Here is a 71,893-nt window from a genome sequence, read left to right on the forward strand (position 1 = left end):
TTTAATGGCCCACAGCAGATTTTGGAGTGATGACCCCAAATTACATATTTTTCTCTACTTACTCTTCGTTATTTTAGTTCTGCATAGATACCCTTATGAGTATCCTGCACCAAGCAGAAACTATGGGCCATAGTACTGACATCTTGTAGCGGACACCCTCCCGCTTCCTGGGATGATTTGTTCTGGCCCAGTGCAGATTCTGGAGTGGGCATCCTCAGTTACTTTTGTTTCTGCGTGTTTTTGTCTAATTTGGTTGTGCACAGATGCCCTCATCTGTGTCCTGCGCCCAGCAGAAGCTCTGGGCCAGGTGGGAAGCACTGGCATCTCATAGAGGACACCCTCCCTTTTCCTGGGGTATATGATTTGTCCTGGCCCAGAGCAGACTGTGGGGTGGGCACCCCCAGTTACTTATTTTTTTCTGCCTTTTTGTCCATTTTGGTGGTGCATAGATGCCCTTATCCGAGCACTGCACCAAGCAGAAGCTTTGGGCCAGGTTCACTGGCATCTCATAGAAGAACCCTCCTCTTTCCTAGGGTGTATGATTTGTCCTGGCCCAGAGCAGATTGTGGGGTGGGCACCCCCAGTTACAAGCACATAAGGAACTGGTAACTAGGAACCAACTTCAGCAACACCTTTCTGACCCTCTTACTACTCCCAGAGCGACCTCACTTCCTGTTCACTCTTCTGGCTTGATGCGCTTTCAAACTAGAACTCAGAATGTCTTGGTCATATTTCCATAATACCCCACTTTGTAAATGGTTTGGCTATATTAACAGAATGAACTAACTCTCTAGACAGCAGTCCCAATGAAGCAGTACTTTCTAGTTCCCTTCGCCATGTTTCCAAAATACTCTGTTTTGCTAACCTTGACCATAGCCCTGCTATGTAATCTTGAGTACAAATCAGGCCTAGCCCAACACATTTTGGTGCGGATGGAACAAGAAAAGGCACCCACACCCAAGAGAAGGTGCACAGTACCCAAGGCTTGGCCAAATTACTCCTGAGGCAGAAAATCTCACAAGCACGCTCCCTGACAGCAACAATACTCCAGTCAGACTGTCTCCTCTCCTCCCCCCCCCATATCATTTGTTATCTCAAAACTGTAAACCGCCTGAGCAGAAAGGCAGCATTTAAACGTAATAACTAAATAACTTAACAATTTGCTGTCCTTTCATGATACCCAAAATCAGGTACCTCACTCTGCCTAATATAGTAGAACTGGCCCAGGTACAAATGAAACCCAGGCTGCTTTGTTTTGCCTAGCTCCTTCAGTCTGAGCTAAGACGGGGTCTGTTTCCTTCCCAATTCCTAACCTCGCCCTTATTTTACAGACAACAGCACCACGGCGATGAGGCCTTCCAGAAGCGTCGTACACCGGGGCGGGGCTAGGCACGCGTCACAAAGAAAGACAATGGGCAGGGGAGTGACCCGCCCCACCTGCGGTAGCCTTGATTTTGGTGCAGCTGCTTAACGAAGCGGCTGGGCGTAGAGAAATGCCTTCGCGCTCGAGGAGGGAAGTGCGTGTTCCGTAGGTTTGGCGAAGAGGGAAGTTTGCACGCGGTCCCTAGTAGTCAGGGTGGTGTTCTTTAGGTAACCGGCGTTCTTCGAGGCCTGCGATTTGGGATTTTTTTTTCTCACCGAGTTCTTCTTTCTCCGCTCTACCCCACCCCGTTTTCTATTTTAGGACGGCATTTCTCATTGTATAAAAAAAACCCCTTTATTCATACATTGTCTTCTACTTTCTGAGATAGATATATAGATATATATAGATAGATATAGATAGATAGATATATCTATATCTAGATAGATAGATAGATAGATATAGTGTTGCCTCCCCTTCCACCCTCAACCCAACAGCGCATTTCAGCGGTGAGTCTGCAAGATCTGAGCAGATAGCGTACTGCCGCCTTCAAGATCTGTGAGTAGTAATAACCCCAGGGCTGGTGTTAGGAAAACAGAGCAGGCCCCGCTTCTCTTCTCTGGCTCACCCCCGCCAACGCTACACAATCATTAAGACAAAGCCATAGCTTTTACTGAGAGTCCTCCTTCCCGAATCTTTTTGGGGAGATAGAATCTCATTAGGGATGCAGTCAGATCCAGAAATCCGATGTGTTACAGTGAGGCTCTTCTGCCCTAGGATGAGTTCAACCCACCCAGTTCTCCGCTGATTGTGGTGGTGGTGAGAAGAATTTCTCAGGATCCTAGCCCTTCTTGAAACTCCCCCCTTTTAATCTTTATTTTGTTTTCTGCCACTCCCACCTTTCTGCTTTAGGTAAATGGTGCGTGTTTTTTCTCTCCTCTCACATGCCCTGTTTGAGTCTTAATTCTTTATTTCCCATTTTTAAAAAATCTCACTTGCATTCTCCTTCTCCTCTGCCCCCCCCCCGTCACCACTGCTTTTAAGCTATGTGAAAACTGAATTGATTACTCTGCCAAGATTGCTGCCCCACTAGTAATTTTTCTCTTCCCTGTTTGAACTTCGGCACTTGTGTAATCACAGCAAAGTTGTGGGATTTATTTTCTAGCTTTTTATTCTGGTGGTGGTGGAGGGGGGAGACCCAAATTTGGAACTCCCCCCTGGGCTCCTGCTGGGAGGAAGAGTGGGATATAAATCAAATAATAAATCAATAAACTCTGCCTCCCAGCAAGTTAGTCTGTATAGCTACAATTTTGTTCCTCACTTTTAGTAAGGAAATGTGTTTCAAATGTGTTTTGTCTGGTTTATGATAGTCACTTGGGGAGGAGGTTATTGCTTTCCAACACATTCTGCTGAGGTGGAAGTTAGTGACTATCCCACAATTCCTTTACATGAACTCACTAACTGGTTTTGGGGCAAACGGCAGTCCTCCCAGCCTAAACCCTGCTCTGCAACACAAGGATCATTAGTACAAGGTTGTTAACAAGATTTACTGAGGTAATGTTTGGTATATGCTAAGTATTGTTAAATATTGAGGTAGTGAGCCAGGCTAAAGCTGTCTTTTCCTTTTTTAAAAAAAATCACCTACCGTTATTCATTGTTAGAGATTTACTTACAAAAATTAATCTTGCATCAGTCAAGATGGTCTACTGTTTTTAAAGAAGTTATTTTCTTACTGTGATTGTAATAACAGGGTTTTGGTATGTTTTTATATTGATTGTTTTGTAAATCACCTTGGGAGGAAGATACCCTAAAAGTAATACATTGACACTAAAAGGGCTGGATATAATTTTTTATATAGTGTCTTTTAAAAAGCCTTACCAAATTAAGGATTTGATATTTATTTTTATAGGACAGACCTATAATATTTTTAAAAGACCAGATGCAATTCATTATGCTCCATTTGCACTTATGTAAAAGTGAAAATGGATTTCCTGATTATTTTTTTCAACACAGGTGGATGGGATTCATGTATTAAATGCTGGACTCAGTTTTGAATTCTCTCATGTACCTGTTTGAGTTCCCTTGTGTAACCAGAAAGAGCAAAGTAGCTAGTGCCAGAACTGTCTGCTCTGATACTCTTAAACATTTCAAAAGAAATGGAAGTAACATACACTCGGGGGCAAGCTGTTTCCAGGTAGGTACCTTGCAGTAAGCTGCTATTACAAGTGTACCTGTGCCTTCTAGATCTCACAGGGTTGTTGTAAGGACAAAATAAAGTAAAAATATACTGTGATTGTCTTGAACAGAGAGAGAAATTCTCTGCCTCAAACTGGCCTCTCCCTCTGTTCATTGGCTCTGTTTTAAAACAGTCAATAGATGGACTTATATGTTTGCTTTTATCTTTCCCATTTTTCTTGCTGTTCCTGAATTGTGCTGGTTGTGCCAGAAACCAGGAGGATACTCTTAATTCAGACTGAACAGAAAACAGAGATCGACAATGAGTCACAAGGTATATTTTAAATAGTAGTTTAAGAGTATAGGTGATTATGCAGTCAGTACGAAGAGGATTATGGCAGCTTAGTTCCTCTTTGATACCATTTTCCAGCTTTCCATAAGGTGCATGTTGAGTTTACTTAAATAACGTGCTTAGCATCACATTTTTCAGCATCAGTAGTGGGCCCACCATGGTTCTAAAATGTGTACATGCCAGTGTTACATTTTTTAGATTTCCAGACTTCTACAGGGCTACTGGGCTTAAATGACTTTAGGAACTTGGGCACAATGTGTGAGAATCATTGCCCTTTTTCCCCATATCCAGCTAGGATGTTTACTCAAGCCTAAGATTGCTAGAAGGCCTGTATTTTACATAAGCACCCCATTAACACACACACACCCAAGAAAAATTGCAGGATGCAGATAATGTTGCCATTTCCTGTACTTTTTATTCATATTGCTTAATTGTTAAACCATCTAGATGGGAAGTGGCCCTCGATGAAACTGGTATTTTGGCAGGTAAAGTGAGATTTTGCATACTCTAAACTGAATTTGCAACTTGATAGTGGAAAGTGTGTTGGAGACATTGGCTATGCATCCAGTGCGTGCGCACACAGCCCCTTAGGACAGTCTTTCATAATAGCTATTCATCTTATTGCATATCAGGTAAGACTCCAGACTACCAGGCAGGGAAGCTTTACAAAAGTGGTGGTGTTTTTTTTTTAAATGTTTAGCCACAAATCAGTAACCAATATGTGTGAACAAGTGAGCTGCTAAACATTTTGTCTTTACTGTGCCCCTTTAAAATGTGCTCAATCTCCAATAAATGTTGTAGGTGCTTTATTTTAGATATCACAGATTTAAAACTGAGCTGGCATAGCAGAAAGTACTCCATCTTCTTCTGGCTTCTTTTGCGCTATGAGCTTTTGTAGGCAAGAACTGAGTTAAACTTAGTTTTGCCACAATTTCTTTTAAAGCAACACTAAAGAATTTTGATTTGGCCAGCCTACTTAGATGTGAGAGAGCTTTTTCTCATTGTCTTCAGTTTTCATGGAAATGCATATGGCAATCTGTGACAGTGCCACATTATTGAACAAGTATTGGAATTCACACATTAAAAACTTGTTTTTTCTATCCTCCACATCTCACTACCCTAGTAACATTTGTAAGTTGTGAGTGTAATAAACTAAGGTTGAACCCTAACAAGTACCCCATGGAAGGCTAGGACCACTGGAATACTTTTATTTCTGTGTTTTTTTGGAGGCAAAGGAATATTTTAAGATTTCTTTGTTTTAACAAGATTGAAGGATGCAAGCCTCTTCTTTGGGTATTGCGTGTGCTATATTTTATTGAGATTTGGAAAAATTAAATCAATATATATGTAAAGGTATATGGAGAAGGTAGTCGCTTATTAACGAGTTTACTATCCAAACCTTTTTAACAGATTGAAACCTAAACACACATCCATTTTGGCATCAATCCAAAGAAGTGTATTTGAAGGCTAGGATCAGCAACTGTAGGACCCTGGGACCAAATCCAATCATCTGAGAAGTACCAACTCAGAGGTGTATGAAAGGACAGTAGAACTTTATGGCGCTCCACCTGGCCCTCAGTCCTTGCTCCCCTCTTCAAAGTGGCCTTCCTGTGAAATTAATTATTGATCAGAGCCCTAGGCAGTGAGGTGTTTCTGTCTTCCATCCCTCCTGCCTTATTCCATCAGAGCCACATTGCAAGCCACTTTGAATGCATGGAGTTGAAAAACAGATAATGGTGCGATGAACAAGCCCTGTTATTCAGAGGAGCACAAGGCAAAATACCTGGTGTTTGTGTAAGCTCTCAGATGCACATGAAGAGTGGGCTGTGTGTCTGCCTTGCAGCCTTCCTTCCTCTCTGCCTGTATCCCAACTGGTATTCTTCTCTTAAACCATTGAGAACTTGAAGAAAAAACACCTTTGCCTATATTTGAGACTTATTAATAATGGGCAAAACACAACAAATAATTGCCTCAGAAAGCATTCCCTCCTGTTTTTATGCTATGTGATAAAAAAAGTGAACCCATCAGGGAGGATAATCTTAATTCTAATTATTGTTGTTATTTATAGGGAAGGAGTTCTGTTCGTTGTTTTTGATATTACTCATTATGAAAACTCAATAAAACAAGATGTGTATATTAAAAAACCCTGTTTCTGGCGAGAATGTGCTGTAAAAGCACATGTGTGCACATACGATATCTGTACATTTGGTTTTTTAAAGTTTGAGCTTTTAGAATCTTGAAAATTTAAAAACGATCAACTGCTTCTCAGTATGTATGCAGAGCAAACTAGGTACATCCAATATCTGTGTGACCTAATTTGCGTATTAACTAAAATAATACTTGTTTCATCATCTGGTTTCTGGTGTTTTAGGGCAGATATTATTTAGAAACATGTGAAACTCAGCATCAGGGTTACCATAGCTTTGAGCAAGATTCCATTCCTTTGCATAATCTGGAGATAGAAGACAACTATGGTAAGTATCAATTTTTTAAATTGTTTTTAACCTTGTAAAGCCTAAGAAATCTTAGGGGCATGCAGTTCCAGCCTTTAAAACAGAGATGAGCAACCTGAGGCCCAGGGGCCAAAAGCAGCCCTCCAAGCCTTTCTGTCTAAATAGGCAGACTTAAAGAAGAAGCTCTCACCAGAGATTTATCTCAGGACTAGGGATAAATCAGGGTAAAAATGGAATTCCACAGCAGAAGAAGGTTGAATGAATGAAACTTTATTTTTATCCCGCGCTTTTTCCAAACTGGAACTCAGGGCGGCTTACAAATAAAACTACATGTAGTTAAAAACATAGAAAAACATACAATTAAACAATGCACAACCTTAAAACCTTAAAAGGCACTTAAAAATGTAAAAACAATTTAAAATAATACAAATAATAATAAAAAACAATAAAACAAGCCTTGTAAAGCCCAATCCTAAACACCGTCTATCCCAAAAGCCTGTCGGAATAGAAAAGTCTTTACTTGCCGACGGAAGGATGGCAAGGAGGGGGCCATTTGTGCCTCCCTAGGAAGGGAGTTCCAGAACCTAGGAGCAGCCACCGAGAAGGCCCTATCTCGCGTCCCCACCAATCGCACTTGCGAGGGTGTTGGGACTGAGAGAAGGGCCTCTCCTGAAGATCTCAGGGCCCGGGCAGGCTCATACAGAGAGATACGGTCTGACAAATAGCCTGGACCTGGGCCGTATAGGGCTTTAAAGGTCAAAACCAGCACTTTGAATTGTGACCGGAAACAAACTGGCAGCCAGTGGAGCTGTTGTAACAAGGGAGCTGTATGGTCCCTGTAACCAGCCCCTGTTAACACTCTGGCTGCAGCTCTTTGTACCAGTTTAAGTTTCCGAACAGTTTTCAAAGGCAGCCCCACGTAGAGCACGTTACAGTAGTCTAAACGGGATGTAACTAAGGCATGCATCACCATAGTCAAATCAGGCATTTCCAGGAACGGGCGCAGCTGGCGCACCAGTCTTAAATGGGCAGAGGCATTCCTGGCCACAGCCGAGACCTGGGCCTCCAAGTTCAGAGCTGAGTCCAGGAGCACACCCAAACTGCGAACCTGTGCCTTCAGGGGGAGTGTAACCCCATTTGCCAGGAGCACCTCTGTCTTGTCTGGATTTAGTTTCAATTTGTTCGCCCTCATCCAGTCCATCACAGCTTCCTTGGCTTTAGGTGGAAAGGAGAAATAAGAGTTGAGTGTCATCCGCATACTGATGGCACCAAACCCCCGGACAACCTCTCCCAGCGGTTTCATATAGATGTTGAATAACATGGGGGACAAAACTGAACCCTGAGGGACCCCATAGGTCAACGGCCAAGGAGTCGAACAGGAGTCCCCCAGCACCACCTTCTGAGTTCGTCCCTCCAGAAAGGAATGGAGCCATCGTAACACGGTGCCCCCAAGTCCCATCCCAGCAAGGTGGTCCAGAAGGATACCATGGTCGATGGTATCGAAAGCTGCTGAGAGGTCCAGTAGAACTAACAGGGACACACTCCCCCTGTCCAGCTCTCTGCGAAGGTCATCCACCAAGGCGACCAAAGCTGTCTCTGTCCTGTAACCAGGCCTGAAACCAGACTGAAATGGATCCAGATAATCCGTTTCATCCAAGAATCTCTGGAGCTGGGCGGCCACCACACACGCTCTATTACCTTGCCCAGAAACGGAATGTTGGAGACTGGCCGATAATTTCCCATTATAGAGGGATCCAGGGAGGGCTTTTTCAACAAAGGTCATACAACTGCCTCTTTTAGGCGCGATTAGGTTATCCTTTTTATTGGCTACACGTTTCTATATGAGTATATATGAGCATATGCATACTCTGGCCAAAGCCAGTAAATGAATAAATCAGAATTAATAACACAAAACCAAAGGTTATTAAGTAATACAATATATTCATATGCAGTCTAGATATCTTGATGCATAGGTAGAAAAGAATGACAATGTAAATCTCACCCACAGGGGCTCAGATAAGACTCATAATAAGACTCAGTAATTAGGTAAACTGGCAACAACATATGACCAGTTTGTGAGGACTGATACAAAATTGTGTTTGTAATCTCTTATAGTCTCTCATCCAGATCATCCAATCTGGAATTGCATCACCTCTCTGTTCTCACAGTCCTTTTTCACAGACAGCCTTTCTCATATACGTTTTTCACAGACATCTCAGATTTCTATTTCAGATCTTACCTATGTTTACTACTGGACATCCAGAGAAAACTGTTTACTCATGATCAGACTTTTTGATTTAAGAGCTACAATCTGGCTGTACACCCAGACTTCCTGGAGGGGGAGTATGGGTACAGAACGTCTTTTCAAAGTACATTTTATTTCAATTCTGAAGGGGACAAAATACTCTTAACTATGTAGGTTTATAATAATACATACATTATTTAAGGTAGCTACTACAGGTCTCTTCCCAAACCACGCACCCTCCCCAGCCACATCTTTTGTCTCCTGGCCACACCCTTCACCAGCCTTATTTCACACCTTCCTTGAGTGTTTTTGCCAGGCTGGAATGTATTCTCCACCAAAACAAAACTCTTGACAGTGCCTATGGAGCATAGGGAGGGGTGTATGAGTGTGTGTAGAAACTAGTCTTACTGTACAAAGGTAAAAATTGAATTTTTGCCCCTGCCCACTGGCATGTAGTTTCTAGTTCTCCTAGAAAGAAAGATGTGCAACAAAATGTGCAGGTACGCTTTTAAACAGTTTCTGCAAAATGATGAGCCGGCCTGGCTGCTCCCACCTATTTTTTATCCAATGAGTGAAGTCAGAACTGTAATTGATAACTTGAGTTATTTGAAACACAGGCAGTAAGAATCCCTGGGGTCCCAAAGAGCTGCTGGTTTCCTCTCCCCTTTAGTGCACTTTTCCTGCTATCTCAGTTCTTAGTCCTTGGAATCCCTGTAATTGCCGTTCCTTTTCCCTAGCAACCAGGGCTCTTTTCTGTGGTGGGTTTGTCTGAGATCAAGTAATACCCAGAAGTTATTTTCTGCAAATACTACTATGCAATGTGTGTGGGTAGATTTTAGTCTTCCCCCCTGCCAGAGGCAAATATGATTGCTTTGCAAAGAGGTTTAGGCATGTTTCATGCTATGCATGAGCTGATATCCAGGCACTCATGAAAAAATCACTGTATAGTTAACTTACAATACAATGGTATACATGTCTACTCAGAAGTAAGTCTCTTTATGTTTAATGGGGCTTAATTCTCCAAGTGAGAGCCAGTGTGGTGTAGTGGTTGCAGGCTTTCCCAACCAGAGTGCCTCCAGATGCTGTTGCACCACAATTCCCATCTTTCCTGACCATTGGCAATGCTGGCTGAGGCTGATGGGAGTTGTGGTCCAACAACATTTGGAGGCACACTGGTTGGGAAAGGCTGGGTTAGAGTGTCGGACGACTACCTGGGAGACCAGGGTTCTAATCCCCACACAGCCATGAAGCTCACTGGGTGACCTTGGGCCAGTCAATGCCTCTCACCCTCAGAGGAAGGCAGTGGTAAAACCACCTCTGAATACTGCTTACCTTGAAAACCCTATTCATAGGGTCGCCATAAGTCATAATCGACTTGAGGGCAGTCCATTTTCAGTTTCCCCAGGTAAGTGAGGACAGGTTGGCAGCCTAGTCTTGGTTTAGATTTGGCATTGGGGGGAAATAGGATTCTTGTGTGGCAGGCAGAAATTTAACCGGGTAAGCCTTTTTTTAGCATGGAAGTACAATTATGGAAAGATGTGCAGAATCCACTTGTTTGTCGCTCTGTTTGTTTCACTTTGCTGCCTGCCTGCGGAGCGGTCAGCAGCTACTTGACAGGTGTTAAAACAGTGTGTGTTGGGGTAGGGGAAGAAACGTGGCAACTGCCTGTCACTTGTTGTGCTGCCTGCCAGCTATGTGGAACAGGCAGGAGGCTGATGCTTGAGGGACGTCTTGAATATTGTGGGGGAAGAAACTTGGGGAATCCTGTTGTTGCTCCTGCTTTTGTTTTGCTGCCTGCTGGCACATGGAATAAGCAGCTGCTTGAAAAGGGCCTTAGTGGAATGTGGGGAGAAGGATATGGCAACCATTTCTTGTTTGTGCTGCATGCCCAACAGCAGGTGCCAAGAATAGCTAAGTTTGGTCAAGCTAAAATGGTTCAGCCAAAGGGAATTCTGGGGGGACTTGTTGAAAGATCTCCGGGGTACTCTGTGCTGGGGAAACCCAAGTGTTTTAGTGTCAGACAGCTGCAAATTGCTAATGTCAAGAAGATGCAGCTGAGTCCTATCCGCTATCTCTTACCTGCTTCCTGAGATCAAAGTCAGAAGTTTGGGTATTGCTTGGTGTGAACTGTCTAGCCCTCCTTATCTTCAGAGGAGGTGATCACAGAAGGGGCGCCTAGGATGGCTAATTGGCCCCCTCCCTGTTGCCAGCTAAATCCCATAAAATGAAGGGTGATCCTTCAGTTGCTTGTTCCCCATTTCATCAATCTCGTTTCGTCTATGGATTTCAGTCAAAGCCTTCGGGAACCCGGCTATCAGACTACGAAGTGAGTATTAGCTAGGATAGGTGAGATTTCTTATTTTCTTTGTCTGTTTTGAATCTCTCAGTGTTATGTAAATTCTCTTACTCAGCCCTGTTGAGGGTAATTGGATTTAAAAGAAAGTAATGCTCTCTTTTTTTATATGTACCTTTCTTTTCTTTTAAATAAACTACCTTTTCTTAATGGTGTGTATTGCTTGGGGCTTTGGCTCCAAATCCTGTCCTTGACCACATGCTGCTGACTACTGTTGATTAATTTAGGTTAATGCTCCAGAGCAAGGAGTTTAACGATAGGCCTGCTCTAGGATTTAAGTTAACGCTCTGAGTTTCCCCTTACTCATAGTAGAAGCTAGTTAAAAGAGGTGGTGGCAGTCTACCTTCTAGGGCTGGCGTTAGGTATAAATTAACCCTGGGAAAGTTTTTGCCCGGGAAGGAGTGGCCCAGGGAATTGGGACTGTTTTCGGACGCAAAGACCCCCCTCTTGGGGTTGCTGAAGTCAAAGGACCCAAGGGGGCAATCTTTGACAGCAGGGATTGTTCCAAAGTAGCTTGAGGGGGGGAGCCCTGTCAAGAGACATCATCGTTGTTGTCACCATAATTACCACTTTTTTCCTGGTTGTTCACAAGTTGTTGATTTGTGGGGGGTCTCAGAGCAGAGTCATCATCATTATCACCTTTTTCCTGGTTATTCCAAGGTTGCTGGGGGAGGATGGGACCCCGTGCAGAGGCATTGTTATTATCAATATCATCACAACCTTTTTCCTGCTTGTTCCTAAGTGTTTGGGTGGAGGTTGGGAGTGCAGAGACATCATTTTTATTGTTTTCACTTTCTTTCTGATGGTTCCCAAGTTTTTGTTTGGGAAGAGAACCCCATTTCAGAGGCATCATTATCATCCTCTTTTCTTCCTGCCTGGCACACAGCAAGGATTGTTCCGAAATTGTTTGGGGAGGGGAGACTACAATGCAAAGGTGCTTTCAGTGGTTTCTTCTCAGACTGGGTGGAAGTAACGAGTGGGGTACCACAGGGCTCCGTCGTGGGCCCAGTGCTCTTCAACATTTTTAGTAATGACTTGGATGAGGAGGTATAGGGCATGCTCACCAAATTTGCAGATGATACAAAATTGGGTGGCATAGCTAAATACCGTGGAAGACACAAACAAAATTCAAAGAGACCTTGATAGGCTGGAGCATTGGGCTGAAAACAACAATAAAATTCAGCAGGGATAAATGCAAAGTTCTACACCTAGGAAAAGGAAACCAAATGCACAGTGATAAGATGGGGGATACTTGGCTCAGTGATAAGACACGTGAGAAGGATCTTGGAATTGTCATTGATCACAAGCTGAATATGATCCAACATTGTGATGTGGCTGCAAAAAAGGCAAATGCTATATTAGGTTGCATTAACAGAAGTATAGCTTCCAAATCGAGTGAAGTACTAGTTCCCCTCTATTCAGCACTGGTTAGGCCTCATCTTGAGTACTTCATCCAGTTCTGGTCTCCGCACTTCAAGAAGAATGCAGACAAACTGGAACAGGTTCAGAGGAGAGCAACAAGGATGATCAGGGGACTGGAAACAAAGCCTTACGAGGAGAGACTGAAAGAACTGGGCATGTTTAGCCTGGAGAAGAGAAGACTGAGGGGAGTTATCATAGCACTCTTCGAGTACATGAAAGGTTGTCACACAGAGGAGGGCCGGGATCTCTTCTCGATCGTCCCAGAATGCAGGACAAGGAATAATGGGCTGAAGTTGCAGGAAGCCAGATTTCGACTGGACATCAGGAAAAACTTCCTGTTAGAGTCATATGACAATGGAACCAATTACCTAGAGAGGTAGTGGGATCTCCAACACTGGAGGCATTCAAGAGGCAGCTGGACAGCCATCTGTTGGGAATGCTTTGATTTGGGTTCCTGCATTGAGAAGGGGGTTGGACTTGATAGCCTTGTAGGCCCCTTCCAACTCTGCTATTCTATGAAAATTATTCTTGGATTTAGTTATTGTTTATTTTGTAGCTCTAAACTACAGCAGCACACCAGCAATAGACAACAATCAAGACTTAAGTGTCTGGAAAAGAAGAAAGTTTTTCAAACACTTTTTGTTAACTAAATTGAACAGATTTTTCTACATTTAAATTATTTTATGTTCCTGCCTCTTTTACTGCTTTTTTGGAAGTGGCAGCCATTTTGTGTTAGGTCACACTCCTGGCAGCAGCTATTTTGCCACTGTCCATGGCACTTTCTCAAAATTTCAGATGTGCCCCATATCAAAAAAATGTTAGCAACTACTGGCCTATTTAGTGCCTGAATAAGGAATCCATCTGATAACTGATCCCCCTTAAAATGTATTTCAAGATGAATCACATCGCAGCAAGGACCATAGTTTGTTTAGGAATGGAGATATATACAAGCTAGGTGAGCAATATAAATGCATTCATCTGAGAACTTGGTTTGGGGACTTGATTATGTGCTGGTAACAGTTCAACAGAGTTTTGACTTTATATAGGAGACTTTCAAATATTGTTCAGCTGTGAAGCTCACTAGAGAACAAAATGAGGCAAGGAAACATTTTAATCCTCACAAAACTCTGCAGTTAAATAAATGGTTTATATTAAAGTGGAGCATAACTCGATAATATATTATACAACCTGAGAGCATTTTGTGTATGCTTTTCTCACCAAATGTGTAGTTATTTCTTAGTCCTGTAGAGAAGATTTAGTGCATACAGGATATTTGATGGTGATAATAATAGAGAAGAGAAGAAATGCAGTGGAGACCTGGTGTTGAGTAAAAGACTGACTCCAGACCTGCTAAGAAACCTTTCAGACCCCTTCTGGTTTTGACAAATGAAATACTATTACAACACTGCTCAGGGGTTCTTTCATAACCATAAAGACCATAAAAACAGTTCACGTTTTCAGAACTGAAAGCACAGAGGAATCTGCAAAACCTGTAGTATGGTGCTGTATAGCAGAGTCTTAACACAAAGGCATTCAAAACAAGGCCCCCACTTACGAGACCAGTGGGGACAATGTAGCCATACCTCTTCAGTTTCCTTGAATGAACTCTTTTAATTAGACTGCATAATTGGGCAGCATCAGGGATTCAGTTTTTCTGCAGCTTTCTGTTTATTTCATAAATGTGCTCATTAACATCTACAGCAGTCTTGCACTGCCGACTACATTTTTTTTGTTTAGTACCCTAATCTCCTAACTCTTGCAAGCGAATATAATTAGCCCCTAAACCTGGAGTAATTTTGTGTTTATGGAATACTGAGAACCAATTGCTTTTCTTAGTTATCCAATTAATTTCAATATGTTAGTGTGTTCCCACATGTTAATTGTGAACATAATACTTTTCAGACACCCATTAGACCTTTAAGCATGCCTTCATCTTTGTGCTTTTTTTTAGTTGATGCTTTGGATCCTGATAAACTAATGCAGTGTCCATACGACAAGAATCATAAAATCAGGGCATGTAGGTTCCCCTACCACCTTGTCAAGTGCCGTAAGGTATGAATCTGTTAAGTGTAAACATAGATGTTGAATGTGTTCTGCATGGATTTTGTGGCCTTAATGTTGACTTAGGATGTGTCATTGCTACTACTGTTTGCAGTTTGTGCAAGATAAGTTAGCAACTCAAGGTCCCTTTTTTAAAAAATGGCTTGCTCAGGAGATAGGCTGAAACTTTCCTCCACCTATATACACACCACAGAGTCAGTGTGGTGTAATGGTTAGGGTGTTGGACTATAACCTGGAAGGCCAGGGTCTGAATCCCCACTCAGACATGAAGCTGACTAGGTGACTTTAAGTTAGTCACAGTCTCTCAAGCTAACTTACCTTGCAGGGTTGTTGTGGGGACACAGCGTGGGGAGAGACCCATACACTCCACTGTGAGCTCCTAGGAGAAAAGGTTGGATTTAAATGTAAGATATAAATAAAATAAATCTGGCTCAATACTCATTTCTCTATATAGCACCACAAATGCAAAAAGGGTAGGAAATGTGGGGCCCACAATAGTTGGTACTAGGCTGTGCAAACCTTTGAATTGCAAAGACGTGTTGGTCAGGTACAGTGGAAAGATAGATATCTCTCAGCCATAATGGCCTGGTTTGCACAGAACACTAAACTGCAGTTCATTTGAATATCCAGGCCCAGCATTCTAATTGCGAGGCAAGACAGGCTACAAAATGAAACTGCTTTTATGGCAAAGCAGCCTTTTCTGAAGAAGCCCTTGTTCCTAACTCTGCTTGCAGTAGGCTCCTCCCTGACAAACTCCTCCAGGGTAAGCCCTCCTCGCAAGCCAGGCCACACCTGCTTTGAAAGAAGGGATCACTCTGTCTTAATTAAGTAACTTAACGAACAATGTATACAGGGCAGTTTCTTAAGGGATTGCTTCACTGATACTAGGATATTCTGATTGTTAAAATCTCTTTAATTAATTCTGCACAGGAACATTCAAATTCAGCTGCAAACAGCTGGTCACACATTTATTGACAGCTGCAAGGGCATTGATAGTGAAGCATTGGAAGGTTTTCAACCTGCGTTGTTTAGATTGCTAGTATGAGAAGGTCTGGCGAATAATCCTACTAGAGAAAATAACACAAGCTGAGGGCATCTAGGGGACAGACTACACAAGATCAGTTCTTAGCAGTACAGCAGGACTTTATTTCTTATGCAAAGGATGATACACACAGGTACCAAATACCCTTGGTCTATGTAGAAATCCTTGCCCAGATAGGGTTGTAATTGGGCCACCAGCCGAAGCTGACTCCTTGCTACCAAGGCCACTTGAGCCTCAAGCAATAGTAATGGATTCAGAAGCTCCCCCAAGCTACATACCTGCCCTTCAGAGGGAGTGTAACCCCATCAAGAGCAGGCCACATCCCCTCCATCTGGTCTATGGAACAACCCACTGCCTCAGTCTTGTCTGTATTGAGCTTTAGATGATTGGCTGCCATCCAGTCCATTACCGAGGCAAGACATCAGTCTAGCACATCCACTGTCACACCTGCAGAAGTAAAAAAAAGATAGTTGTCAGCATATTACTGACAAGATCCTCCAAATCTCCAGATGCTCCTGCTCAGTAGTTTCATGTAGATGTTGAAACAGCATGGGGAATAAAATCGAACCCTCCAGAACCCCACATTGAAGGCTCCATTGGGCCAAGCACGACTCTCTTGAGAGCGACCATCAAAGTGGGACCAGAACAGCTACAAAGTAATGCCATCCACCCCAATTCAGACAGCTTCTTCCCAGGGAGGCACACCTGGCACCATCATTATCTATTTTAGGTGCCGCACAAAAACATTTCTCCCAGGCATTTGGCACCTAATTTTAGAGGGCTTTTGGAGGACTCTTGATGCTGTAGACTCTTAGGGGGTGAGTTATTCCACCGTTTTGTTTGTGTTTTTAACTTTTTGTTTTAAGTTTTTATACTGGTTTTAACTTTATTGGACTTTTTTTCTGGACTTTTTTTTTCTTAATAATGTTCAGTTTGATTTTTGTGAATTGTATTGTTTTCATTGATGTATTTTTATACTTGTGTTTACTTTTCTTTGTAAGCTGCCTTGAGGGCCTTTGGCCAAAAGGCGGGGTATAAATAATAATTTTTTATAATAATAATAATATTGCCTGTAAGACACTTTGGGTTCACTCTTGTGAAGAAAAATGACTAACAAATAAATGTATCAATTCAGGAAAGGTCGCCCATCCAGGCATCGATCATGTCCATATCTGTTTAATTTCAGCTGTGTTATTAAAACATTTTTTACCGCTGTTCATCAAATTTGATTCCTGGACAGATTGAAACATATGCTTCCCACGTCAATTAAAGCTGCTACTAAGATTTGATCAAATCAGGATATTACCATTAAGCTGGGGGGAAAGGGTGTGGGTTCATTCCCAATCCTCCAAAGTAAGCCATGATTTGGAAGGATGGAAATGTTACCTCTAAATTTAGCCACTGCAGAGAATGCACTGCTGTAATGTATTAAGAACAATTTGTAGTGTTGTGCTGTTCACAGGCTGAAGAGTTCATTTCTGCTACTTCAAACCCAACCATATAATTTAGTAGAGAAAATACCGAAGTGCCTGCTTCTGGCATATAGCATAATGCATGAGCATCGTGGGGACATGTGCCATCTTTGGCAGAGTGCACAATAGACATGTCATCTGCTGCTCTCCCATGAAGCACCATAGCTGTTGCTGTACTTCCACCTTTACAAAATTCCCCTGTTATGTACAAGTGAAGATACTGTGCTGCTAGGGCAGAACTCTGGTTTCCTTTTTGGTGTGCTTATTCTCCAGCTAATAACTTTTGTCATGTGCATAATAAGGATTGCCAAAGAAAAGTGTATATAGTTAGATTTGTATTGCATAGTTTTAAAATATCAATACTTGTCTCTCTTTCTAGAACCATCCTGATATAGTGCAGCAGCTGGTCACATGCCCATTTAATGCCCGTCATCAAGTCCCCAGAGCAGAGATCAGCCAACATATATCAAGCTGTGATGATAAAAGATGTATCGAGCAAGACATTGGTAAGAAATTCATCTGTGTGAATTGATGGTTGGCAGCTGGCCTTTAGCTTTGCTGTTAACATTTCAAAACAGTTGTTCTTCTTAGTCTTCTGAAGTTCTTTCAGAATCTGTTACATGTGTTACAGACTCTGTGGTGTGGTCCCCCCCGCCCCCAAGATTTGAAGTAGGATAACTTCTTTTCTTACTGGTTTCATACATTATTGGCTTTTATTGTAAATTGACAGTATCATAAATTACTTGAATTAAGATGAAACCTACTTGGCATTTGAGTTACTACTATAAGAGAAGAGTCAGGGCAATAAAAATCTTGGGTCACTCACAACACCTGTGAGCTGTATATACCTGCCCTTTTGTTAAGTAAATGAACTACAGTCCGGTTTATATCTAAAGGGCATGTAAAGCACGTACTTCAACTGAAGGTTACCTTCATACCTACAGGTTGATTTTCTACTCCTGGGAGATGCTTCAGCTGAAGGGATACTGCAAGGAGAAAGATCTTTAATTTGCTTGATCTTTTTCCTTTGATTAAAAAAAAAAAGCAAAACCCACAGTGTACTACTCTTGTTACATTGGAATACTTGTGGCTATACACACACGAGGTGTTTGAGGTCTCTTCTCCAGCAGGTATTTGGCTGTGCCAAGATGGGCAAGATGTAAACGGAACCGATACAGCTTGGACAGCTTTGGACGTGAACCTGGGTTCAGATCCCTGATCTCATCCACAAAGAAAACTTAGCCTTACAGGGCCAGCATAGCCATAATACCATGAGTAACAAATTGGGAGACAGGCTTTTAACTTCCTCTCCCCACCCTCACTCCCTGCTTTAACTGGTCAGTTTTCAAAATTTGCCTATACATGGTCATTACAGAATTAGGCAACTTAAGACAGGGTGTCTGTTTGGGGATTAGCTCTATTTTTCTATCATGCCTATAAGAAAAGAAGGGCTGTGCAGTTCCAGAAAAGGCATGCTGGGTACCTAGTACAACTTACTAGGTGCTTCATAAAGGTGCTCTTTCTCATGAAGAACCTTCTTTGTTCTAGCAAGTCAGAGGGATAACCACGGAAGAGAGGTGAATGTGTTAAGCTCCTGGCAATCTCCTCCATGTGAAGAAGACTGGGACAGAGGTGAGACCGATGTGGTGGGTACTTTGATGGAATAATTGCAAGACCAGAGCTCCTCCCCTACTGAAATTAATAATCTAGTGTGAAGGTATACTTCTACCAAACATCTGTTCTTCCTCATCCATTTTCCATCAACTGCTGTAGGAAGAAAATCATATATGTATTTATAATTATATATATAAATTATCATATCCCTTAATTAAATGTCTGCATTTGCCCCATTTTTCAAGCAACACTGCATCAATTATATTCTCTTTAGTAAAGTGTGGAGTTAACTTTTCATTCCATGCTTCTCATTTGTGGCTTTGATGGTGCTTTCGTTTTCCTTGACAGATCTAACAGATCAATCGAACTCTATCTTCATTTGGGGCACAAGCCACTGTGGGGTAAACAGGTAAAGTTATGGTATCTGGGCACTGCCTAAGATGGTCAAATGTAATTTCCTCCCTTTTTCCTCCTACTCAGTGTTCCCCAACCTGGGGCTGATGGGAGTTATAATCCAAAACATCCAGGGGGCACCAGGCTGGGAAAGAATGGATTAGCTAGCTAGGCTAGTTTTGAAGCTTCTAGACATTGTGCTACTCACTAGCAGCACAACTATATTACAGGAATCAATCCCATCTAGAGCCTGCAGTGAGCTATGGTGGGTTCTAGACTCCCTAGCACAAGAGGAAATGCCACCCTCCATTCCAGCTCGAGCTGCAATGGCTGCTTCTGCCAACCACAGAGATGGCACTAGAAGGCATTGTAGTAATCCAGCCGGGAGGCCACAAGATCACGGACTACTGAGGTCATGCTATCCTGATCCAGGAGCAGCCATAGCTGGTGAACTAGCCTAAGCTGGGCATAAGGATTCCTAGCCACAGAGGTCAGTTAAGACAGATCAGAATCCAGGAGTACTCCCAGACTGACCCTGTTCTTCATGGGGGAGAGTGTAACCCCTCCCAGAGCAAGTCGTCCACTTAATTCCCAGGGACAAAAAACACCCACTCACAGCACCTCCATCTTACAAGGATTCAACTTTAGTTTATTAGCCTCCAGCTAGTCAGTCACTGCTTCCAGGCACCAGTCTAGCACCTTCACAGCCTCTCCTGATTTAGATCAAATTGAGAGATAGAGCTATATGTCATTGGCATAATGATGGTACAGTGCTCCAAATCCCTGGATAACTGTTTCCAGCAGTTTCATATATATATTGAATAGTATAGGAGGCAGAATAGACTCATGCAGGATCCCACAGCCAAAAACCATAGGATCGAATAACAGTTCCCTAGTGCTACTTTCTGGCAACAAACCTGCAGGTAAGAGTGGAAGCACTGGAATATAGTGCCTCCAACTCCCAACCCCTTGATTCATTCAAGAAGGATGTCATGGTTAATGATCTTGAAAGCTGCTGAGAGATCCAGGAGAACCAACAGGATTCCACTTCTCCATCTCTCTCATTAAAGATCATTGAACAGGGTGACCAAGGCTGTTTCAATGCTAAAACCAGGCCTGAAACAATATTGAAGTGGATCTAGGTAATCTGCTTCCTCCAGGCACACCTGTAGGTGGCTGGCCAGCCAGCCATCACCCTCTCGATCACTTACCCACGAAGGGAATATTAGGGACTTAGAAGTAGTTTCATAAAACCTGTGGGTTCATGGAGGCCTCTTCAGGAGATGCTGCACCACCACCTCTTTCAGGGCACTGATCATAATGCCCTGGGCCCATTCATTCAATCCCCTCCTAAATTTCTCCACTATGATGGGCAGGAATCAAGAGGGCATATAGTTGGCCTCACCACTGCAAGTGTCCTGTCACACTGCAACAACTGAAATTCATCCCACAGGCTGTAACTAGATGGTGCTCCAGGGACCTCCAGTGGACATGCGTTAACTTTGGCACCAGGTTCAGCATGACTCCTAGCTGTTTTGTCCTCCAAAGTGCTTTGCAAATCTCTCATAGTAAGCTATTGAGTGGGTTATTGCTAATGATAGCACACTGGTCCAAACCAGGCAATTTACCACTCTAAACAGCTCTTCTGCACGGTTCATGGAAGAGACAGTGGAGGCTGGGAAGTATGTTCTCTTTTCCGCTGCTGCTGCTGCATGGCATGTACAACTATATGCTTGTACCTGTGTTCGGTTAAATTCACATAGAGATTTTTTCTAGCCGGGGCCACCTTATTTCGTCCCCTCAAAAAACTAAGGAGCCTCCTGGGCTCTCTGGCCAGTGAAGGCACTTAGGAGCAGTGATGTTAATGGTTCTGTCCATCTCTCTGTCCATCCTCTGGGCCTCACTGGGAGCACCAGCTGTGTCACCTGGAGAACCCCACAGGACATCAGTCTGGGAGCAGGCCAACTTTAACAAATTTCCCACCTGTGCAGGGAGGTTGAGTCAAGGCCAGTCCAAACTTCACCAGGGATGATCTGCTGCCGTCTCCAGCTTTGAGAGGGGAGCTGGCCCGTGTATTTTGTGTTGTGCTCCAAGCACCTCAGGATCACAGCAGAACTGCAGAAACAGTCCCCTCAGCTCCAAGTTTGGAGCTGTGGGGTGTAGTCTCTGATCTGTTGGACAAGACCTCATCTCTTGTGAGGGAGCCATCCTGACAACAGCCACAAATTTTGTTTGGCATCCAAGCTCAGACAATCTGTAGATCTCTGGGAAGACCTGTACTGTTTCCTAGTAATGAGCCTTGGGGGATGCTCATCCTTGGCTTGAGAACTGCGTATATACTTGATCCAGTACCTAATAATGGCATTGCTTCCTATATTTTGGGTCTGACAGCCTCAAGTCTTGATTGTGGTAGGCAATTCTCTGCATATCTTCCTCCCTAGCATTGCTTCAGCTGGTCTGCTGTCAGGATGCTATTTTTTTTAAAAAAAAATCTGACAGTGGCTTTCATCTGTCATGTCCCATCACAAATAATTCTTAACAACTGGGAATTGTAGGCCATTAGTGCTCAGAGTTGAAAATAATCTTACGACCTACAAAATAGAACCACAATTTAAGGGTGGGAAATGAAGTGTAATGTCTGGTCGTTATCTCTGTCTCAGCCTTGTAAGTTGACAGCTTCCAATATATTAGCTGTGGGCCATCAGTAACTGCCTTTATCTGTGTCCCATTTAACACCAAAACAAAGTCCACTTGAACATGTCTCAAGACTAATTAACAAAATTTGCCTTTCAATATTTTGAACGTTAATATTAAGATGACTAGAGCTTTTACTTTGTTTATTAAAAACAGTTATAATCTGCCTTTCACCTGAAGGTCCCAAGGCACAAAAAAATTAAAAACCCAAATTAACAATATAAAACTAAAACAAAATACAGGAACAATAATATAATAATCCCCCCCGCCAAATCACAGAACCGTAAACTACAAAGCACTCTCAGTACCCAGTGTGCCTCACCCCTCTCCAAAAGCCTGGACAAAAAGGTGCATCTTCACCTGCCTGCAAAAAGTGTCGAGGTGAGATGCACCTCAGAAGTGAGGTTATTCTTAATGAACTCAGCAGGTGACCTTTAGTATGCCACTGTCTCTCAGCCTTAGTTCCCTAATATAGGTATAATACCGGCCAAATGATTAGTTAGTGTATGCTGCTGTGTGTAGAGCACTGTTGGAAATAGCACTATTTAAATGCAAAATAGTATTATAGTAGTAGATGGCATTAGCAAATCAGCTTTTTAAAATATATTCGTGTTTTAGAACAAGTCTTGCAGAAGTGTTCTGTCCGCTAGAATTTATAAAGGTGCCCATGATTTGGTTTTCTTCTTAATGAGTTATGTTTCTAAGCCTTTTTTCCCTGTAAAAAGTACATACATGAAATCAAAATGAGTACACATTAATTTTTCCTTCTTTCCACCTTCTCTCTTGCACCTCTGCCCTGGAAGTTCTGGATCAAACACAACTATGGGACATAAGAACCACTTAGCTTCAGGACTACGAGCTCCCAGGTCCTTCCCACATGTACTACCGTGGAAAAACTGTAAGTAACAGTGTTGTTCTCATAGTACACATTGGGCTGTGTACCATGAGGCCCCCTGGCACTTATAGTGTGACACGCTACCTCTTGTTAAGATCTCTCAAAATCTCAAACTTATTTTATTTTTTTTAAAAGAAGCCTCTATTTCCGTGGTTACAATAAGTGATGGCATCAGATGCCAAATGACTGATGAGGCCAGTAAAGAGCCTGGGAAGCCTTCTAATATGCATCTCTTTTGATATTATATAACTGATATTCATTAGAATTGGTAACTCCTGGTGGGAACATTTATATGATGCCATAATAGTCATTAGTGGTAGCTCATAATTGCTTTTGGACCTGTAAACATAACCCATACTATGGCTTAGTGTGAATAAGCAAACATGCAGGTTTGTGGATAGAAGACGATGCCCACTTTGCTCCACTTTCAGTCCTGCTGCCATAGCTGTGAGCTAAGCCATGGGGAACCTTTTTCAGCCCAAGGGCCACATTCCCTTCTGGGCAACCTTCCAAGGGACTGAGGTAAAAGTGGAGGTCATCCAACAAAGCTCTAAAAAAGAGGGGAGGGAGCCCCAGAATGACAAAAAAGGACGTGTGGAAATGTCAAAATGGTTTATTTGTACACATATATCTTAAAAAGTCTTTGTAAAAAGCCCGGCACGTTTCGGCTATCAGTGTTCAGCCTTCATCAGGGGTAATTACAGATTGTCTCGAAAAGATTCTTTTCAAAGTATTCTGGCAGGATTTGCCTAGAAAAATAGAATACTGACCACAACACTTTTCTGAGAATACTTTGAAAAGAATCTTTTCGAGACAATCTGTAATTGCCCCTGATGAAAGGCTACACACTGATAGCCAAAACGCGTTGGGCTTTTTACAAAGACTTTTTAAGATATATGTGTACAAATAAACCATTTTGACATTTCCACATGTCCTTTTTTGTCATTCTGGGGCTCCCTCCCCTCTTTTTTCAACCTTCCAAGGGCCACATGCCAGTGGTGAACCCAGCCAGAGGCAAAAGTGGATGGAGCAATTGGTGTAAATTTTACCCTTGTACAATGTGCTAGTTTCTACACACACTTGCACACCCCTCTCTATCCTCCATCCAGGCAAGCAAGTGGTATTATCAGAGTTCAAGGATGCATTCCAGCCAGGCCAAAACATTTGAGGTGCAAAGCAGCACCAGTGAGGGGTGTCACCTGGGGAGAGTTCCGAGGGCCAAATAGAGAGGTCTGGAACTATGGATTTGGCCCCCAGCCCTGAGGTTCTCCGCCCCTGGCTTAGTGTTATGGCTAGAACCAGGTTCATGGTTTTTCTCTCCCAAATCATAGAAAAACCAGAACCAGGTCTTGTGGTTTGTCTGGAGCAAGACAAACCATGAGCCCAGGTTTGCACATAACTAAAACGAGCCATGGCTTAGCCCCAGGTACCTGAGCAACAGCAGGACTAGGGGAGGAGTGCTGTGGCCAAAATCTTTGCTCTGGAAACTGCAAGCTTGTTCGCGCTAAGCCATAGTTTGGCTTAGTGTTGTTAGGTCTCTTGTTAGTACTCTGTAATGCACTGTGCCCATTGATCCTATATAAATGGTGATAGTGAAAGAAGAGTTTTCATTTTGCTCTACTCTTACTGGATAAGAGAGGGCACTGTTTGCCTCTGCCTCCGCACCATCAGCTGCCCTGAAATACAAGTTTAGGAGTGCTTTGGAAGAAGCCTGTCTGGGAGCATAAATAGTATCTGGCATTTAAGTGAGCCCAAGACACTTGTGGGAGGAGGGGGTTCAGTATTCACTCATGTTAAGTTCAGTGGAGCTTCATGGTGAACAGCTGCATTAGGCTTGGTTTCCAGAGCTGCCACCTCTTCAGATCTCGTGCAGTAACAATCAGGAATGTGTCTGGAATTATTATTGTCCCTTCTTGGGTGGAGCAAGAGGGAGATGACTGAGCTTGCCGTTCTTCTCCTCCCTTTGTTCCGTCTCTGAGGTGGCAAAATGTCCCCTCCGTCTCTTAGGGTTATGAATGGATAGGAGGAGGATGAAGGTCTTTGCATTCTTCTATTTCTGGGCTTTAGCTTCTCATCATGCCATGTGTGTGAATGTGCCCTTTTTAATGCAGTATGGAGACTGCTCCTGTACCAACAGCTGCAAATAACTGAATTGGTTTCAGTGTGCTATAGCTTCCTGCAGGGACTTGTGAGCTTTCCCCAGCCTGTGCCTCTCAGTGCTGAAAGTAGAGAAATGGAGAACTTTTGCCTCACCTGTGTGCCTGACCTCTGCTGTGTCTGAAAAAGTGCTCCCAGGGTCATTCATGGATTAGTTATCCTTCACATCCTTTAATTATCCTGTAATCCAGCCTTCCCCAATGTGCTTCCGTAGAAAGCTAAATTCTGAGCTCCTGCCCCCTTCCCCAGTCCCGTTCTGCCCAATGAAGATGGGCTTAAGCCAGGGATGAAGGATGTGGCACTCTAGATGTGTTGCTGGACTACAACTCCCATCATCCCTGGCCATTGGGGCTTATGGGAAATGGAGTCCAGCAACATCAGGAGGGTACCTGGTTGGGAAAGGCTGCAGTGCAATTGATTTAAAAGTGGCAGTTTCACTCATTTAATATGTGCTTAAGCTTGAAGGGGGCATTCTAGTCCATTTACAATTTGAGAATGGGAAACTAGGGTGTGGTGTGGCTCTTGGGTTGATTGCAGAGTTCAAGGTGAGCAATTTTGTTGGTGGTAGCAGCGATCCCTACCAAGGTAATTTGAAATGGTTTGGAGAAGTGAGTGAGTTTCACCTTGGAATGGGAAGCTCTGGTTCTAAAATCTTAAGCCAGGCTGCTGTGTAAATATCTTCTTAGGCCAAAGCTATCCCATCCCACAGTTTACTGTGCGTTTGCAGCTGTTGGCATTCCCATTTAATTTGCATAGTCCACAAGATGTTCCACTCAAACTTCCCAGTCTTGATGCTTTTACCCTCTAAATTTGGTGTTACCCGATACAAAGGTAATCTCAATAAATTGGGGGAAATTGGGCTCCACTCACTCAGGGTCACAGATGATTTGTTTCAGTGTTTTTGGGTGGTCAGATCAGTCATCGCTTTCTGCTGCTCTCTTAGTGCTTTCATTTCTTTTCCAGCAGTGCAAGGTAGAATATATATTCTTTTGATCGCTCAGATATGCACAAAATCAGAACTGCACAAGCGAAATCACATGAAAAATTTCCACACCAGATATTGGGCAGCGTTCTGAGAAGAGTTTGAGGGTTTACTTCATTTCTTACTCTGCTCATAACTATTTCCAGGGCGCTCCTAAACGGAGGAGTTTCTTTTGATCTGTCAGATTTCCACATAGTCAGAAAACTGCACAAGCAAATTTACAATTGCCTGACTGCTTTTGCACACTTCTTGGGCTGGGATTTTTTTTTAAAAAAAAGCATGTGTGCACAGCTATCGGTGCACATGCTCTGTTGGTACTTAATTGGCAGAATCTGCAAATTAGAAGGCAGGGACAAACTCAAAAGGGAATGTGTAAATGGGAAAGACTGAAGTTGCTCCTCATACAAATTTAAATACTTGTGGGTGTGGACTACTCTGGTTTAATTTGAATGGGGAAAACATGGATTAACAGCTAACTAATGCTCAAATGTAGACAACTCTGCAGTGAAAGGAGCTTAGAGTTGCCTGTTGTTGTTGTTGGAAATAGAAAATGAAGCTGTGATTTGAAGCAAATACCTGGCCGCAGGGCATGGGATATCTTACTGAAGATCAGCTTTTTACAAATACTGTAACAAAACATTGGTTTCTTTACCCTTCTCCAGGCATTCCCTCTGGTAGGCACTTAAATGGATAATGATTGTAGTAATGGACATCTATCAGTTCTTCTTGGCTATGTAGTTTTCATGGCTTTGCTAAATTAAATGTGAAATCATTTACTTGAATAACACCCTGGAGTAGGTTGGGGGAGCTAATGGATGCTTGTCTTAAATCTGTATTCTTGGAGGTGACCAGCTAATCAAGCAGCTGGCCGTTTTTGTTTCAATGTTTAGAATCCTGTTTATAATTAGGAATGCAGTGAGAGTTTTTAGCCTCTCTGTTTTTGAGAAAGTAGCTCTCGGGAGTTGCAGTTCTGGGAATGGAGCAAAATGAGCTCCTTCAGCACTGATTGTCATTAAGGTCCAAGAGAGTCCAACTATCAAGTGAATCTGCAGCAAGTTATATTGTGTTACGCTTGTGATGGTGAAACTCAGTCCTGTTAGTAAGTCCTCCAAAGTTACTAGCATGTAATAGTCTTATTTGCCTGCTTTTTACTCATAAGAGGGCCTGATAAAGGATGAACAAAATATTCCATCTATCCTTTGCCAACCCCTTACGAATCAAAACCAGACTGGTTACAAAGAAATACGCTGCAGGCTGGAAATACTGCAGGCTGCTGAAGGATGGCTTCCTCTTTTGCCAGCTGTCTGCATTTTTGATGTGTGATGGCTGCCTGGGCCAGCTCCAGGTTTGATAAGAGCCCTGAGCAAGGTGCCCTGGTGGAGTCCCAGCACCTCTCTGGTAATCCTCCCGCACCCCTTATTTGGGTGCAGCTAGGGGCCAGCAGCGGTGAGCAGGGAGCACACTCTGCTCCCAACTGCCCAGTACAGTCTCAGGAGCCCAGTGCTGGATATGAGGCAGCCACAGCTGCTGCTCACATCCTTATTTTCAGTGCCTCTAGGCCTCACTTTCAACCTTCATGTCATGAGCAAGGCCCGGAGACAATAAGGAAAAGGAAGTGAGCAATGACTTTGGCTGCATTGTGCCAAGTGCTTGTAAATGGAAGCTAGGCACAAGGCAACTGCTGCTGACTTCTTTCTTCTCAAATCCTCTGGGCCTTGTCCCAGACATACATGTTGGAGGCGATGCTCAGAGGCATTGAGAATAAGGTAGTAAGCAGCAGCTGCCTCATGCCCAGGCATCACTTCCTCTGTGGCCAGCAAGAAAGCAAACAAGCTGGCAAAGGAGGAGCAGAGTGATCTGTCCCTCCTTTGCCAGCCCACTCACTGACCTGGATGGAATTCCATAAGCTCACTTGCACAGGCAAGTAGTTGAGCTGGTGTGATGGCACAGAATGTTCATAAACATTCCTGTTGCTTGGGGGACACAGCTGAAACAATTTGACAATTTTCTTTTCTCTTAAAGATCTGGATTAAATGCAGCCAGACTGAGAATAAACAACCACAGGCGCTAGGGACAGGGAGAAGTCCTGATTATTAAAAAAAAAAAAAACGTGAAAGGCTTAGAGAATTCAGAGGCAAGGTAACTGAAAGAAAGAGCAGACTATGCAAGTGACTGAGAAACAGGAATCTGAGAAAATTTCATATTGATGGAGTAAGCTGCCAGTTGTTTGGCTGCGGGCTTCCAATTTAAAACATTACCTCTGTTTAGTTCTGCCATGGACAGCAGGCCAGCTGCGTACAGTAGGGCCCCACTCATATGGCAGGTTAGGTTCCAGACACCCGCCAAAAAACGGATCAGCTGTAGCGGCGGGGTCTGGAACCTAACCCGCTGATCGCACCAGAGGAGGAGAAGATCAGTGGTCAGCTCAAGTGTGAGATCACGCCAGAAGAGGAGGAGGAGATCAGCTGTAGCACTCTACAGCTTATGTTCTTCTCCTGCGGCGAGATCAGCTGGAGCGCGGGGAGCTCCAGCCCCCTTTCCAGCTGATCGCCCCGCTGGTGCCATGTTAGTGGGGCGCTGAGAAGCGGGGCCCTACTGTACACTGTTTTTGTACCATGAACACAGTACAGTCGCTGTTTAGTGTGCTTGACCTGTTGTTGGCCCTTATCTACAGGTTGCTGATGTTAATCTCAGCTATCAGCTAGAACTATAGGCCAGAGATAAGCTTCCAGCTGCCACTCTTTGGTCTGCCAACTCTTGTCTTCCTCCAGGAAGAGGCCTAATTATTTATTATTTTATTACTTAATTTGTATTCCGCTCTTCCTCCCAGCAGGAGCCCAGGGCGGCAAACAAAGTGCTAAAAACACTTTGAAACATCATAAAAACAGATTTTAAAATACATTAAAACAAAACAGCGTTAAAAACATTTTTTAAAAAAACTTTTAAAAAGGGTTAAAAACATTATTAAAAAAATTTATTAAACAATTTTAACACAGACACAGTGTGTTAGACCAGTGTGTTCCCTTCAGTTGCTGGAGTAAGTCTGGAGCAGAGTGTTTAACCCCACGTGGCTGTAGGAACGGTTCCTAGATCAATGACAGAACTTGTGCTTCTCACACAAACTCAGGGTCTGAAGGGCAGTCTCCAGAACCCCTGGTAGCAAAGCTGGTAAAGAACTCTTGCTGAGGCTCAGAATAAGAACTGGGCTAGGGAGCTCTTCAGGGGTCCTCAAATACTGCTTCTGCACATGGAGGCTTGACATAGAAAGGGGAGCTACATTTTAGCTAGAACCATTTTCATGTTTTCCTTCAAGTTTCTAATAACTTTGGTTTGATAAATAGTTACTAGAAATCATTTTTGTGTGCCTCAGGCCAGTGGCTTACCATGAACCCACTTCATGTCTAGGGATACATTCCCTGCTTTCTCCACTTGAAGGATCATGACAGTGAAGATGTGGGAGAATATCCTAGGGTTTTTCTCTGTTCTGCTTTCTAGAATGAAAGCGTCCCATCTCTGTGGGCAACAGCATTCTGGGAAGAACTGGCAAATGCTATGAGCAAACATTTGTAACCCCTCTCTTAAAGAAGTCCATCCTGCAGAGAGGAAGTACTAAGCCAAAATAGCTACTTGCGTGAGTTAAGACACACCATACAACTCGGTTTATAAAGCAATGTGCTATAGATTAGAGTTAGTGCTTTGGGCTTTTTGGCAAAATAAATAAATAAACCTTGTCTGTATGCACAAATGTTCAAGGAAATAAAATATTGGAGGAGGAGGAAAATTGAGCTTGGCATAAATAGCAAGTAGTTTTCCTTGGACCATCCCCCAAAGGTGAGAAGGGGCTCTTAAACCCTACCAAAAGACTTGAGGGAACGATGGCTGATCTGAAGCTGGGCAAATGTGTGAAATCAGAGTCACCCTGCCATTCTTGTTGATTTTCAACACCCCTCAAAACCTCTCCCTACATTTATCACCAGTTTTAAATTCTTCAAAATGCCCTTTAGCCAGTCTTCCTGATGTGTGTGGACATCAACTTCCCCTCTGGTTGTGTAGAGCCAAGTTTAGTAAATGGGAGTGAAAGGCATTAATGTTGTCTGTGTAAGGTAATCAAGGAGGAAACAACATCAGCTGGGTTGAGTCATAGTGCATTTGAAAGTAGCTCTCCACTTCAAAATGCCTCATTAAGCACAATGTTTTTAGAACAGCAATCCAAACATCTTTTCTCTTTTTTCATTAATTTCTCTAATTGAACCATCTAGAAAAGATTGCCTAGCAGGAGGCGTGTGTGTGAGGGAGAGAAATTTGGTTCACATTCTTCAAGAAAGTACAAGATATATTGGTGCTCCATGTCTAATTTCTCCTGATGTACAAGATGGAGGAAAACTGTACTGTAAAATATAGTATGTAAAACTTTAATCCCTTAAGCTAATGTCATCTTAGCATTAAGTGGCACTCTCTGGTGATTTTGCTTTTTCTTGGAAGAGTGGAAATGATAAAGCTTTCCAAATGCTCAAAAGATGGCAATTCTCGTCCCAAATTCAGAGACTGGGCCATGCAGTGTTCAGGAGAATTGCCTCTGCTCTGATAAATCCGCTTGGCCTGCTGAGAATCTTGGCTTTCTGTAGCTTGGTGAGTTTTTGGCAGAGTGAAATCTCTTGAAATTGAAGGCTTTGAAAGTAAGATACCTGAAACATAGTGGAGAATTCAGTAGTTCAATATCAAACTTTCAGAGTGCTAACTACTAAATCCCAGCTTTGTAAATATGCATATTTAGGTAGTCTGGACAGGGCTGGCCCCAGGCATGCCAGGGCCCTTGGGCACCAGCCTGCCCCGGGCACCAGCACCCCCCTTCTACGATTCGTGGCAGGATGAGTACCGCGGATCACAGGGCAGGAGCTCCCAACCCACCTGCTATTCCCCCGCTCTACTTACCTTTCTCTGTGCTGTTGTTTCGGCTGCGCACACTGGTTGGTTGATGGCAGCAGGGGCTTCAGCCCCTTAGGGAAACCTCGGCCACCATCTTGATTGATGGCAACCCTGCGCGCACAGTGCATGCAGCTGCAAAAAACAGCAGAGAGAAAGGTAGGTGAAGCGGGGGAATGGCAGGTGGCTCGGAAGCTCCTGTCCTGTGATCCGCGGCAGCAATCCTGCCACAGATTGTAGAAGGGAAGCACGGGGGCCCACAGGGGCCCTCAGCCAGGGCTCCACCTGGCCGCCCTTTAGAGCCGGCCCTGCATCTGGATACCTTGTTCAAGAATAAATCACCATTGGTGCTCAGATAAAGCAGTTAACTGTTCAGCTGTCAGCCTGTTTTTGAATCAACAAGATGGAACTGTCTGAAGGTTTCACTGCTTCACAGGAAGTGATAGTGCCTATCTCAGTGTGATAGTCATGCAAGGTTAGTAAGGCTTTCTCCAGAGTTTCTCCAGAACTGCAGCAACAAATTTAGTGTAGAGAGAACTCCTTGGAGAATGCATTCTCTGCCTGATGTTCAATCAAAGGATAGTTTGACAGAGCTCATTTTATTCAAGAGGACTGTAAAACCCTTCCCCAATTTCCCCACCTCATATGGCTAAAAGAAGTTCTATGCTGTGTTTGCCTGTGAAGCTTATCAACAAGTGTGGTACAAATTCTGAGTTCGCTCACAGCTTTCAGTCTTAACCTGTTGGAGTATTTTTGCCCTTGCATATATATATCTGTGAGCAAACAAACTGTGAGAAGGGATTGATGATGCTTTTCTTGAGATAATTAGTGGGATCACAAAACCATTTTGCCTGACACATTGTGTATGGATTATGATGGCTTCTATTTTAGGGTCTAAATTGCTTGCTTTTAATTTAATTGCAGATGCTGGAAATTGAAGACCATGGCAGAAACTGTCCATTCAAATGGCAATCAAGTGCTCATTATCTACTCTTAGAAAGATCAGTGTGCCAGTAAAGAGACTCAGACTGAACTGTGTTCCTGTTTGGTTTGGCTAAACTAAACAACCTCTGAAAATTAAAAGTCTTAATCCTAAATGTGGCAGTTAACAATATAGTTACCTATGCTGTGTTAGTTAATAGGCATTGTGCTCCAGGAACTCCTCTTTCAGAAGCCCAGTGAAGTAAATGGGCCATTTGCAAAAACAAATATGATGAGTGTTAGAAGTTCCCAGTCAATGGAAATGGTTGAAACGCCTTATATGAAGATTCAGGATGACTCCCCTCTAAAAGGGGGAACAATCAACTTGGCACACAATGAGATCCAGTTCTGTAGCTCTGAGTTGTGATACTCGGTGGTTACTACATTACGCCTATGGACTTTACTGTATTGAGTTTGCTTGTTTTACAAAGCAAGTCACAAGAGATCTCTTCATGCCCATGGGGATATTAATAATCAGGGCCGGCTCCAGGCATGCCTGGGCCCTCAGGCATCAGCTTGCCCTGTGTCCCTGCGTGCACGCCCCACACACACCCTTCCTGTCTGCTGTCTTTTACCATTGCCCTTAACGAAGATGGCGGCCACAGTTGCCCTAAGGGGATGGTGGCAGGGGCTTCAGTACCTTAGGGAAACTGTGGCCGCCATCTTTGAATGGTAAAAGACAGCAGACAGGTAGGTGGGGGGGCCATGGGGCGGCAGAGGGCCCCCTAGTAGCTCCAGGGGCCGTTGGGCCAGTGCCCCACCTGGCCACCCTTTAAAACTGGCCCTGTTAATAATCACCTGGGTCCATAGTTGTGTATTCCACCATCTTTCCTAGAAAATGATTGAAAAACATCTCCATACTAAAGTGCTTCATGACCATTGGAAATAGCACTGATTTGTAAAGCCCAGGTAGAAATAAAGGGAAAATAGTATGTGGCACAATCTATGACTGTGATGTTGCCACCCTTGCTGCAAGATCTGTTACTTTGCTCTCTTCTTTGCCATCCACCTAACCCTCCCTTTATGCGCTTGTGTGCCCTTTTGTGGAGTGAATAGAGGCATAAAAAGTTTCTACCCTGTGAAGCTTGGCTATTTAATACAGTGTCTTAATCAGAAAGCACAATGGATTTTGGAATATCCTCCAAGAAGTGAAAAAAGATGCTGGCATACACCCATGCCATTCAGACATGTACTCAAAGCCATGAGAGGCTTTTTAACAGGTCCTATGTAGCTGAGAGAACCACTAAATGAATACAAATGTATGGGTCTTTTCTATGGTATTGGTACTCTCTCTTTCTCCTGGAGCATGCCAGTTTCTTAGAAAGGACCCACACAATTGGTCCCCACCCATGTATTCAGGACATTTTTAATGTTCACCTAACTAGGTGGGAGCTGCTCACACAGCTAGGGGCATCTGGAAGAACCTAAGAGCAGGATGGAAAAACATAACATGTACAAGCCAACCAGTAGTATTGTGTCTGTGCTCTGTCGCTGTGTTAGGGCTGACACCTCTTTAACCTTTTTTGACATATCAAGGAATGAGCTGAAGTGGTCAGGACAGCATATTACATTACTGCTAGTGACATGATTATCTGGATGCTCCACAACAGACTTAGGAGTGAAGGGCATAGGTATTTCTCATCTGTTTCCATGATTCCTTGAGATTATTGCTTAATCTGAGTGACAAAGTAACCCATACTGTTTTAGTCCATCTCCTGGCATGCCTAAGGGTTAAGCTGTATCTGATCTATTGCAGCAGAAGTTACTTGCTTTCTTTCATTTCCCTTTTCATGTCAGTGGTGAAACCTAACGATGCATGATCATAAAGATAATGCCATTAAAAAGGCACTGGGTTTGGCCTTTATCTTTCCAATAATTCATTGAAAAATGCCCAACCTCAATTTTCTTTTTTGGTAAGCTTTTTGTAGACTATTTTTCCTGTTGGCATGATAATTCTAGTTACTAAAGAAACTGTTTCTTTGATTTCTGTTAAATGTTTAAATTTCCTTTTTTCTGACTGTTTCTTCAAATAGGAATAAACTGTAAAGAATTTAAAAGCAACATTTATTAAAAGAATTCTTAGTAATAATGAAGTGTTGCCTCATTGATCTCTAATTCAAGAAAGAGCACTTATAGTGAAAACCAAAAGGCACCCAATACAGGATACTGCAGATGTGGATATGGCACTTTTGTTTTCATACTTGCATGGTTTATCATTCAAGGACACACACGCACCCCAGGCGTGTCTTGAGGGCCTGTGGTGGTTTTTGTGCATGGTAAGAGAAATTGTGAGGGCAGGAGCATATTTAGGAGTGCCTCCAGACATGGACAATTTAGCAATACCCCATAGTTTTTCTTTAAGCTGGAAGCAGAATAGCAACTGCTCTCTCCCAGACCTTTTAACACTGTGTAGCTAAGTGGGCAGTCCCACTTTCCTCAGCCCCAAATGTTATGGGGGTGATTTCCTTTTGATTGGGTGGGCTGCAATTTAGAAAAGGGAAAGGAAACTGCTTTAAAGGTAAAGCTCATTGAGGATGGTTGAGATCCTCTGCACCGGGAAATTGCATTGGTATTTCACTGAGGTTTTTTTAACAGTCTGATTTTCTCAACTCTGAAAAAAACAAGTTGAACAGGGTAAAAATGAGAAGTGATACTTTCTTCATGATGTCATGTAGATGCCCCATAAAAAGCGAGTGAACCGTGTCTGGCTAGTCCATAGTAAATGCCCAGTGTGAAAGCCGAGGTCTGTAAAGTAGCATTCTAATGTATTTACTGCTGGTTATATAACTGAAAATGTTTTGTACGTAAAAGACTACTCATAGGCACTATCTTGGTCAGCTGTTCTGGAACTGAACTGTACTTCTTCCTCGGACCATTTCTGTTGGTGTGTTAAATACTTGAGAAGTTGTAGAGCTGCTTGCAAACACATTTTTTGAGCAACCGAAAAGATGACTGTACATGTGGACATTACCAAATGGTCAATATAAGAATCAAATTGATTATATAATTGATAGCAGAAGACAGAGAAGTTCCATACTTTCTGCGAAAACAAGACCAGGAGCAGACTGCGGTACAGATCATGAACTGGTCATATCGAAGATCAGAGTAAAGCTAAAGAAGAACAACAAAGCAATCATAATGCCAAAATACAATTTAAATAACATACAAGTAAAGTAATGCTCAAGATTCTACAACAAAGGCTCTTACCATATATGGTCCAAGTTGGATTTAGAAAGGGGAGAGGTACTAGAAATCATATCACAAATATGCGTTGAATAATGGAAAGGACCAAGGAATTTCAGAAGAAAATGACCCTGTGCATTATTTTACTTGCATGGGATATTAAGGCAATAGTTCAATAATGACTGCATTCCCTGGGATCCCCTTTCTTTGGAATTGGGATGTATATTGAATGCTTCCAGTCTGTGGGCCATTGTTTAGTTTTCCATATTTCTTGACAAATTTTTGTCAAAATTTGGACAGATTCAATCTCAGTCATTTGTAGCAACTCTGTTGGTATGCCGTCTATTCCTGGTGATTTGTTTCTTTCAGGCATTTTAAGAGCGGCTTCCACTGCTCTTAATTTCTGGTTCTTCATCATACAGTTCCTCCATTAATGAATCTGTCATCCTGACATCTCTTTTGTAGAGTTCTTCAGTGTATCCTTTTATTTCATCTCAGTCAGTCAGTGTGTTCCCCTGTTGATTTTTCAACATCCCTACCCTTGGTTTAAATTTTCTTTTACTTTCTCTAACCTTTTGGAATAGGGTTCTTGTTCTACCCCTTTTGTTGTCCTCTATTTCTATACAGTAACTTCTAATAGTTTTTTGTCCCTACATACTAGTCACTGTATTGATTCATTTAAGGTTTTAACCGTGTTTGTCTCCTTTTGCTTTTGTTTTATTTTAAGAGGTCAGTCATCCATTGAGGTCTTTCTCTTTTTAACTAGTGGCATTGTCTTTTTGCATTCTTCCCTGGTAATGTCTCTGACTTCAGTCCATAGTTCTTCTGGTTCTGTGTCATCTAAGTTTAAAGCCTCAAATCTGTTCCTTATTTCATCTTTATATTCTTCTGGGATGTTATTTAAATTGTGTTTTGGCATTAGGATTGCTTTGTTCTTGTTTAGCTTTACTCTGATATTCTATATGACCAGTTCATGATCTGTACTGCAGTCTGCTCCTGGTCTTGTTTTCGCAAAAAGTATGGAACTTCTCCATCTTCTGCTACCAATTATATAATCAATTTGATTCTTATATTGACTATTTGGTGATGTCGACATATACAGTCGTCTTTTCGGTTGCTCAACAAATGTGTTTGCGAGAAACAAATTATTGGCTTCACAGAATTCAATAAGTCTTCTGCTTCATTTCTGTCTCCTATGCCCCATTTCCCCACAATTTCTAGTTCTCTGTTTCCTACTTTTGCGTTCCAATCCCCCATGATTATCAGCACATCTTGTTTTGGTGTGTGATCAATTTATTCCTGTACCTCTGCGTAAAATTTCTCCAATTCCTCCTCTTCTGCATTTGCCGTTGGAGCATACACTGGGATGATGGTTACGTTAATAGGTTTCCCATATAATCTCATTGATATCACCTGTTCAGACCTTGCGTTATAGCTCTTGTTTTTGCTACATCACTTCTCACTATTAAAGCAACCCTGTTTCTTAATTTCTGGTTTCCTGCATAAAATATTTCATAGTTGCCTGATGGAAAATGTTTCATTCCTGTCCACTTTAATTCACTCACACCAAGTATTGTAATGTTGGTACGTTCCATTTCTTGCTTGACAATTTCTAACTTCCCTGGCCCATCCTTCTCACATTCCATGTTCCTATTGTGTGCATCGTACAACTCTGGACTCTCGCATCTGTGCGCATCAGCCGCTGGGCTTCCTTTCGGCTTTGTCCAAACTGCATTATTAGTCACAGTGCTACTCATACTTGTCCTTTGTTCTTCCCCAGTAGCTTGTTGAGAGCCTTCTGACCTGGGGGTCTCATCTTCCAGCACTATCTCATGTTGCATTTTGGATACTCTGCTCATAGGGTGTTCGTGGTTTATAGATTATATAGATTTTGTGGTTTATAGATTACAGCAAAGCCTTTGATATAGATCACGAAACACTATGGAATGCTTTAAAAGAAATGGTGCTACAGCATCTGATTGTCTGATGTGCAACCTATACTCTGGACAAGAGGCTACTGTAAGGACAGAATATGGAGAAACCAATTGGTTCCTCATCTTAAAGGGTATTTAATCGATATGCAGAACATAACATACAGAAAGTGGGATTGGATCAATATAAAGGTGTGAAAATAGGAAATATTTATAATTTTAAGATATGCAGACAATACCAAAACCAGTAACAATTTGAAACAAATGCTGATAAAAGTTAAACAGGAAAGCACAAAAGCAGGACTACAGCTGAACGTCAAAAAGACTAAAGTAATGACAACAGAAGATTTATGTAACTTTAAAGTTGACAATGAGGGCATTGAACTTGTCAAGGATTATCAATACCTTCACACAGTCATTAACCAAAATGGAGACAATAGTCAAGAAATCAGAAGAAGGCTGGGCCTGGAGAGGGCAGCTATGGGAGAACTAGAGAAGGTTCTCAAATGCAAAGATGTGTCACTGAACACCAAAGTCAGGTTCATTCAAACTATGGTATTCCCGATCTCTATGTATGGATGTGAAAGTTGAACAATGAAAAAAGTGGATAAGAGAAAAATCAAGTCATTTGAAATGTGGCTTTGGAGGAGAGCTTTGCACATACCATGGACCGCGAAAAAGACAATAATTGGGTGTTAGAACAAATTAAACCAGATCACCACAAGCTAAAATGATGAAACTGAGGTTATCATACTTTCTCTTGGTGATCACTCATGACCGAGTAAGATTGTTTTCCAAAATAAAGTCTTTAACAAAGGATCTGTCTGGATCTGTATCCACCGCTGATGTACCAGTTCATGATTAGGGGCTTCTGGATTTCACAATCCTGCCCCCATCATTCGCTGACCGCCATGGGACTTCTGTTATGGAAGACGCCTGTGAGTGAACTTATTTTATGTGGGGAGATCGGTGCACCACGATCAACACAATCTTGGCAGAAAAAGGCTTTGATCCGATGGCATGGGTACCACAACAATTGGAAGTCCTTTATCTGCTGCAGCCTTCATCTGCCTTCACAGCCGTTGTAACATTCACATTGTTATCTTCCGCCTGTTCTGCTGTTGAGGACATTCTTGGATCGTTCTTTGTCTGGTTCCTGTCCCTTGACCTTACCGCCATGGGTGATCCTGCTGGGAGTACCTGACTCCCAACGGCATCACTCACAGGGTTCACTGGAACACGCAAGCCCACTCACCACTACAAGGTGATGATCCAGCAAGGGGCATACTTTGGACACATCATGAGAAGACATGATTCACTAGAAAAGAGAATAATGCTGGGGGAAACAGAAGGGAATAGAAAAAGAAGGCCAAACAAGAGATGGATTGATTCCATAAAGGAAGCCATAGACCTGAACTGAATCTGGATTATAACAGATGCTATTGGAGGTTGCCGATTCATAGGGTTGCCATAAGTTGTAATTGACTTGAAAGCACATAACACACACCCCGAGCTGTTCATCAAGTTGATGCAGAGTTTAGTCTTTTCAAGTCAAATATTGTGTATTGTTATCAATAGAAGTTGACTTGATCAAAGAAGATTATCTTTTCTCTCGGGTCAGTATAACAGTAGCTGTCTGCTATGTACTTCGAATGGCTTTAGTGCTACCAGAGCAGCTATGTTTGAGATTGTGGTTCATTCAAGTAATTAAAATGCAGATGCATGAGCATGTCATGCAGGGAGGACCTTAAATGTCTAGAAAGACCACAATGAATTCCAGAGGCACTTCTGTGTTTTGTCGTTAAGACAGGGGTATGCTGTTAGCACATTTTTATACTCAATCAAATATTGTCAGCTATGCTCAGTGGCTGGAATGTCCCTGTCTCTGAAATCTTACCTGTAAAGCAGCCCTGATTTTCAGACAGCTTGGGACAGGCCACACCTTCTCTTGGTTAGCGCACACACTGATTATATTGCTGTTTGCCACAGTTTTGTAACTGCTAGCCAGAGTTTGGTTGTAATTTCTGAACCCAACAAGACAAATAGATTTGCAAAAGCATCCAGCCTCCTTTCAAAGCCTCTAAGAAACTCTTGGAATTGCTTGTTTTTGTAATTTGCCAGGCAACCGTCAAGAGGAATGTTGTCCCCCATGCTGTTCAACATCTATATGAAGCCCTTGGGAGCAGTCATCAGGAGATATGGGGTGAGGTGTCAGCAGTATGCTGACGATACCCAGCTCTATTTCTCCATAACATCTGAATCTGGAGAGGCCGTGGAAGCCCTGGACTCAGTGGTAGGCTGGATGATGGCCAATAAACTGAGTCTGAATCCTAGCAAGACGGAGGCACTGTGGGTTGGTGGTTCCCGAGTTTGGATAATTGATCAGTTGCCTGCTTTGGATGGGGTCGTACTCCCTCTGAAAGAGTAGGTCTGTAGTCTGGGGGTGTTCCTGGATCCGTCTTTGTCTCTAGAGGCCCAGGTGACCTCAGTGGCCAGGAGTGCCTTTTATCAGCTTCAGCTGATAAGACAGCTGTGGGCATTTCTGGGCCAGGATAGCCTGACCGCTGTTGTCCAGGCTGGATTACTGTAATGTGCTCTGTGTAGGGCTGCCCTTGAGGTTGGTCTGGAAGCTGCAGCTGATGCAAAATGCGGTGGTGAGACTGCTCACTGAGGCAGGGTATCTCCAACATGTCACCCTGCTGCTGAAAGAATTGCACTGGCTGCCCATTTGCTACTAGGCCAAGTTCAAGGTTCTATTTTTGGTTTACAAAGCCCTATACAACTCGGGACCAGAACACCGTAAAGACTGTCTTATCCCTTATATATACAATCGATCACTGTACTCTGCAGGTGAGGGCTGTCAAGAATAGTTAACTTTGGTCAAGCTGAAATGGGTCAACCAGAGATAATTCTGGGAGCCTGTGGTTCCCTAGGACTCCCTACTGGGGGAGATCCGAGGCTCAATGTCAGACAGACATTTTGCAACCTTGCAAGAGGATGGAACTGAACCTTAGCAGTTATCCCTTATCGGCTTCCTGAGATTAAAAGTCAGGAAGAGGGCGTGTTGTAGATCAGGACCCCTGGGTGATGCTGTCTAGCCCCCTTATCTTCAAAGGCTTCAAAGGAGTGGATCATGGCAGGGGCAGAATATGGTGTTTTGCCTCCCCCCCCCTCCATGTTGACCGATAAACTCCATAAAAATGAAGGATGCTCCTTCAGCCTTTGTTCCCTATTTCCATCTACTTCAACTCGCCTGAAGTTTGACAAAGAAAAGCCTTTTGGGAACCAGGCTATTCTGCTGGGAGAATAGGATCTATTCTACAGTGGGTATAAGATCTTAGCTTAGAAAGTTATTTGTTTTGCTTGCTCTGTATTGAACCTCCTACCTTTGTTATACCAATGTACCTCCTGTAACCCGTCCGAGGGTTTGTTTGCTCTCTCTTTTGTATATACCATTCTATTTACTTTTAAATAAACTATCCTTTTATAAATGGTGTGTATTGGTTTGGAACTAGCGATTCTAAATCTAGTCCTTGAGTGCTAAACGCTACTGATTACCATTGTTTAATGAGGGTTAATCCCTTTAGAGTCACATAGGTCTCTGAGATCCCTTCACTCAGAGAAAGGAACCAGGAAGAGGGGTGGTGGCAGTACTACGGTGAAATTACTCCTGCAGGAAGGAGGGTTGGGACTGGGAAGCAGAGACCCAAAGGAGTTGGGACTGTTCTCAGAAGCAAAGAACCCCCCTTGGAATGCTGAGGGCAAGGGACCCCAGGGGGACAATTCTTTGACAAGGGTCTCCTGCAGATACCATCTTATCAGGAGGTTCGTTCTGCTCAATATAGGAAACGGACCTTTAGTGTAGTGGCACCTACCCTGTGGAATTCCCTCCCTTTGAATATTAGGCAGGCGCCATCTCTGCTATCTTTTCGGCTCCTTTTGAAGACAATCCTTTTAAGTTGAGAGAATACTAAAGAGTTAAGCCCCAGCTGATAGCCATCAGCCTCAAGTAACACATCATTGGCTGGCAGCAGTAGCTGGGAGGAACCAGCCACACATATAAAGTCAGAGCACCCTAGCGAGGGAGCCTGCTCCGCAAGCTAGAGGGAGCCCCAGCTGACGAAGCGTCAAGGCCCCAGCTGACAAAGCGTCAAGGCGAGTTAAGCAGCAGAGCGAAAAGAGGGTAAGTAGCTCCCATTTAGTCCATTATTTGATTGAAGTAAAACAGCTCAGAGCAATAACTAATAAGGGCAGCCCAAGGTCACCCTGAGCTAGGAGCCAAATCCTGAAAGAACCTATATCTTAGGAGACAGATCCTAGGAGAAGGAGAAGGAAGCGTATAGAAAGCTAGTTTTCAACACCACCCTAGCAGGAAAGCTTCAGGGGACACTGTAAACAAGGCTAAATTCCAGTCGCAGAGAAGGGGGAAAAGGAAACTCCACCGATACATACAGGGAGAGAGTCAGCTCAGTCCTTGCTAAAAAGGGCAGCTTCAGCCTTCCTGAAACACAACCACAAGCTCTGTTTCCCTAGGTTAAAGAAAGGTCAGGCTGTTCTAGGTGGGAAAACAACAAACACAAAAGACTTGCCTGGAAGGCGCAGCCCCTTGCTGAGATTAAAAGCAGCCAAAAGCTTAAACAGCCCCGCCCCTCGCTCAGGAAGGAAGCCTGAGAGAATACTAAAGAGTTAAGCCCCAGCTGATAGCCATCAGCCTCAAGTAACACATCATTGGCTGGCAGCAGTAGCTGGGAGGAACCAGCCACACGTATAACGTCAGAGCACCCTAGCGAGGGAGCCTGCTCCACGAGCTAGAGGGAGCCCCAGCTGACAAAGCGTCAAGGCGAGTTAAGCAGCAGAGCGAGTTCGGCAGCAGGGTGAGGAGGCCAGGGCCCCCCACTCTGCCCGTCTGTTCCCTGACCTCAACTAAACCACAGTCTCCAACCCATTGACGTAATAAACCTTAAACAAAACTATGCAGGTAAGAAGCCAGCAGGGGTGTGGGGGCTTTCCAGTGTTTTGCACCGCCTGCAGCATGTACGACTATCTGCCTGTTGGACAGAAGTCGTGGGTATGCTCTTGGTGCAATGAGCTCCTGGCTCTCCGGGAACGACTTCATTTCCTTGAGGCCAAGGTGGCGGACCTGGAAAAGCTGAGAGAGGCAGAGAGGTGTGTGGAGGAGGCCTTCAGGGACGTTATAGCTGTGTCCCACTCCAACGATGATAGCTCTCCTGCTATCATGGAGAACGATGGTCTCGGGGAAGGAGAGCATCCAGCTGAGGAAGAGGGAAACGATCCCTTAGAAGGGACCCATTTCTTGGGGGATGAGCAGCTATCCTCTCGTGCCGAGGATATATCTCCAGGGGGTGGAGGGATCCTTGTAGTGGGTGATTCGATCATTAGGAACATAGACAGTGGGGTGTGTGATGGGCGTGTAGACCGCAAGGTGTTTTGCCTGCCTGGTGCGAAGGTTGCGGATATCGCCCGTCATTTAGATAGTTTGGTAGACAGTGCTGGGAAGGAGTCAGTGGTCGTGGCGCACGTTGGCACCAACAACATGGGGAAATGCAGCCGTGAGGTCCTGGAAGCAAAATTTAGGTTGCTAGGTAGGATGCTGAAAGCCAGGACCTCCAACGTGGCTTTCTCTGAAATGCTACCAGTTCCACGCGCAGGACCAGCCAGACAGGCCCAGCTTCGCAGTCTCAATGCATGGATGAGACGATGGTGTCGGGTGGAAGGGTATGGATTTGTTAGGCACTGGGGAACATTTTGGGACAAGCCGGGCCTGTACAAAAGGGACGGGCTCCACTTGAACCAGAATGGAACCAGACTGCTGGCACTTAACATTAAAAAGGTGGCAGAGCAGCTTTTAAACTGACTGAGGGGTGAAACCCGACAGGAGCTGAGAAAGGTCCGGTTCGGAATAAACCTCCCCCCTGGGATAAAAACCAAAGAAATGATGAAATTTTAAAGGGGGTAGGCCTAGAAGTAGGCATTGTGAGAGCAGGGGCACAGGATATAAATTCAGAAGAGCAAAATTACCACAGGCCTAACCACAAGTGTCAAAGACACTTGAAGAGAGACACTGCTTACAAGTGCCTGTACGCTAATGCTAGGAGCCTGCGAACCAAGATGGGAGAACTGGAGTGCTTGGTCTTAGAGGAGAGCATTGATATAGTGAGCATAACGGAGACCTGGTGGAATGGAGAAAACCAGTGGGATACGGTTATCCCTGGATATAAACTATATCGGAAGGACAGGGAAGGACGTATTGGTGGCGGAGTCGCTCTATACGTGAAAGAAGGCATTGAATCCAGCAAGCTCGAAACCCCAAAAGAGGCAGACTCCTCCACAGAATCGTTGTGGGTGGTGATACCATGCCCCAGGAGGGACTTAATACTGGGAACGATCTATCGTCCCCCTGATCAAAATGCTCAGGGAGACCTTGAGATGAGATATGAAATTGAGGAAGCATCCAAACTAGGAAATGTGGTAGTAATGGGTGACTTCAACTACCCGGACATAGACTGGCTGCATATGTGTTCCAGTCATGACAAAGAAGCAAAGTTTCTAGATATTCTAAATGACTATTCCCTAGACCAGTTGGTCATGGAACCGACCAGAGGGACGGCAACCCTGGACTTAATCCTCAGTGGGGACCGGGACCTGGTGCGAGATGTAAGTGTTGTTGAACCGATTGGGAGCAGTGACCACAGTGCTATTAAATTAAACATACATGTAACTGGCCAATTGCCAAGAAAATCCAACACGGTCACATTTGACTTCAAAAGAAGAAACTTCACAAAAATGAGGGGATTGGTAAAAAGAAAGCTGAAAAACAAAGTCCAGAGGGTCACATCACTCGAAAATGCTTGGAAGTTGTTTAAAAACACTATATTAGAAGCTCAACTGGAGTGCATACCGCAGATCAGAAAAGGTACCGCCAGGGCCAAGAAGATGCCAGCATGGTTAACGAGCAAAGTCAAGGAAGCTCTTAGAGGCAAAAAGTCTTCCTTCAGAAAATGGAAGTCTTGTCCGAATGAAGAAAATAAAAAAGAACACAAACTCTGGCAAAAGAAATGCAAGAAGACAATAAGGGATGCTAAAAAATAATTTGAGGAGCACATTGCTAAGAACATAAAAACCAACAACAAAAAATTCTATAAATACATTCAAAGCAGGAGACCATCTAGGGAGACGATTGGACCCTTGGATGATAAGGGAGTCAAAGGTGTACTAAAGAACGATAAGGAGATTGCAGAGAAGCTAAATGAATTCTTTGCATCTGTCTTCACAGTGGAAGATATAGGGCAGATCCCTGAACCTGAACTAACATTTGCAGGAAGGGATTCTGAGGAACTGAGACAAATAGTGGTAACGAGAGAGGAAGTTCTAAGCTTAATGGACAATATAAAAACTGACAAATCACCGGGCCCGGATGGCATCCACCCGAGAGTTCTCAAAGAACTCAAAGGTGAAATTGCTGATCTGCTAACTAAAATATGTAACTTGTCCCTTGGGTCCTCCTCCGTGCCTGAGGACTGGAAAGTGGCAAATGTAACGCCAATCTTCAAAAAGGGATCCAGAGGGGATCCCGGAAATTACAGGCCAGTTAGCTTAACTTCTGTCCCTGGAAAACTGGTAGAAAGTATTATTAAAGCTAGATTAACTAAGCACATAGAAGAACAAGCCTTGCTGAAGCAGAGCCAGCATGGCTTCTGCAAGGGAAAGTCCTGTCTCAGTAACCTATTAGAATTCTTTGAGAGTGTCAACAAGCATATAGATAGAGGTGATCCAGTGGACATAGTGTACTTAGACTTTCAAAAAGCGTTTGACAAGGTACCTCACCAAAGACTTCTCAGGAAGCTTAGCAGTCATGGAATAAGAGGAGAGGTCCTCTTGTGGATAAGGAATTGGTTAAGAAGCAGAAAGCAGAGAGTAGGAATCAACGGACAGTTCTCCCAATGGAGGGCTGTAGAAAGTGGAGTCCCTCAAGGATCGGTATTGGGACCTGTACTTTTCAACTTGTTCATTAATGACCTAGAATTAGGAGTGAGCAGTGAAGTGGCCAAGTTTGCTGATGACACTAAATTGTTCAGGGTTGTTAAAACAAAAAGGGATTGCGAAGAGCTCCAAAAAGACCTCTCCAAACTGAGTGAATGGGCAGAAAAATGGCAAATGCAATTCAATATAAACAAGTTAAAATTATGCATATTGGAGCAAAAAATCTTAATTTCACATACACGCTCGTGGGGTCTGAACTGGCGGTGACCAACCAGGAGAGAGACCTCGGGGTTGTAGTGGACAGCACGATGAAAATGTCGACCCAGTGTGCGGCAGCTGTGAAAAAGGCAAATTCCATGCTAGCAATAATTAGGAAAGGTATTGAAAATAAAACATCTGATATCATAATGCCGTTGTATAAATCTATGGTGCGGCCGCATTTGGAATACTGTACAGTTCTGGTCGCCTCATCTCAAAAAGGATATTATAGAGTTGGAAAAGGTTCAGAAGAGGGCAACCAGAATGATCAAGGGGATGGAGCGACTCCCTTACGAGGAAAGGTTGCAGCATTTGGGGCTTTTTAGTTTAGAGAAAAGGCGGGTCAGAGGAGACATGATCGAAGTGTATAAAATTATGCATGGCATTGAGAAAGTGGATAGAGAAAAGTTCTTCTCCCTCTCTCATAATACTAGAACTCGTGGACATTCAAAGAAGCTGAATGTTGGAAGATTCAGGACAGACAAAAGGAAGTACTTCTTTACTCAGCGCATAGTTAAACTATGGAATTTGCTCCCACAAGATGCAGTAATGGCCACCAGCTTGGATGGCTTTAAAAGAAGATTAGACCAATTCATGGAGGACAGGGCTATCAATGGCTACTAGCTGTGATGGCTGTGCTGTGCCACCCTAGTCAGAGGCAGCATGCTTCTGAAAACCAGTTGCCGGAAGCCTCAGGAGGGGAGAGTGTTCTTGCACTCGGGTCCTGCTTGCGGGCTTCCCCCAGGCACCTGGTTGGCCACTGTGAGAACAGGATGCTGGACTAGATGGGCCACTGGCCTGATCCAGCAGGCTCTTCTTATGTTCTTAAGTTGAGACCTATCCCAGTCTGCGTCTGTGTTAGAATTGCTTTTAATATGTTTTCTTTAATAATGTTTTTCACTTTTTTTGTTTTTAAGGATGTTTTTAAAGCTTTTTAAAAATGTTTTGTTTTAATGTATTTTAAGTTCTTTTTATGATGTTTTAAAGTGTTTTTAGTGTTTCTGTTTGCTGCCCTGGGCTCCTGCTGGGAGGAAGGGCAGGATATAAATCAAATAATAAATAAATAACTGTGCACAATCTTTCTCTTTAGGCGCCATCCTTGAAGGAGTGGGAAAGAGGCTGGATGTGGAAATAGGACACATTTGTGGACCTCCCTCTGTCTGGAGCAAGGCAAGCCACAAGCCTAGGTGCAAATGTAACCTTAAGCCAAACCATGGCTTAACTCTTGGTAGCATGGTAGTAGCATGCCCGAGTAAGAACAAAGCAGCCATTGTGAGTACCTGCACACTCCCATATTCATACCTAGCCGTGGATTGGTTTACTGCTATGTGTGAAGTGGGCTTATATGTGCACCAAGGAAAGCAACAAGGCACTGTTCTGCTTAGTCTACAGGCATCTCTACATGTGCAGATAAGGGAGTTCAGCATAGGGCCCTATCTGCGCTATACAATCAAAGGAGTATCATACCACTTAAAATGCTCATGGTTTTCCCTAAAGAATCTTGGGAACCGTAGTCTGTCAAGGGTCCTGAGAGATGTTAGGAGACCCCTATTATCCTCAGAGTTACAGTTTCCAGAGTGGTTTAAGAATCAGTCCCTCTTCACAAGGAACTCTGGGAATTGTAACTCTGTGGAGGGAATTATGGGTCTCCTAACGTTTCTCAGCACCCTTAAATTACTGTTCCCTGGATTCTTTGAGAGAAGCCATGACTTTTTAAAGTGGCATATGTGGTTCCCACATGGTGTCACATCCAGGCACTGACCCGGACCTAGATCTGCTCAGCAAGGTGGGGACCTCGTGTGCCTTCAGACCATAACCTGCCTTTCTGTTGTTCTGGCTAACTGCAAAGGGGCTGCAATGCTGGACAAAAATGAGCCTCTTTAATTTCACACAACATAAGACTTTTTATTTTATATTGGGCTACTACCTGTGTTTAGGAAGTAGTGGTTCTCTTCTGATACCCTGTGTCCCCCCGGTAGACCCCCTCATCACAAAATATCTGACCATCTCAGTTTATTCTATACCCAAGGCCTGCTGGCTTTTATTTATTCTATTTCTGTACCACTTTCTATTCAAATATCTCCCAAAGCAGCTCTCAAACAAATGTGGATCCTATATATTGGAACTAGCATGTACTCTGTGGTTCTTGGCAGGCTGAATCTTCAGGGTGAGGCACACTGAGGAACACTCGCTGTCTTTTCTGCTCGCCTGCTATGCCAGAGTGTTCTTCTGCCGCCCCACTCAGGCAAAATAGACCTAGTCATTTGCCTGGTTCACACGTTGAGCTGTGCCAAACGATGGCTGAGCCTGAATGTATGAACATGCAGCTCCTGGGAAGGAGATTGTGGCCACTTTGCTCCTCCCCAGGTGTTTTGCTGCTGCGCCACCTTGAGCTAAGCCATAGTTTGACTTAGCGCAGGGATGGGAACCTTTTTGAGCCCAAGGGCCACATTCCCTTCTGCACAACCTTCCAGGAGCCACATACCAGTAGTGGGTGGGTCCGGAGCCAAAAGTGGATGGAGCAATGTGTGAAAAATTTTACCTTTATACAATAGGGTGGTTTCTGTACCTACTCGCACGTCCCTCTCTCTATTCCATCAAGGCAAGTAAGAAGCACAGGTTTAGATGACAGGCTAAGCACCAAAACAGCCAAGAAGGAGAAAAGAGGCTGCAATCTCCTCCCTAGCAGCTCACATGCTTGTGTATCTGCGCTAAGCCATGGTTTAGCTTAGTGTGACGCGTGGAGGGGGAGGCCACTGTCATCCATGCTATCATAGAATAATAGAGTTGGAAGGGGCCTGTAAGGCCATCGAGTCCAACCCCCTGCTCAGTGCAGGAATCCAAGTTAAAGTATACCTGACAGGTGGCTGTCCAGCTGCCTCCAGTGTTGGAGAGCCCACCACCTCCCTAGGTAATTGGTTCCATTGTCATACCACTAAAACAGGAAGCTTTTTCTTGAAATCTGGCTTCCTATAACTTGAGCCCATTGTTCCGTGTCCTGCACTCTGACAACTCTTTGGCAACTTTTAGATGAGATTACTATAACGCGCTCCATGCTGTTCTGCCCCTGGAGATGCTCCAGCTAGCACAAAGTTGTGTGGCTTGTGGATGAGTTCATGGCAGCTTTCCAACAGGACACCTAACTTTGTGGCTGGAGAAATCATACTAGCTGCCTTTCTGCGTGAGAATTGCAATCTATTGTATGCTGCACTGAGGATCATCTGAAAGGTGAGATACACAATTCCTAAATAAATAATGAGAGCGCAGTATGTTGTACAGTTAAATGAATAAAACCATACCATTAAAAATTCAGTATAATAAAACAGTGGAGGGAGCTATTGCCCCCTTTCTTGAAGTATATATGTGCTTCTCCCCTGGCTAGCTTCCAGCCTCCAACTCAGCTCCACTGAGATATGGCCATGGCCATATCACTATGTTTTAATCTCAATTTCCGCCAGTTTATAAAATATCCATCGATAATATTGGTGTCCTGAGAAGGTGAGAATCTTACACATTGTAGACCTGTTCCACAATGAACAAATATTGGGAGATGGTGTTGTACAGCACAGTAGTTCAAATTACATTTGAACCAAAAATAGTTCTGTTGAGTTATTTGGGAAACAGTTTTGGAACTGAATTAACAGTAACTAGAATGGAAGCTCTTCTAAATGGAGAAAGTGAGGACTGTATTTTTGAAAGCTGCCTGAGAAGGTTATGGAATACTGGCTTGTTAACTACAGTGACGTATTTAGTCAGAGGTCACAGAGAGAAAGAAAAGGAAAATATTGAATGGCTGTGGTTAACTATCAGAGTACAGATATTCTGGAAATGTTACATCCTGTGGGAAACGGTGATGATCATAATTTCCCTTCTTTAACAAAGTTTTTGTATTTTTACAGTTTCATAAAAATACTTGAATCAGCAACACAAATACAAAAATTAAAATTTCCTTTCAAAACAGTAATGTATCAAGGCTGCAATCCCATACATGCTAGGAGTAAATCCCATTGAACTTAATGGGACTGACCTCTACTTTTGAGTATACAGTTAGAGGATTGCATTGCAAGTCGTGCAAGTAACATAGACCCCAAACAAGTCCTAGTATTCACTCTTTTATAAAACTATCAATTAACTTCGACACGTAGCCTAATGGCTGGATACACCCATCTTATTCATACTAAACATTCTATAATAATTACCGAATCTTGCATGTTATCTAATCTCTGTGTCTATAGAAAAACTCTATTAATATAAAAACAGAGTTGCTGATATTACTGAAATCTCTCACTGTTATTATGTTATGGGGTAACTAGGAAGGCAAATGAGATAAGACCCTTCACACTTCCAGTAAATGCTGACAGTGCAGACTCAACTTTGTCCGCAAGATGCCCTCAGGGGGGCAACCTCCTGCTCCTTCTGTCATCACGCATTCACACTCCCTCAGCGGGATCAATTCCTGCTTATGGGAATTGGGCCTCCAGCTGTTAGAGACCCAACTCCCATCAGCCCCAACCAGCATGACCAATGGTCAGGGACAGTGGATGTTGTAATCCAGTAACATCTAGAAGTCTACCAGATTCCCTACTCCTGGCCTAGCGGGAAAGAACAAATGAGCAAGTAGATATCTGCTGGTGCTACTCTGTACACCATCCTTTGCCAACCCAGAGCCCTCCTGATGTCTTGGACTCCAATTCGTATCAGTCCTAGCCAGCAATTGATACTCTCCTAGGCTACAAGAAAAAAACAGGCAGAAATAGCAAGAGGTGCAGCAGAAGGACTAGTAAAATATTAGAAGCTATCTATATGTACAAGTCATTATGTCTATATAGTACCTCCACTTGGATCAGAGACAGCATCCCTCTCAATAGCAGTTGCTGGGGAACAGCAGACGGAGCAGGCTATTGCTTTCACTCCCTGTTTAAGGACTTCTCAGACATTTGATTGGCCACTGAGAAATGGGATAGTGGACCAGACGGGCTTTTGGTCTGATTCCATAGGGCTCTTATCACTAGGAGAGCCAGTGTGGTGTAATGATTAGGGTGTTAGACTGTGATCTGGGAGGCCAGGGTTCAAATCCCCACTCAGCCAGGAAGCTGGGCTACTCACAGTCTCTCAGCCTAACCTGCCTCATAGTGTTGTTGTGAGGACAAAATGGTGGACTATATATGCCACCTCCAGCTCCTTGGAGGAAAGGTGAGGTATAAGAAATCATCATGTTTGTATGAAGCTGTTGTTGGTCAGTTATGGGCCACTGTTAAGGCATGGGCTTTAGCAGGTGCCATTCCCTAATGCTCTCTGACATACACTGGCATGATACACATTTCCAACAACAGCTATTTCTCACAAGCCCACTTTTGTTTTGAAGTGTGCGCCTAAGATTTAAATGTCCGTCTTAAAAATGTAACATACGGAGGGATGCTAAAACTTGTTGCTTCTGTAGCTGGTATTTCTAACTGCTATCACTCCTTAGCAAACCCAAGGCCCAGCTGCTGCACTTGGCTCCTACATTTCTCTGTCCCTGCATGGTGGAAAGACCTGCAATCCAAAAGGAAAAGGTCTGAAGAACAGTCCTGGGGGGGAGAGGACTACGGTCCACCCAATTGCCAGCAGCGGTAGCAGTGAGATGGGATGAAAAGAGATGAGATGGGAACAGCCTCAGAGACCAAATAAGAACAGGGGAGAGGGTTGGAGGGGTGGGGATGCTACCCCTGAACAATACTTCATGCTGTAATAGGAGCAGCCCTAACGTAGTTAGATGCTGTTTTATAAAAGCTGCCTTGGGGTGAAAGAAACACTGTATGGCACCCAAGAATGCAAGTATGTGTGCATGTGTGTATGCACAAGTTTATAATCGTGACACGTAACTGCTGTAGCTCATTCATATGAAGCTGCCTTATATACCCAGTCAGGGCACTGGTTCAACTTGCTCAGAACTGTCTGCTCTGACAGGCAGCAGCTCTCCATGATCTCAGGACTTCCCTAGTCCTACCTGAAGGTGCTGGGGATTGAACCTGGGAGGATCTTCTGCGTGCAAAGCATCTGTTCTGATCTAGGGCCCTTCCCACTATTATTTTTATTTATTTATTTATTAGATTTATATCCCGCCCTTCCTCCCAGCAGGAGCCCAGGGCGGCAAACAAAAGCACTAAAAACACTCTAAAACGTAATAAAACCAGACTTTAAAGATTATTACAGCATCCAAAAACAGAATAAAATAAAACAAAACACTATAAAAACCTGTTGGTCTCTATTTATTACTCTGGGTGGATGAGCTGCAACAGGCGACATTGGCACGTTGGCATGGCCAAATCGCTTCTGGGTAGTCAGTTCCACTTTCTATGCGTAGTCACCAGGGTCCCTAAGTGGACGTATTTAAAGCCACGGCCTTGCCTTATGGGCTATTTCCCGCGTCACTCATCTTTCCAATTACTGCACCCGGTTCCTTTGTCCTGGCTTGTAAAGAGGATTGTGCCGGGTAGGCGGGGAGGGCTTCAGTGACAGGGAGGATGTCACCTGTTTTTCAAACTACCTTTTCCTCTGTAGTGGCACTAGTCCTCCCGTCCCCCCCACTCTCCCCCAACGGATTTAAGAATTACGTTCTGATTTCAACAAAGAGCAATCAGTCGGCATAGAGGGAGAAATAGCACTGTTCCGCTGACGCTGTTCATCCATCACGGCAAGCTCCAGGACCTGCGTCTTGAATATCCTCGGATGATTTGTGCTGCTATAAGGAGCGTTTGCATGTATTTCTACCTTTGGCAGCTAGATGCGTCTTGCGTTTGGCTGTGAAATACAGCTGACCTGCTGGGAGCGTTGCTGCTCCTGCCATGACTGAGTCGGAGAGGTCAGTCTCTGCATTAGGAAACATCCATACTTCTTTCTCACTCTTGAATACCTCAGCCACAGTCAGATAAATGTTTCCCCAGCCGCCAGCCCCGTGTTTTCCTTAAGAGCCACGTAGGCTGCATATAAACCATACAGTTAAAGCACGTTCCTACTCCTACCCCCCAAAAAAAAGAATTCTGGCAACTGTTGTGCCATGAGGGGTAAATTACGGTTCCCAGGATTCTCGGAGGTGGGGAATGTCCTTTAAATGTGCTTTAAATTTATGGTTTGTATGCTGCCTAAATGTAATATTAGATAAGTAGTGTGACATGGCATGTATCTATTTTAACAACAGATCAGGACCACAGTGGACACGGAGGGGAACTTCAACACTTCCACACACCCTTGCTGGGTTCCTGATGAAAATTGCCCCTCCAAAGCTGCTATTCACATTGGGAGGTAAATTCCTATTAGCCGCTTGGGAGCAGTGATGTTTTTATTGAGATTGCAACCCTGCCTTGTCCATTGCGGTCCCAACCCTGGTGGCTGCTATTTGCAGATAAAAACAGGAGCATGCAGCATTTTACTGTGGCATGTAGTTTGACCGTCATTGTGGTTCAGTAGCTATATGATTATTTTATTATTATTAATGAAATTATTATCCCACTCTTCCTCCCAGAAGGAGCCCAGGCAGCAAACAAAAATATTAAAAGTACTTTAAAACATCTTAAAAACAAAAGTTGGCTGAGAAGGATACCAGGGTAACATCAAGTAAGAATAACAGGGTTGCACTCCCCCTCTCCTCCTGATAAAGGTCATCCATCAGGGCGACCAAGGCCAATTCAGTCCCATAACCAGGCCTGAACCCAAACTGGAATGGGTCAAGATAATCTATTTCATCCAAGAGTACTTGCAATTGCTGCGCCACAACCTTATTTATTTATTTATTTATTTATTTTATTTCAATTTATATACCGCCCTTAGCAGAATAGCTCTCAGGGCGGTGAACAAACTCAATCACCTTCTCAATCACCTTCCCTAATACTATTCAGCTTGGATGGAAGAAGCCAAGTTAAGTCATCTTATCTTAAGGTTCAAATTCCCACTCCTCTCTGGATGGCCTCTGGGTGGAATTACATGTTGCAGATAGTTCCATAGAGCAGCCAGGTTTCCCACATAGAAAAACCTAAAAGTCATGGTGACGTCACCACTTAAAAGACACAAATGTGATACTTTGGCAGAAACCAGAGATCTAAAACTAGATATGAGAGGGCATTGGGGAATGTTGGGGGCGAGGGGAGTCATTTGGGGAGATTTCTCTGCAATTTTTTTCACTGGAATAATGGGGGGGGGATGACAAGACCTTTTATATATATATTTCTGTTTCAGAATCATGAGTGTTGTTTTTTTTTAGTAGAGTGTTGGATCATATTGCTGCAAAATTTCTAGACCCAAGTTTTAGGAGTATCATCAGTGTTATCAGCCTAGTCCTGTGAAATGCTCTGCTAATAGAGATTCAGCAGGCACCTTCTGTTTTGACTTGTAAAATGCCTGCTGAAAACTTTTCTGTGCTGCCAGGCTTATGCTGACAATTGGGAAGAAATCTTTCTGCAGTGGTTAAATCAATGATTTCTGGTTTTAAATTGTTATATGGTTTTACTGTATGTGTATATATGTATTTGATTTTTGTAAACTGCTTTGCTTTTTTATGAATAGTGATACATAAATATTTTTATCAATCAATCAATCAATTCAAAGGAGGTAATTTGAGGCTGATCAGCCAGCCAGCCATGCCCTTTTTCAGGATACTCCATGCCATTCCCTCTCCCTAGTTTTCTGCCTCCCACCTCCAACAGCCAGCATTCTGTGACCACTGAACATGCTCAGTCCTCACTGGACAGTTTGGGGGAATTCTTCCCACCCCAGATTTTTTATATACATATGCAGAAAACTCAGGTTTCCTCCAAGCCTGCTGGTATCTCTCTTTCATACATGGATGGTGCTGTTTTGGCTACAGACAGAGCCACACTTGGGGAATGAGTTCCCTCTTAGTATATGGCAGGGATAGCAATCATGGTGCCTCCAGATGGTGTTGGTCTGCAACTTCCATCAGCCCCACCACCGTGACCAATGGAGTTGTAGGCCAGGAACATCTGGAGAGCACCACATTGGCTATCCTTGGTGTATGGACAGACATTTACATTTTTGAAGCTAACATTTCCACTGTTTTATTTACTACATATGTATCCCACTTTTCCTCCTTGGTGTTCAAAGTGGCGTGTGTGGTCCCCTTCCCCATTTTATTCTCATGTCAACCCTGTGAAGTAGTTTAGGCTGGGAGAGAATTACGTGTGCAAATGTGTTTCATTGCTGGGTGGGGATCTCCTGGATTGCACTCCAACCACTACACCACATTGGCTCTTCCAGAGTTTGGGATGCATTATGCTAGTCATTGGTTCCCCATGAAGGAGATTTGTATAAGCACCCGCACATTGTGTGCAACAGTGCAAGGAGTTACAGACATCGCACTCCTGCATTCACATGAAGCCTGGTTACTGCTAGTGAAGTTGTCTGCAGTTTTTCTGGTCCCTGCTTCTGCTCCATTTAGTTCATTGATGCTCAGCTGCTCTCGATTGATGTTCCTAGCACTCGCTTTATATTTCTCATTTAATGGCCATTGATCCCTCTGGCTCTTAGCAATATCTAACAGCAGCTGACTTGCAGGTTGTAGCTGCTGCCCCCCCCCCTCTGTGTGTGTGAGTGAGAGGGAGAGAGGGAGAACTTTTCAGCACTCCTGTCCCTCCAGGGTTTGGAACCAAAGTAATGGATTGGCTGGGCTGAAGCCATTTTTGTGCAGCTGCAAGGAAGCTTTGGGAAAAGATGTTTATTGGCCTTGGGTTTTGTTTTGCATTGTCGTCCAAAGTGCTCCAGGTTGCAACAGGCTGCGCCTGAGCCAAAGTCTAATATAGTACTCAAGTCTGCCAATAGGTGGCAGTGTAACACTGCATTCCTTCTCCACATGCTGGACTCCTGACAGCCAGGCCAAAACGCTATTGTGAGAAGCCTAGGCAGGCCTACAGATGAGAAACAGTTTATGGCAAGCCCCTGGCTAGAGTTGGCCTGTCCATTGACCCAGCCAGAGTTTTTGAAGTTTGTCATAGGGTGCCTCCCTAAATCACAAGAACAACCACGGTCAAGCCTATCCAAGTTAAATAACACCTGTGCTTAATATCTCAATTGACGTAGCACAAGGAAAGCTTTTAAAAGCAGAGTCCTCTTTGTTGACCCCCCCCCGGGTGTGTGGGTGCGTGTGGGTGCGTGTGGGTGTGTGTGGAGAGAGAGCGCTACTATGGTTGCTGAGTGACTCACACTCTGTGCATGCTTGGAAGTACTCTTATTACTATGTAGGTTTGAAAGTAGCATCCTGCCAGTGGAAAGGGATGCTTTGGAGTTGAATTGCTGTGGCCAGGGCCAGTCCTAGCATTAAGCAGAGGGAGGCAATTGCCTCCCATGTCAGATGCCACTGCAGATGGCCCTTGGCCATACTTCTTGACCTGTTTATTGAGCATTCATCCTGATTTGTTTGCGGGTAGCTCATGGGCCACATCCGCACCATAGATTTAAAACACTCTTATTACTTGTAATGGCTTCCCCCAAAGAATCCTGGGAACTGTAGTTTGTTAAGGTGCTGAGACCTATTAGGTGATTCCTTACAGAGCTTAGGAACATAGGAAGCTGCCTTGAACTGAGTCAAACTCAATGGTCCATCTAGCTTAGCATTGTCTACACCGAGTGGAGTGGCTCTCCCAAGGTTTCAGATGGGGAGTCCCTCCCAGCCCTACCTGGAGATGCCACTGGGGTTTGAACCTGGGACCTTCTGCATCCAAGGCAGATGTTTTCCCACTGAGTTACAGCCCTCCCCAAAAGCTTCAGTTCCCAGCATCCTTAAAATACAGTTCCTAGGATTCTTTGTTAAAATGATATGTTTTTAATATATGGTGTGGATGTGACCAATGTTGGCTATTTACTGTGTGCACTGATTTTTCTCCAGGGAAGTTAGATCACACTGAATTAGTCATGCTGGTTTCAGTGGGACCTAAATGGGACTCAATTGCTCTGGATCTAACCCATCGTAATGAGGGGGCGACGGTGACAACATCTAGTCTGCCTCTGTATAGCCTGCTCCAATCCAGTGGTGGACTATTTATTTATTTACTTTATTACATTCTGTCTCTCCTTTTCTCCAAGAAACTCGAGGTGATGAACACTGCTCTTCTCCCATTTTAATCCTCACAACAACCCTGTGAGGTAGGTTAGGCTGAGACCTTGGCCCAAGGTCACCCAATGAGCTTTATAGCTGAGTGGGGATTCAAACCCTGGTCTTCCAGGTTCTGGTCCTAGTCCAGTGCTCTAACCACTGCACCACACTGTGAGCCATAGGCCAAAGCTGTCCCACACAGCTGTCAGTAGACTTACCAAACAGGTCCACAATGCTTGCTTGCACACCTACATACCTGCTTCTCTCCTCCCTTATTCCCCATCAGATACCCAGGAGTGCTTTTCTCCCAATGTAAATAGCAGTGGCTGTGGTAGGTGTGTGTGATTCGCTGGGATCCTACTGGGGGGAAAGGGTTAAAGTCCCACCTTTCATGTAAATGATCCTGTTGAGCAAGAGCTATTTACATTCTTAAATGCAATAATGCATTTAACATCACCTCTAGTTTGGCCCTCTTCTGCAGAGAAGCTAGAAGCCCTCCAGATGGTTTTGGACTACAGCCCCCATCACCTCTGGCCAATGGCCATGCTGGTTGGGGCTGATGGGGGTTGGAGTCAAGCAACCTCTGGAAGGCCAGAGGTTCCCATCTCTGTTGGAGGGGATGGAAGATGAAAGGCCAGTACTGTGTATGGGGTGGTGGTTTGAGAAACATGGTTGTTAAGGGAAACATACAAAAGGATGCAAAGACTGGAGATCTTTGGAGGAGTAAGAGAAAAGGAAAGAGTGGATGAAGTCCTCTTAGCATCAGCAATAGATTTGCTATCCTCGCCACTCTTATTCCCTACGCTGCCTTTAATCTAGCTGCCAATTATGGCTCTGATGACTTAAGGCCAGACTTGCGGCTTCATACAAAGGGCGAGAATGTTTGTCTTCTGAATCAGGGATGTAAATTTTGCCAGCACATTTGCGAGGGTGGGGAGATGTTGCACAGCAGTGGTAGATCTATGACACAGCATTCTTCTGCACATCCAGAGAGAATTCCCACAGTGACCTCACTAACTGGCCAGCTCAATGTGTAGGTGGTTCTAGCTGCCCACAGTGAAGAATCTGGCTCGGACTTGTGGGCAGATCCCTAGCTCTGCATTTTCAGGGTTGAGCAGCTCATCAACAGGGAATTGACTGATTCCAAGACTGTGGGCTGGGGTTGCTTGTTCTTGTTAAGAAGGCAGCTACAATTTCAAAACTTTGCGGCTCTTTCAAGTATAATGGGTTTATCTGCACTGGGAGAGGGGAGGGCTATTCAAACCCAGGACGTGACCCCTGAATTGGGGAACTAGGAGGGAAAATCCTATATACAAGTGTGGATCTTTATTATGGAGCCAAAACAACACCACTCATGAACAATGGGGAGGGGTCAGGCTCAGGAAAACTCCAAGGTTTGCAAAGTATAAAAACTGCAGTTTGAAAAAAAGTAAATAGGGGGAGACCCAAAACAGCCCAATTTGCATGCTCATAGTCATGGAATGTTGACTGACTGTTGGGGTAGGGGTGAGGAGAATAGAAAGGAATATCCTGCAAAAGGGCATGGCTGGCTAGCTGGCTGGCCAGAACCCTGAACAAGGACATTCCTCACTGCAACATTTTGTTGCAAGTCCCACACGTTACTCCCTATATCCAGTATAGTTCCAAGCTCATTCTAGCTGACTTGTTTGGATGAGAGGCGCAGTGCCTTGCCAGAAGATACTAGGCTGCACAAAGGCCTCAAAGAGCAGTTCAGTTGACCTGAAGATTTGCATCTGGAATTATTTGAGGTCCATAAAACACAGGATGAGGATTGGCATGAAACTGAACTTTAATCATCAGAGTTCGGCAACAATTTGTACAGGTGTGTCGGGCCTGCCCCTGCTCCATCAGCCTCCATGTGACCTTAGAGAATGCCTGCCAATTACTGTCCTAGAGATTATATGATATCAGATGATACCATTATGTGCAGACACTTCCACTTATTCACATCAAATCTCTGAGGACACATTGGCAACATTCTGTTCTGTAATATAATTGGGCAACCTATGAACTACTTAGTGTTGGCTATACAATACAATACAATATCTTTATTACAGTCAAAGACCAGCCAGAGTGTTGGCTGTCAGATCACAGAATGTGTCCTCTGGTATGCAGCTATCTACATGCATCCTGTTTCCGTGTCCAAGCCACATGCCTCTGTCCTCACCTCAACCTAATGTTCTTCAACATTTGTATCAATGACTTAGATGGGTGGAGGGAAGCCTTACAGATTTCTGGATGACCCAAAACTGGGAAGGATAGGTAACACTTTAGAAGACAAAAACAAAATTTCAAAAAATTCAAAATTATGCTGAAACCTGACAAATTGAAATTTGACAGGAGAAAAATGCAAAGTGCTGCATTTAGGCAATAAAATAAAATAACAAATGCAGCAGTGTAGGAGGAGAGATAGAGAGCCAGTGTGATGTAATGGTTAAGGCAGCCTTTCCCAACCAGTGTGCCTCCAGATGTTGTTGGACCACAACTCCCATCCTTCCTGACCATTGGCAATGCTGCCTGAGGCTGATGGGAGTTGTGGTCCAACAACATCTGGAGGCACACTGGTTAGGAAAGGCTGGGTTAAGGTGTTGGACTACGACCTGGGAGACCCGGGTTTGAATCCCCACACTGCCATGAAGCTCACTGGGTGACCTTGGGCCAGTCACTGCCTCTTAGCTTCAGAGGAAGGCAATGGTAAACGCCCTCTGAATACTGCTTACCATGAAAACCCTATTCATAGGGTCGCCCATAAGCCGGAATCGACTTGAAGGCGGTCCATTTTCCAGGAGGAGAGATACCTGACTTTGCAGCAGCACGTTGAAAATGATCTCAGGATCATAGCTGAACACAAGCCTCATGACAGTCAACAGTATGATGCTGCTGCAAAAAAGGTGAATGCAATTTTAGGCTGGATTCATAGAAGCATAATTTCCAAGTCATGAGAAGTCATCATACCACTTTATTCTGCTCCAGTCAGACTTCATCTGCAGTAGTGTGCCCAGTTCTGGGTGCTGCACTTTAAGAAAGTTGTGGACAAATTGGAGCAGATTCACAGGAGAGCAACAGAATGATCAGCAGTATGAAAAACAAGTTGTATGAGGAAAAGTTGAAGGAGTTGGGTGTACTTAACCTAGAGAAGACTGAGGTGGGCATGACAGCACTCTTCAAATATCTGAAGGGCTATCACATGGAAGAGGGCAAACATTCTCTGGTGCTCCGGGGGCAGGACTAGAGTCCCATCTGCACTATACATTTAAAGCAGTATCATACCACTTTAAACAATCATGGCTTCCTCCAAAGGATTCTGGGAACTGTAGTTAAGCGTATGACACTTAAGGGTACTAAGAGTTATTAGGAAACCCCTTTTCCCCTCTCAGAGTGATTTAACAATCAGTCCCTCTTCCCAGGGAGCTCTGGGAATTGTAGCAGAGGCAAAGGGGCCCAAGAGCTTCTGGAAGTGGCTGAGCAGGGCCAGTCTGAGCCTAGGTAGCATCCCTCAGTGAAGTGGTGACCACTGGGGTTGTTCAGACTGAAGCCAAACAGTGACACCATTAACCACTTCCACCTCCAGCCTGATTCTCTAAGGGATGAAATGCTGATGTGTTTAGCTGGGAATGTCTGATTTAGACTGTGTGGTCAAGCATTGGGCAGGCCTGCCTTTTTTGTTTTCTCCAGAGCAGAATTGTTGGGACATTTTCACAGCTGTATACACACTTACATTTATTTATACATTTTATATCCTGGCTTAACTTAAAAAGTCAAACGCAGCTTACAATTCTAAAATAACAAATGACACTTTCAACACGTGTGTGTTGTCCGCCATTTTCCCCTTAATATGCTAGGTCTGCAGCATTGTGGGAGATGCAAAATGATGGTCTTGAAGTTGCCATTGTTGTTGCTTGAGTAGCAGCAGTAGCAGTAGCAACAGCAAAACAAAAACAAAAAACCCTTAGGAAAAAAGAAGCCATGTTGCTGTCATGGGCAGCCCTGCCCTCAAGAAACTGTTGTAGAATTTCTTCTCCCTCTGAAGAATATTCAACAAAATTGCACCCCAAATTTGCCTGCAAAGAAGGTAGAGCATTTTGGGGGTTCATGTTTGCTCAGTTCTATGGTCCGTGTTTTTCTTAAAACTATCAGAATAAAAACTACAAGGAGAATTAACACATCTTATGGTTCAAAGGCTTTCTAAAAAGGAAGATTTTGCAACCGCCTGGTTCGCACATAATGCTAAACCATGGTTTAGCATTATGTATAAATCCTGCTCAGCAGCTTTTGTTTATTCCCAACAAATCATCATCTGAAGCCATGGTTTACTGCTGGCTTATGAACCTTGGCTATTTTTAACCATGGCTTGAGGCCCATCATCCTTCCTTAACCATGGTTTGTTTGGCCACCCTGCCCTAGACTCTCACAAAGCTACGAAGCAGCTGGAAAACAAACCAACCTTTGAAGAAACAAGCCATGGTTTATCTGATCATCTCTGGGACTTGTTTGTTAAACAAACCATGGCTTAAGAGTTATGTGTGAACCAGGAGAAAGTCCATTAAAGCCAGAGAGCATGGCAGGCTTCCTTCTGAATAGTGTTCCAAAACAGAAGGCCCTCTCTCTGGTGCCAAGCCAACATACTGTGGGGTGTGGGAGTTGGTAGAATATACAATAGAGCCTCTGTTGGTTAGCTTAACAAGCAGGGTTTTGGGGGGCACAGCATCTCAATTATCATGACTCACACTTTTTTCTAGTGCTTACAGGCCAGGATTTTTAGGGAGCCTACATTTCACCTTCTAATGTTCACCAACCGGCCAATTCTTTGGTTGCTACTATATACCGGTTCATGCCTCTCACTCATTCACAATTTAACATTAGTTATGCTAACTGATCCAAGTTGTGCATGCGTAAGCCTTATGTCTGAGAGAAGTGTGCACAGAGCCACAGTCGCACACGAGCGCAAGTAAATGTACTGGTACATGCAACAGCATATCAGTGTATGTGCGCCATGCCACTGATGGCTTCTTGTTATAGCCCCACTCTTCAAGACCAAGAGACTCATCAGTGGCAGAATGGAAAAGAACACAGAGGTGTGATCTGTTTCCTTTTGGGCTACTCCCTCCTCCCTGGCTAACTGACCTCTTCATTCCGCTCCCTCCCTCAAGCAGTTCATAAAGTCCTGGCACAAGCAGCCCAAATCGGGGTGGGAATGGGTGGGGGGACCTGTGAAGACAGGCTGAAAAAACAGCATGTTTGGAATGGGTGGCGTTATGTATGCATCATCCCCCCCCCTCTTGTGGCTGTGCCAAATTATTCACATGTACGACGTGTATTCACATGTAATCTCCTTCCTGCAGACCAGGGACAGGGAACCTGTGGGCCCTCCAAATGTTGTTGGACTTCAATTCTCATCAGCCACAACCAGCATAGCTAATGTTCAGGGGTGATGGGAGCTGTAGTCCAGTGATTCTGGAAGGCCAATAGCATCCCTGTCCCTGCTATGGACTCTTATTTCTGGCTCTTCACTGACCGTTTGGGTGTAGCTCTCCCCTTGTGTGTTCCCTCTTCCATAAAATGGAGCTGCACTTGTCCATGAGTGGAAGCAAAATGTCTCACAAGTTCAGGACCCGAGCCCACTCCTGCCAGAGCTTATTAGTGGCACATCATTTCTAGAAAGAGAGATGCCACGATACACTCTCTGATTTGGGCACTGTGTACCCCCTAATCCTTGGTTCGTGTGTGGCTTCTCTGAAGTGAAAGAAATTGAACTCTGCACTTGCTCAGAGGTCCTTTCATCTATTCTTGCATGTAATATTACTGTCAGATTTTGAACCCTGGTGATGAAGACAGAGGCTGAGCCCCAAGTATGCCCTGGCCCCCAAGTAAACCCTGCCCTGCCAATCTCAGATGCCTACCTATAAGCAGCCCAGAGGGTGGTCCTGCCTATCAGCTTCCTCCTCCTTAGTCTGTGTTGCCTTTGTAGAATTCAGCAAAGAAGAAGATGAGGACAAAAATGGAACCCCTTAGCTCTGTCTGTTATAGGCTAGGGATCTGCCCGTCATTGGCTCTGGCTCCACCTACCCTTGGCCTCCCTGCTTTCCGCGCTACCAGTCCCAAAGGGCAGCAGCCACCGCCGCTTACTAAGCAAGAGAAAGGGTAGAACCCTGCCCCCCATTGTCCCTCCTGCTGGTTGGCTCCCTTGTCAGTTTCTGCACATTCTGCACATGTGATACAGGGCACTCAGGACCTTTTTTATGGGGAACATAGTCTGCAGCCATGTCTTCTTGTCCACAATGCAGGCATCCGCTTGCTCTCCACGCATGCTCGCTGCATCTGTTGGCTCTTTACGAGGCCAAGAAAAGCCGCTGCTCTCAGCCAGGGCTGTGACAGGCTGGATTTATGCTCCTTGTTGTGCTGGGGAAGTGCAAACCAGATGATGAGCTGGCAGCCTGCTTGCCTTTTGCTGCATCCAGTTCTTTGGGCCCCTCTAGCAGAAGCCTCCTTCTTCCTGGGTGTTTGGCAAAAGTGGCCAAGTGAGTGTGGGGAACAGAAAAGGAGGACCTTTCAATACACCCAGACTGGAAGGGTGCCTTGTTAACACAGAAGTGCCAGGGACTGGGAAAGAGAAAGTGCATCTCTTTGGAGCACATCCCCACTACCTCCCTCTGAACAACCATAGCAAAACCAGGTGCTGCAGGAAACAGCTTGGGCCAAAGGGAAACAGCAAATAAATCTCCTCCTCTGGGGGGATGGAAAATTGCACTCTCTTTTCAAAAAAATGCAGCCCTCTCTCTCTCTCTCTCTCTCTCTCTCTCACACACACACACACACACACAGAGAGCTCTCTCCTAACCTCACTTCCATAGTTGCCAGCTCCACCCAAGGATTGTCAGGCCATTAACTGTGATGAGACACTGCATGGCAAGACTTCCACAGCATGGATGTCATGTGCCACCAGACCAGGAAAAACCAATGTTGTTCTTCCTAGACAAAAGCATCCCACTGAGCCTTACAATGGACTGAATTGTTCATTTTTCTGGCTTGTATGAAGCCAGAAGGCAAGAGAATTCTGGCACAGCCCAGATCTGGAGCATCAGTGGGACCAACGGAAGGCTGGCTGTGTTATCCATATGTAATTATAAGCAGTGTCTATTAAGTAAACAGGGTGAAAGAAAGATTCTTATTGGGTAATTCATGGAGTAATGCAAACTATCGAAATCTGGAATTACCTGCATTCTGGAGGTGGATTCTTAAATCCATGCCCAGAGGAATTTCTCAGAACTCCTAGGGATGGGGAAAATTGTGTCTTGTATTGTGTCTAGAAAGGCTGTGTCTCGTCTCCCACCACCACCACTGTCCTCACTAGTGGCTCCTCCAGACAACCTGTTTATTCAGAGGCTTTGACTGTTGCACATAAAGCTCCAGAGGAGGGGGTCAAACCAATGAGCTTCAAACCTTCATTGTTAAGATTTAGAATGTTCTGGAAGCACAAATTACTATTCTTTAATATGACCATCAATAAAATAGGCCGATTAATGTAGCTTACATTGTCCATAAAAATGTATCTTCTCGCTCCAGTCTCAAACCCTGAGGGTTTTATACATACTCACCTTAGGCCAGTGATTCCCAACCTGGGGGCCGTGATCCCCAGGGAGGCCATGAAGAAATCCAGAGGGGCCACGAAAAGTAAAGAAATGAATTATTTATTATTATTTTTTAAAAAGTTTTCACTCCCTGACACTGTCTGCTCCCCACTGCCGCTGCAGAAGACACCTCCCCCTTGCTCCAAACAAGAGGGGAGGACTTTTGCTGAAGTGCCAGAGTGTGTTTCAGGCGCACCAAGGGCAGGCATTTGCCTATAAAATACATGGCAGATGCCAAAGGAGACTGAGGGTTGAGATACCAGGAAGAAGAGGGGATTACTATCACTGACTCCTGTCTCCTCACTCTGCCGCTGCCGACGATGCCTTTACTCAGAACGAGAGGAGAGGGCTTTTTGTGAAGCAAAAAGAAGCAAGGCTGCAAGGAAAGGCTGTTTTCCCCTTTCCTTCCTGGCAGCCAGCCTGCCTCCCTGGGGGGAGGGGGGTCACAAACTTTTTTGAGCTTAGAAAGGGGATCCCGTACTCGTAAAGGTTGGGAACCACTGCCTTAGGCCACAATAAATGTGTTAATCTTTAAGGTGTCACAATATTCTCCTTTGTTTTACCTCTTCTTCTAGGCTAGGGTTCCTCAACTTTTGGTTTCCTGTTGTTGTTAGACTATAGCTCCCATCATTTCTGAGCAGGCCTGTAGCTGGGGAAGGGGGGAAGGGGGGCGCTGCTGCATATAGAGCTGTGTTTCGCCCTCCCCCTACGATTTTTTGGGAAATTGACTTCTTTTTAATTTGTGACATGACAGACAATGACAATCTCCATTTAAAGAATGACAGCTTGTTTTAAGAACAGAAGCAATGTAAGAATAGAGCCCTCTGAAAAAATTCAGTGAATAAGGCAGGGCGAGTGCACAACAAAAGCCTCACCCCCACCCCCAAATCTGCTCACTCAAGACTTTCCTTGACTGAGGGCGGATTTTTCATTAACACAACCAGCCTATATTTACTTAAGTGGTCATGAAAAAACCAGCATGTATATAGTAACAAGACCCTTGAAGAGTTAGAACTTTGTATTATAGGCTAGAGTTAGACTCCACCCCTTGGACTTTCCATTGCTTTGCTTTTCAGTTTCGGTTTCAGTTGTGCTATCTACCAAGCCAGCAATAAGAACCATGTTTGTTTGCCTGCAGTAAGAAGTAAGAGTTTTGTTTATTCTGCATTTATTTTAATGAGTAGAAATTGCTAAAGAGTGAAAGAAAGAGCTTACTTAAGTGATCTGAAAAAATAGCTACCTGTACTCTTTTAAAGCATTCATTATACTCATGGCTATTCTTTCTCTTCTTTTTCTTGATTACTTGATGGCAAAGGTTGAAAACAGTCCTAGAGGAATAGAAATATTGCTGTGTATACTACAGTTAGCTAGCTGTAACTCAGGCATAATTTCTGATTTTCCCAATATGTGCAGCTCAGTATGAGGCCTTTTCAGGATTTCTGGACAGAAAAGTCAATCCAACAACCAGTAAAAAAAAATCCAATTGCTTTCCACAATTAGTTTCCATTTGCTTAGTTCATCATTTATGTCAAAGATTGCCCCCCAGGGGTCCCTTGACCTCAGCACCCCAAGGGGGTTCTTTGCTTCCAAGAACAGTCCCAATTCCCTTGCGCCACTCATTCCTGGGCAAACCCTTACCTTCCCAGGATTAGTTACACCCAGATACAACCCTGGAAGGAGTACAGTGCCACCACCCCTTTATTAGCTCCTACTCTGAATAAGGGGAATTCAGAGCACTGACTGAGATCCTAGAGCAGACCTATTGTTACACCCTCTGCTCTAGGGCATTAACCCACACTAATCGACAGTAGTCAGTAGTAACCAGTGATCAAGGACTGAATTAGAGTCATAAGCCCCAAGCAATACGCACCATTAATAAAAGGGTAGTTTATTTAAAAGAAAAGAAAGGCACATACAAAAAGAGAACAGCATATGTTTCCTTTAAAGCTGATTGCCCTCAACCGGGCTAAACAAGAGATAAATTTGCATAATACTGTGAGAAATTCAAAGAGACAATCAATACAACAAACCTAGTGAGCCAATGTGGCGTAGTGGTTAAGGTGTTGGACATGACCTGGGAGACCACGGTTTGAATCCCCACACAGCCATGAATCTCACTGGGTGACCTTGGGCCAGTCACTGCCTCTCAGCCTCATGAAAACCCTATTCATAGGGTCGCCATAAGTCGGAATCGACTTGAAGGCAGTACATTTACATTTAGCCTAACCTATCTATACTCACTTCAGTAAACACCTGGTTCTCAACAGCGTATTAGCATCATCAGTCAGGTCAAAGTAGTTGGAATAAGGGAATGGGAACAAGTAACTGAAGGATCACCATTTTTATGGGGTTTAGCTGGCAATAGGGAGGGGGCCAATTAGCCATCCTAGGCACCCCTTCCATGATCACCTCCTCTGAAGTTAAGGGGAGCTAGACAGTCCCACCCAGCAGTCCTGATCTGCAATACCCATTCTCCCTGACCTAGATCTCAGGAAGCAGATAGGAGATAACAGATAAGGTTCAGTTGCATCTTCTTGACATTAGCAAATTGCCTGTATGACACTAAAGCCTTGGACAACACACACCCAAGGACTCCATGTCCCAGTGCTCCAGCCCAAAACGTCAGAGCATGCGGGAAAAGTTAGCCTTGCCTGGAGATGCAATAGACACCAGATTCTGCTGGCAAGGCTGGAAAGAACGTAAGCCAAGTAAACAAAAACAAAGCCAGGCAATCCAGGATGGGAGAATAGCGGGGGGAGAGACATATAACCTGGCTCTTTCCAAGATTTACACAAAGGAATCCAACCCAGAAATCTTACACAACAGCATCATTAGGAAAATAACTACTCCTGATAAAACACCATTAGAGAACAACAACACCCCCCACATCTCAAAACAATGGAGGTCCCAGAAGTGGAGCCCATTTTGAAATGCAAAACCAGGAAGTGTGATGGGTTCCAAAATATAATTGTCAGCTAGGAGGGTGAAAGGCTACATTGGATGCTCTCAAGATGTCCTTGATAAAACAATGTAACCAAATGCTGCTTGCAAACAGTTCCTTCTCCTGGGATAGCTGTCAGAAGGGCTGTGGCGCAACGAATAGGTGTGGATTTAATTTAACCCTGGCTAATCCACTCATGGTCTTGCTGGGTAGCCTTGAAGAAGTCACTCATTTTCAGTTCACCAGCCTATAAACTAGGAATGACACGCAGAGCAATAGTTTGCATGTTTACTTGGAAGTAAGCGCCATTCGGTTCAAGGAACTTCCTAGTATGTGTCTTTTTTTAAAAATTGCAGCTTTAGTGTGTGTGTTTTAATGGGTAGGGCTTAAGTGGTTTATTATTTCTTTTGTTTATATTATTTTATCACACTCTTTCTCCGAGTCCAAGGCATTCAGCGGGTTGTATGAATAGTTTCCCTGTTCCCCATCCCCCCCCCAGTTTGTCCTGTAAGGTAGCAGGTTAGACTGAGAGAGTGATGCACCCGAGGTCATTCAGTGAGCTTCATGGCTGAGTGAAGATTGGAACACACATGTGCATACTGCATGACAGGCAAAGCAGCTTTATCAGCCTGAGGGCCATGTTCCTCTGAGGGAAACCTACCTGAGGCCACATGTAAGTGGTAGGTGGGGCCCAATGCAAAAACTGGGGGTGGCCAGAGGCAAACATAAGCAGACAATGAATACAAGAGGTACAAGGACACATTCCAGGAAGGCAGTTGAGGGCAGGCCTGGCGCCAGAGGGTGGCCAGGTTGGGCACTGGTTGAGGGCTCCTGTGGCTGAGAGGGGCCCTTGCTGCTGGGGATGGGTAGATGTAGCTCCCATTCTGTGATCCATCATAGCATCAGGTCATGGACCATGTACCTCAGAACACAATGTAAGCATGGATTGCAGAATGGGAGCCACCCTCCCAGGCAACACCCCTCCTCCCGCCAGCATGGGTTGCACCACTTCCCACCACTGCCAAGGGCCCACTGCAGTCTGATGCCCAAGGGCCTTCTACAGTTTTGTGCCAGCCCTGGTTGAGGGCACAGAGTTGAGCCAATGAGGGGTAAGACCTGGAGAGAGTACTGAGGGCCAGAGAGAGAGACCTAGAGGGCCACATTTTGGTCCTGGACCAACATTCCGCACAGCTGTACTACACCATGTAAAAGTGTGCTTATTTTTTAATTCTGAGTAAAAAGGGCAATGAGGAGCATCTATGTGGGACAGCCCTTGGGCCTGGTTTGGAAGCTCCAGGTGGTGCAAAATGCAGCAGCCAGTCTGCAGATGGGGGAACAAAGCCAACAACATGTGACACCATTGTTAAAACATCTGCACTGGCTGCCCATCTACTACCAAGCCAGGTTCAAGGTCCTCATATTAATTTGCAAAACTCTGAACAATTCAGGTCCAGGGTACCTTAGGGACTGCCTGAATCCTTATATTCCAGCTCAGTCACTGAGATCATCTGTAGGAGCGTCACTGGCTGGTGAGCTTCATTTGATATGGACACGAAACTGAGCTTTTGTGTCATTAGCCCAGTCCTATTGAATGCTCTTCTGATAGAGATTGAGCAGGTATTTTCTATGTTACCCTTTAAATGTTTGCTGAAAACTTTATGCTTGCCAGGCTTATGCAGACAATTAAAAAAATATTTTGACTGATAGTTAGTAGGTGACCTATAGTTTTAAATGTATGTTATTTTAATGTGTACATATAATTGTTGTAAGCTGCTCTGATTTTTTTTATGAAACTATGGTATACTAGTATTTTGATAATTAAATTGGTTGGACCAGGGAGCTCTGTGTTCAGTTCTCTTCTTGAAGAGCTCTGATGAAGGTCAAAGTTCCACAGCTGCAGCTTTGCCTGGATGATGATGGGATGAGGGGTGGGAGTGGAGGAGTTGCACCTGCCCAGTGTTGTGTTGCTCCAACCCTTTCTATTTATGGAATAAAGTCATCCAGTCCTGGGGGGTGGGGGAAGTGGGGAGGATTATGACAATGAATTCAAGCAGAGCCTGCCACTAGGGGGCAACATTGTTCTAACTGGCACTCCTGAAGCATCATTTCTTGAAGAAAAGGAGGCTCGAAATTTGCATGCTAAACCTTCTCCAGGGAATATTAATGCAGCTTTCTGTAAAGAGACCTTACCACAGATCTATCCCCAAAGTGAAAACACATCTTTTAAAAAAATGAAAACCACAGATCTGACATTGAGATGATGAAACCTTGGGATCTCCCACATGGGAGTTTGAAAACTGAGAATCTGACTGTGCAAATTTGAATGGGAGCAAAAATGCCTTCCCTTTACAAATGAATCTGCACAGTAGCAAGAACACATGAGCACAGGCAAATGTAGGCTTTGCTCTTTGTGGTACTGTACATCCGTCCTTAAGATACAAGAACAGCCTTGCAGGATCAGATCAAAGACCTATCCTGTCCACCACCCAGCTTCCCACAGTGGCCAAACAGATGCCCATGGGAAGTTCACAAACAGGACACAATGGCAACAGCTTTCCTCCATTCTTGCTCCAGTAACTGATATAGTGTGGCATTCTTCCTCTGAAAGCTGGAGGTAGCACATAGGCATCCTAACTAGCAGCCATTGATAGCCTTATACTCCATAAATGTCTCTAATTCCCTTTCGGAGTCATCCAGGTTGATGGCCACCACCCCACTTTGTGGCAGCAAACTCCATAGTTTTAATTATGTGCTGTGTAAAGAACAGCTTCCTTTTGTCTGTTCTGAATCTCCCACCAATCAGCTTATGCACATCGGAAGACAGACTTTTATAGGGACTTAGACAAATTGGTCCATCTTGCTCAGTGTTGTCTACGCAGAGTCTCCAGGGTTTCAAGCAGGGGACATTCCCAGCCCTACCTGGAGATACCAGGGATTGAACCTGGGACCTTCTGCATGGAAAACAGATGCTCTGCCACTGAGCTATGGCCCTTCCCAGCTTCATTGGATGGCCCCTAGTATTACAGGAGAGGAAGAAAACCTTCTCTCTGTATGCACTGTGTACAGGAAGTGTAATTTTATTGCATGAATATACAGTAGGGCCCCGCTTTTCGGCGGCCTGCTTTTCAGCGTTCTGCTCACACGGCGGCTTTCAATTAGAGTAAGGCCCCACTCATACGGCGCTTGTTCCGCTTTTACGGCATTTTTCGGGCACCGGGCACCATTTTATTGACGGAGTTCAGCTTTTCAGCGGGTTTCGCTTTTAGGTGGGGGTCTGGAACGTAACCCGCCGTATGAGTGGGGCCCTACTGTAATCAATATAAACATGATCACTAAAACAAATAGCCCCCTCCCCCATGTATATGTGCACATGCAGTGTACTTTCCTCAGCTCCAGACCAATTCCTGGAGACGGAATGTCGTGCCCTTGGCAGAATCGCAGGAAACACCTTGTGCCTGGAAAGCAGCAGTGGCAGGTCTGGCCCAGGGGCCTCTTCCTTCTACTGCATTGTTTACAACACAGCAAGTTGGGTTTCCTTTTTCGTCTGAGAGCTGGGACCTGTGTGATGCAAGCGGAGCGTGGGAGAGCCCCATAAATGGAGGTGCTTCTAAGAACAAAGACAGTAAACCGATGCATTATTCATGGGAGTAGGCCACATTGAACAGGGTGGGATTTAGGATTGAGCTTCAAATCCTATTGAAAGCAATGGGACTGGTTTCATTAGTTTCAGAGGGACTAGCAGCACAGAGTTACAGAACGATCCTTTACATGGTTACTGAGAGCGTCAGGCCCCACTGTGTTCAATGGGGCTGACTTCTAGGCAAGCGTACATAAGAGTGCAACCTAAATCTGTAATTTGTCTGTAAATGTCATTACTCTCAGTGGGGCTTATTTCTCAGTAAATATGCATAGGATTGTTCTGAAAGTTTGGTTCAATTTGGCTCAGCAGGTTAAGAGATTGCTCTTGATAAATCTTGTCCTACCAAGCCTAACGCGATTGCTGCAATCTAGTAAATGCCTCCAGCAATTAAGTAAGGCATTGATAACCAATCAGGGATCCTAGATCACTGGATGAAATAATGTTTTTATCTGGAACTGTTTTTTAGAATATTTTTAACTGCTGTTAAATTGTTTTGTTGATGTGTTTTTCACCCTGGGCTCCTTACTGATATAAATTCAATAAATAATAATAAGAAGAAGAACAACAACAATAATAGTTGTTGTATACCAGCACTGTCTGCAGCATTCATTTGGCCTCCTGCTCTTCCTGTAGTGCCCTAGACAGGGACAGTCACGTGGTGTCTTCCTGCCTCTGTTTGGCATCTATAAAATGGGAATAATAATTTGTAAAAGTGAGAATGGCTCACTTTTCTCATTTGTCCTGAGGGTCGACACAACATTGTTTTTTACAAGCACTTTGTAAATCTAGCAAAAGTAAAGCACTTCTAAGTCCCATTTGGTTTCAGTGGGAGAGATTTGAGCACGTGCATCATGCTATCATTGAAACTAATAGGACTGAACAGTGGTTAACTATGCCTGGCTGTGTGCTCTTAAAATGCAAATGATTTGTGACAGTGCTGAAGAAATAATAGGGTCCTTCTGGCTCATTGTATAACCCATGAAAATTAAAATGAAATTAAAACAGAAAGTAACCAGCTGGATAACCAATTAAAATATATATGGATAAGCTAACTTTTCAAACATTCCCCCACATGAATACAACTGAGGATCATTTAAAAGGCCAGGGTGGGGTAGGGAGGGAGTCACATACACTCTCTAGCACCAAAAGGTGAATAGGAATCATCCCTCATGAGTCAGTGGAAGCGATAAGCTTCTGTTTGAACTATTTGTTAACACAAATGCAAAAGGAAGCTAGCTAGCTGTGAATTTTTCATCACGACCTTACTAACTCTGCCAACTTGACTTCCATTGTATGTCTGGGGCTTTGAAATGCTAATAAATGTGCCTCACAGAATCACCACCAACCCTATTTTTCTTCCTTACTTTTATCATTCTGTTGTTGACTGGAAAAGCGGGGGGGGTGAGATTTTTAGAAGCTCTTCCATAGCTCTCCTTTGCAACAAACAAATCATTCTTTAAAAAAAATATTCTACATAGCATTAAGAAAAACCCCTCAGTCTACCACCAAGGATTCATTTCTAGGGCTCATACATGCCTGCAGGGATACCATACCCCCTGTGTATTTAAGGCAGCCTTTCCCAACCAGTGTGCCTTCAGATGTTGTTGGACCACAACTCCCATCAGCCTCAGCC

The 71,893-nt window shown here is 44.0% G+C and overlaps 1 protein-coding gene and 1 non-coding gene across 9 annotated transcripts; one reads left to right on the forward strand and one right to left on the reverse strand.

Moving 5' to 3' along the window:
• Positions 1-1,400: 1,400 nt before the first annotated feature.
• LOC133379402 (gametocyte-specific factor 1-like) lies at positions 1,401-33,667 on the forward strand. 8 transcript variants are annotated; one of them, XM_061614577.1, is made up of 11 exons: positions 1,401-1,590; positions 2,844-2,914; positions 3,374-3,554; positions 3,807-3,869; positions 6,259-6,361; positions 14,312-14,412; positions 17,315-17,441; positions 18,484-18,567; positions 18,898-18,958; positions 22,440-22,534; positions 31,518-33,667. In XM_061614577.1, the coding sequence occupies exons 4-11, from the start codon at positions 3,858-3,860 to the stop codon at positions 31,529-31,531; spliced, it is 597 nt and encodes a 198-aa protein (XP_061470561.1). In that variant the 5' UTR covers positions 1,401-1,590; positions 2,844-2,914; positions 3,374-3,554; positions 3,807-3,857; the 3' UTR covers positions 31,532-33,667. The 8 variants fall into 8 exon arrangements, with proteins under 8 accessions (XP_061470561.1, XP_061470562.1, XP_061470563.1 ...); XM_061614581.1 differs by lacking the exon at positions 1,401-1,590 and adding an exon at positions 1,601-1,918; XM_061614578.1 differs by lacking the exon at positions 3,374-3,554.
• A 35,873-nt stretch (positions 33,668-69,540) lies between these two features.
• TRNAG-UCC (transfer RNA glycine (anticodon UCC)) lies at positions 69,541-69,609 on the reverse strand. Its single transcript has one exon. It is a non-coding gene; the product is annotated as a tRNA-Gly (tRNA).
• Between the last annotated feature and the right edge of the window lie 2,284 nt (positions 69,610-71,893).

The sequence above is a fragment of the Rhineura floridana genome, chromosome 3 (genome assembly GCF_030035675.1).
Source record: "Rhineura floridana isolate rRhiFlo1 chromosome 3, rRhiFlo1.hap2, whole genome shotgun sequence".
In the NCBI taxonomy this organism is placed as follows: domain Eukaryota; kingdom Metazoa; phylum Chordata; class Lepidosauria; order Squamata; family Rhineuridae; genus Rhineura; species Rhineura floridana.

Excerpts from the sequence above, each read along its gene's own strand:
- LOC133379402 (XM_061614577.1), top strand. Across the intron at positions 18,568-18,897 it reads TGAAGAAGACTGGGACAGAG|ATCTAACAGATCAATCGAAC; the intron begins GTGAGACCGATG and ends TTTCCTTGACAG. Across the intron at positions 18,959-22,439 it reads AGCCACTGTGGGGTAAACAG|TTCTGGATCAAACACAACTA; the intron begins GTAAAGTTATGG and ends CTGCCCTGGAAG.